At 33.4% G+C, this 72,089-nt stretch overlaps 2 protein-coding genes across 2 annotated transcripts; one reads left to right on the forward strand and one right to left on the reverse strand.

Annotated features, from left to right (window-relative positions):
- Positions 1–32,783: 32,783 nt before the first annotated feature.
- LOC123563039 (uncharacterized) lies at positions 32,784–52,703 on the reverse strand. The gene is made up of 23 exons (XM_053522864.1): positions 52,670–52,703; positions 49,722–49,880; positions 48,955–48,969; positions 48,391–48,696; positions 47,515–47,811; positions 45,565–45,849; positions 45,207–45,445; positions 44,786–44,872; positions 44,045–44,198; positions 42,683–42,870; positions 42,339–42,427; positions 41,265–41,334; positions 40,806–40,982; positions 39,925–40,151; positions 39,319–39,586; positions 39,111–39,176; positions 38,445–38,600; positions 37,718–38,000; positions 36,637–36,824; positions 35,531–35,806; positions 34,888–34,990; positions 34,529–34,700; positions 32,784–34,237 (listed from the first exon to the last, which is right to left on the reverse strand). The coding sequence occupies exons 1-23, from the start codon at positions 52,701–52,703 to the stop codon at positions 33,640–33,642; spliced, it is 4,437 nt and encodes a 1,478-aa protein (XP_053378839.1). The 3' UTR covers positions 32,784–33,639.
- A 13,209-nt stretch (positions 52,704–65,912) lies between these two features.
- Positions 65,913–67,679, forward strand: LOC128548339 (uncharacterized). Its single transcript, XM_053522869.1, has one exon. The coding sequence runs from the start codon at positions 65,913–65,915 to the stop codon at positions 67,677–67,679; it is 1,767 nt and encodes a 588-aa protein (XP_053378844.1).
- Positions 67,680–72,089: the final 4,410 nt, after the last annotated feature.

A 72,089-nucleotide genomic window follows, 5' to 3' on the forward strand; every position in this document is an offset into this window, starting at 1 on the left:
CTCGCAGAAGTGTCTTTAAATTACTATTGAATTTTAAAACTAAATCAGAATTACGATAATAAAATTTAGCAAAATATTTACGCAATTTGTAATAACGGTAGCCTTGCTGAAGAAGTTTACCTGTAATATATTGATTACGTTCATTGAAATGCTTGACATGACTACACGTCTGGCAAACCGAATTAATTGAGAAATATATACCCCATAAGATGTAGCCTGAGGTACATCCCCATCCAAAAAGGGGAAAATTTACAATACTAAAATTAAAATCATCCCATTTGTCATAAATTTTGGTATGTATAAAATTGTCATAAATAGAGAGATGTAAATCTAAAAATGAAGCATCAGTATCCGAATGTTAGTTTTAATTAATGAAGCTCCCTAGGATAAATAGTACCCACCAATTGACAAAAAAAAACGGATTATCCATATTAAGAATATCATCTAGATAGCGTGATGTATTATTAAATGCCGTTATAATATCTGCCTGCGTATCTGGAGAGAGGCTCAACATAAAGTCTCTTTCATAACAATATAAAAACAAATCTGCGACAAGGGGTGCACAATTTGTTCCCATGGGAATACCAACAACTTGTCTAAAAACTGCATTCCCAAACCTGATGTAAATGTTGTTCAATAAAAAGGAAAGGGCTTTACAAACTTCGTCACAGGTCCACATTGCATAATGTTTAATAATATTGTTAGTTAAAAAAGCTTTATCAAAATTGCAAGCAATAAATGTAGCATTCTCTCTGGCAAAAGTCTTTTGAATTAGGGCAGTTAATTTGTCATTTATTAAGTTATGTGGTAAAGTGGTATACAAAGTAGAAAAATCGTATGTACTGACTGTAGATACCTTGTAATTATTAATTTTCAACTTATCCAGGATTTCACCAGAATTTTTAATCGACCAAAATATATGTTTACCAGAGTTCTCGTATACTTTATCGCAGTAGCTTTCCACTTGGGCTTTCACAGCAGTTAGACATGATGTTAATAGTTTTGAAATATTTGTAGTTGTACAATAGCTTGAATTAGCGATGAAGCGAGCTTTATATGGCTGTTTATGCAATTTAGGAATCCAATACATGGTCGGTAGTTTAATTTGGTGATCGTCTATACGAACTTTTAAATTAGAAACTTCAGTGATGTGATCAGTAATCAACTTATTTTCAACAGAAGGACTCAATGTATAAGTGTAAGTGCTATTTAGTTCGTTTTGTAAAACATTAATATAATGTAGGCGTCAAATGATGATAATATTGTTGGCCGCCTTGTCTGCTGGGACTAAGACATACTTAGAATGAAATTCTTGGATTTCCTTTTTCAAATGTCTTAAAGTAAACTTGGGTTTTGGTGGAAGTAGGTGTTCATTAGTTTGATAAAATTTTATTCGAGAATCAATAATGTTAAAAATATTTCGTTTCCAAGACGTTAATGCATTGGGATCAGCGTTCTCACGACGACACCATTTAACATAGAAGGTTTCGATGGATTCTGCAATCTGACCACGACAAGCATTAAAATCAATAGTTGAAGAAATTCTATATTTAGGTCCTTTAAAGAATAAATTACGAATACGCTTGTCCTTAACAATATCAAAATTACCAGTGATGACATGACCTGCATCTGAAGAGCAAAATTTTGAGTTTTTACATTCGCAGTAAGAAACAATTTTATTGTAATTGAAAATAACATTTCTTACAGGTGTTTTATATTTATAACAGATAATAGGAACTTCGGAGTTTCTGAAATATTAAGGCACAGAATCAATGACACGTTTATCACGAAATATACTAGGTACATCGATGAAGTCAATACCTTTGTTCATGAAATAAATTTTAAGAAAATGTCTCTCATGGTCAGATTGGGTGTCAATATGTGGACGGAGAACATGTTGTGTGTAACTTTGAATAAGATATGATACAGTGTAAAACGGATCTGTTTGAATAACATACTGGTCCGCTTCTTCGTCTAGCTTTTTAAATTGTTCTCTGTTTCCAACAGGTCATGTCCGTCTGACTTATTCATATGAGAGTAGAAAATCAACCTAAATCTATAAAATGTCATGCACTACTTACTATTTAGCATATCGTACTTGACTGCGTGGATGCGTTAACCTTGATAGTAAATAATTTAAAGTTCAATCTTTGAAAATGTTGTTTGCAACAGTTTCTGTCGGCGTAACTTGGAATATTTGACAAAAGGCAGTCTGCCTATGAATCACTAAATTCGATATTCAGAATAGAAACACATCTCATGGGGTTTGGTTTGAGAGAGAAATGATAGATGAAAGAGAATGAAACATCGTTCAAAACAATTATACACAATGCGGCTAAATATTCTACACGTTAATCTAAAATAGAAAAAGTGGAAACTCCACAGGTCGCTCAACACAACAAAAACGAAAATGTTGCAGGCTCGGTTAGATTGAGCCTGTTCATGGACGGTACTGGAAATGCTTACTACCGTCCACGCCCTCTAGGCCCGGGTTGAGCAGAACTCAACATTTACACATGCTAAAAGTACAAAAAACAATTTCGAGACATCCATGAAAAGCGGCGTATGGTCCCCAGATAAAATAATGGGTTTGCCCTAAACTAGAAAACAATGGACAGAACAAAACAAACTGGAATTTAGAAAGGGGAACTCAGGTTATGGAGCCTGCATAAGACTTGTATTGTCTACTATGATAGAAACTGTCAAATTCACTTGCCTGATGTGTTTATTGCTATCATGACAATGACCCGGTACTAATAAAATTGTCCCAATCCATATTTACGTCAATTCCATTTCAATTTCATTATAGAGTCGAGTTTTAATGTTGTGTGTGAACAAATGTTATTACCTGAACTGTAGTAATTTCGTTCACGTTTGCCTTTCTGCAACAGTACATTAAACTGATGTCATTGTGTAACGTTCATCATGACATTTCAATGTTCACCTGGGTAGTTCTTCGAAAAGTTAGATACATTAAAGACAATATACTCACTGTGGGTTCTTGATTTATGACTAATTTCAGGCATTTATTTTTAATAAACTGGATGTAAAAGTGTTTATGTTCATTATTGTTCTTGGAAATCAATTATGTATTTTTAGATTAAAATCTCTTTGAGTCTATAAGTGAAATGTTCAGCCCTTTGGGACAAACATCTGTTTGAGTCAAATGACAGGTGCGTCGTTATAAGATGGAAATATAATAATTAGCAATTAATTAATTAATAAATGTCTTACACGTAATTACATAATCTATTTGGCAGAAAACATGTATTTTAGAAGAATATTTATTGTAAGTACGTGAAATGTTGAAAAATCCGCCATTGCTTCAGACAAAATGTTTATATAGGGTCTAATTATGTAATCGGCGACGGCGATGACAAGTGACCTAGAGGAGAGGAAAGATGCATATTAAAAATATAAATTTATTGTCCTATTAACATATCAATTATTAATAAGCGAAATAGCCAGGTATTTATAGGTGTTTGATAAAGGAAACGTGTATCTTGATAACTTTAGATTTAGAAATGTTTACCAACTACAGATTTGCTTTCAAGGAAATCCACGACATACAAAGACTTCTGTCTCAAAAGGATGTATTGTAATAATCACGTGTTTCCTAATTGTATTAATGTGTTTATTTATTCTAACATTTGAACCTTCATTTTTGGCATCCTTTGAATAATGGTGAGAAGGCAGATGATCAATTGAAATAACTAGACATCCTCGTAAAATACATTCAATTTGTATAAATATATAATTACAATTAAATTACATATTTAATTACAAACATTTGTTACTTAACCTTCTTTGAGTGGCACTTTAAATGCAACTATTAGAATAAAATTAATATTCATATCTATAGAAATCATTATATTATGTCATCTTTTAATAGTTACATACATACCTATCTCAGACATTCAAAACGTAATTGTATTAACTACTGTCAAATTGCTATGAACAATTTCTAGCGTATATGACAAACAATATTTTTCATCAATATATTCAGCGGAAATCACAAATGTTCTTTCACATGACATTATTCAGATGGCATGTTTCTTAAGAACTTTAAAAAGCGTTTCAGCAAAAATCCGAAATTTCCTCTGCAGTGTACACTCAACAACGTTTCCGTTTTCATTGTATATAGTTCTGCTACAGCAAGTCCGAAAGGCAAACAATTTAAAGACAAACACTGTGACCCGCAAAGGTAATCAGTTTTTTAACTCTCATGTTGGTTTTGTTTCATTCCATTTTTAGCTCGACTATTCAAAGAATAGTAGAGCTATTGGACTCACCCATGCGTCGGCGTCGGCGTCCGCGTCGGCGTCCCGATTTGGTTAAGGTTTTGTATGTAAGCTGGTATCTCAGTAACCACTTGTGGGAATGGATTGAAACTTCGCACACTTATTCACTGTGATAAACTGACCTACATTGCAGAGGTTCCATAACTCTGTTTTGCTTTTTGACAAAATTATGCCCCCTTTTCGACTTAGAAATTCTTGGTTAAGGTTTTGTATGTAAGCTGGTATCTCAGTAACCACTTGTGGGAATGGATTGAAACTTCACACACTTGTTCACTGTGATAAACTGACCTACATTGCAGAGGTTCCATAACTCTGTTTTGCTTTTTTACAAAATTATGCCCCTTTTTCGACTTAGAAATTCTTGGTTAAGGTTTTGTATGTAAGCTGGTATCTCAGTACCCACTAATGGGAATGGATTGAAACTTCACACACTTGTTTACTGTCATGATCTGACATGCACTGTATAGGTCCCATAACTCTACTTTGCATTTTTTTTTCAAAATTATGCCCCTTTTTCGACTTAGCAGTTTTTGGTTAAGTTTTTGTATGTAAGCTGGTATTTCAGTATCCACTTATGGGAAAGGATTGAAACTTCACGCACTTGTTCACTTTATGAGCTGATAAGCACTTTGAAGATTCCATAACCCTTTCTCCCATTTTTACAAAATTATGCCCCTTTTTCGACTTTTGTATTCATTCAATTGACAAGGCTGTTGAATAGTCGAGCGTTGCTGTCCTCCGACAGCTCTTGTTTAATCTGTGACAGCTTCTGATACCGAAAATAATTTCTTAATGTACAATTCTGAGGCTCATTTAGGTAATCGCAAAATAACCTATGCCTATCTGGAGAGCATCCCCTGCGCAATGGCAGAAGCAAATTGCAGTATAAGCTGGGGTCAGACAGTAGTATTAAGGAGTTATTATGTTCAAATTTCCTTTAGACTGAAAAAAAGATGTAGGTCAGTCAGAATACAGAATACAACTAGAACTGTCACAGGAGTGACTCATACCCCCACCATACGGTCTTGTCACAGAAAAATGGCAACCATAAGGAATCTTAAAAATACTTTGGAGTACTTCATCCTGGGCTTCCACATATAAGTAATACTAGTATAATACTAGTATAGTAATACTAGTAAATATATTAAATCTCTAATATTAGAGATACACTAAAAGTGAATACAAAAAAGTGTCTTACCGACCCATGTTACCACGGAAAAATGTTTTTACATTTTACATAGGACTTATAATAAAAAAGTTAGAAAAATACCTAAAATATTGAAAATCTAAAAATAGGATTTCTAAAAAAAGACTAATTCCTGGAATTTAAGGGGAAGAAACTCAGTACAAAGGTTAAAAAAAGGTTACTTCCCTTTGGCTCTAAGCCAATCAGAATGAGATATAGTGAAAATACATCAAACTTAACCTTAAATTCTAGGTAAAAGGGGACACAATTCAAGAAAATAGTGTCAGAGTTATGCACCTTGTGTCACATGATGTGGGTGATGAGGTGGAACATCTATTTTAAGTCTGAATCAAATCCATTCAGTAGTTATTGAGATATAGTGAAAATACATCAAAATTAACCTTAAATTCTAAGTAAAAAGGGGCATAATTCATGAAAAATTGGTGTCAGAGTTATGCACCTTGTGTCACATGATATGGGTGATGAGGTGGAACATCTATTTAAAGTTTGAATCAAATCCATTTTGTAATAATTGAGATATAGTGAAAATACATCAAAATCAACCTTAAATTTAAAGTAAAAGGGGACATAATTCATAAAAAAATTTATGTCAGAGTTAAGCACCTTATGTCACATGATGTGGGTGATGAGGTGGAACAACTATTTTAAGTTTGAATGAAATCCATTTAGTAATAACTGAGATATAGTGAAAATACAACAAAATTAACCTTAAATTCTTAGTAAAAGGGGGCATAATTCATGAAAACTTGGTGTCAGAGTTATGCACCTTGTGTCACATGATGTGGGTGATGAGGTGGAAGATCTGTTTTAAGTTTGAACCAAATCCATTCAGTAGTAACTGAGATAAAGTGAAAATACATCAAAATCAACCTTAAATTCTAAGTAAAAAGGGGCATAATTCATAAAAAAATGGTGTCAGAGTTATGCACCTTATGTCACATGATGTGGGTGATGAGCTGGAACATCTATTTTAAGTTTGAATCAAATTCATTTAGTAATAACTGAGATACAGTGAAAATACAACAAAATTAACCTTAAATTCTAAGTTAAAGGGGACATAATTCATGAAAACTTGGTGTCAAGAGTTATGCACCTTGTGTCACATGATGTGGGTGATAAGGTGGAACATGTATTTTAAGTTTGAATCAAATCCATTTGGTAATAACTGAGATAATAGATTTCGGGACGCGACGGGACGGGACGCGACGCGACGGACGCGACGCGACAAAACTGACTCCTATTTACCCCCCTCAAACATGTTTGGTGGGGGTATTATGAAGCATCTTTTACATAATGTGCTCCATTTTATTTTCCAGTTAATATTAAAGTTATATTTAAAACATTCGTTAACACGGGGGCACACATAACTGATCAAATATCAGCAGTGATGCCATAAAATGTATTTGATATTAAATTCAGAGTGTGACATTTTCACACATTTCTGTCATATTCTTTGTAATGTTCCTCGTGTTTAAGAAGTTAAATCAATGTACCGGGTTTTAACGACAGCTTTTTAATATTCCGTTTAAGATAATCTTATATAAAAACTTTATGAATAATGACAAAATCACACTAGAAATGTCTTAGAAATGATGAATGTATTTAGATATGCGTATAAATATAAATGAAAATCAACCACAGCCCTATCGGTTTCTTTATTTTCAAACGTGTGTGCATATACGGCATAGCAATTGCTGAAGTATTTACGTGTGGTGAAATCACTTCAGTATGCTATGAACTGTTGATCTTTGAAACTTTGAAATTCCCAGTTTGACTACAAGAGATTATCTTTATAACTTGAACAATTTCAAGTATCGTTTTCTTAATCTACTTATGAGACGATCATGGAACGCAGAACGCATCCAAGTAAGACAAGAGCTGACTCGACTTTATGTTCAAGGGAGGTACTGAAAAAAGCAACACCCCTCATGCCACATCAGGTCACAAACGTGGAAATCTTTTATATAGAAAATTGAATGGACTCAGAATTTCATAATAACACTTAGTACAAGTAAGCGAATACTTCTAATCTTTATGACGAAATTCACAACATTTTCTTTCCTTTCTTTCTGGAAGATTCCGATGCACGTCCCGATGTGTATGTTAATAAATGTATAGATTTTCTTACCGTATCTTGCAATGTAAGAGACGTCTTAAAACGTTTCTTGCTGCTCCTGGGAAAAAAGTAACAAAAATTAAAATCAATGAGTAACAAAAAAGGCAAATGACAAATTAATTAAAGCAACTGTGCTAATGATAAAGACTTCTGAAAGTTTACAACGTCGGAAAGGCATCGACCAAACCACTTTGCTGCAATTTATCATTACGCTGCGAAAAAAACCTTCTGTCCCTACCTTTCTTAAACGCTGTATCGAAATGAAACGAAAGTTATCTTGTCATATTTCATATCTGCAATCCTAAAATCCCGTTATTTTTATCAGTTCTCACAAACATATAACCACTATCCTAGTATAATACTGAGTTGTATGTTATGGCATGAAGGTACTTTTAAAACTGAACTTATCAAGTTACAAGGGGTACAATCATGTGATAGTGTTTGTCGACTAACTGCGAAAACAAGAAAACAAGAAGCTTTTTGACATAAACAAATCTGTTCTCTAGAAGCTCAGGCGAAAATGGCGAGACACATATTATTGCAGTTTTGTTTCTTTCGGTTTTGATCCTTGAAAAAGAGTTTTCATTTTTGTAATTTTACAGCTTACTATTTGCACGAATTAAGAGTGTACCTTAATAATGAATGCTATTGGCAAGTATATCTCATATGCTACATATGAATGTGCTAACGAATTTTCTAATTCCAGTAGCATAAAAGTCATTTCTTCGGATACATTAAAAAAAAGACAATAACTTGCATTGACTTATGAATTTATATTTGTTTTCGAATTGATATTTATTACCAGTCTAGTGGCTGGTCTACACTAAAGACAATACAAGCAAGAAAGATGTTCTCAGAAACATCTATGTCTTCACAAGTTTATAATTTTAAGTTATTTTCTAGTTTTCATCGTTTCAAACAGAGAGTTTCAGAATGATAATTTCGTTGTTACGGTTTCTAACATGTATATTAAGACATCGAACTGTTGCTTGTGACGTTGCAATTGTGCAATGCGCTGGTAAAATTAGCAATGTTTGGTTAAAACCATAAAAAGACAAACACTATAAAAGGCCATATCTGACATTCGTGAAGAAAAGCTATTTGATATTTAATTTGTATAAATATAGTCTAAATATTGTATCTTTTGTACACCCTGTTTTATATTTTTCCGACTTACGCTGGAACAAACTGATATTCTATATGTTACTCATGAAATATAAGATCAAAATAAAAATAAATAAAAGTAAATACAAAAACAAAATTTAAAACATTTTTGAAAAAAAAAGGAAACGATCTTGTGTGGTCCAAACCTATACCTTATGTTTATCACGTATTGCTTATAATATAATGTGAGCAGGTCCATTCATATGTTGATTAAAAAGTAGTTTCTATCATACGCATTCGTCATTAAAATTATAATCTAAAGTCTAAAAAACTAATCTATCCTTTGTAATTATCCCACCCATTATATGGCATTGTTTGAAGGTCAACGCAACCTTACTTACATTTTGTTTGCTTACAATTATTAACTGTCTACTTATGTTTTGCATTGATAAATCATTTGTCACGTACATGATTACGTAAGTCTTTACTCTAGATTAAATCAAGACAAATTAAAATACTTTCTTTGACACACAAAGACATAAGTGCGACCATCATTTTTTCTACATTGTATCGGCTTGTGGAAAGGATGAAAAGTGCGCCCATCCTTACAACTGGTCAAACTTTAAAACCAAGTAAATAAATGAGACCATGGTTTAACCTGACTTCATGCGAAATATATGTTCTTTAGATAAATATTGTATATTTTTATAAGAACATAATAGTAAGCTTCATACATGAAATAGTATTGTTATCTTGAACATCCCATGCAAGTGATGTGTTGTACCTCTCTCTCTATTTATGGTGAAAGCATATACTAATATCTATATTTTAGTATTAGGGCTGTTTATCTATCCTCATGGTCACACTATTTATCAAGCAGCAGATTTTTTATTCCTTTCTTTAGATTTTCTTTTGTTAATGTTTATATGACATCAAACTTAAAACAACATGTCAAATTAGTCATTAAAGTGGATCTATTACCTTTCTAGGGAAAAAATCAGGATATCTCAAGAATTCCAAAATTCAAACTGAATGTGTACCATCTTTGGAGAACTGCGGTATAATATATAACTAACATCGGAAATAGTATTTTCTCGGGGTGGTGGGGGGGTGCAATATTGAAATATTCAGTAAATATAAAATGAAATGATCAATCATGTAATATTCAGACTGATATCATAGCTATTTAATTAACTTCTAAGAAACGATATTCGAACTTAACCAAATATACCGAACTCCTAATGACAACCGGAAAATTACGATAGTACATACTATATAGCGGGTTAATTCTGTTTTTTTTTTATTTCTGCTAAAATTGCGGATCGGGGCTGTCACGCAGAAATAAATTCCGCACATTTAAACTATCAGTAGAATTGTTTGACGCAGAAATAAACTTTGATAGTTTGCTTATATAATGACCCGTTATTTTTATCTCACGAGTTTTCCGTCTGCTGTCAAGTTATTCACACCGTATCGATTGTTGTTGATTGCTTTTGTAATTGTATCAACCTATTGTCCACGGATAAATGGTTACGGTTTCGGACGTGTAATCTTTTTTTAAGTGTCTATCACAGAACACTTCAGGTTTATGAGTTAAACAAACTAATTAATGTGTGTTGTAACTGTTGTAACTGAATGGGCTCTGAACAGACTATGTACTAGATTTTGTAGTAAAGGCGGTAGTTATTTCCCATGCACAGAATTTAATTCTGGTTTATGCATACCGCAAAAACTAATTCCTGCTTTTCTCGAAGGTCGCAGAAATAAAAAATAAACGCAGAAATAAACTAGGCCCATTTTAAGACAAAACCGCAGATTTTTTGTCAGCAGAATTAATCCGCTATACGGTACTCAAACGGAAATTGCCAAGTATCATTAGGTGTCCTTTATCTCAAGGTGACTGACTAGAGATTCATAATACCAAAACAAATCGAAACTGAGGAAAAAGCTATGCTATATGAAACTTTATGACGTAACTTAATATTTTCCAAATAATAATGAGGGCATCTAAATGGCTTTTTTTTTAATTCATAATATATGTCAATGTAATACACGTGTATATGAACATTTTTTTAAAATTTTATCTTTTGGTAATGACAACTGGAAAGAAAATTCATAGCGTGCTTATAGAATGGCCATTCTTTTACTAACATATTTGATCAATATAATTTTCTCCTTACAATATTTTTTTAACGTTTGGTAGAATATGTGACATGTTAGAAAAACATAGTCATATGATATTGTGTACTGTACTCTATATTAGTACACTCTTTTATCATTTTTAAGTTATTATATATTCTTTGCAAGAACATTATGTGAGATACATGAAAGAAAATCATTTAAGTGTTAAAACTGTTCGCCGGGTGAACATCACTCAAGGTTATATAAAAATGTAAGTTCAGATTTCCACGAGTGAAAATATATATTTAACATTTGTCTGGGGCAAATAGAAATGTACATGTATTCTACACAAAATATGTATGTTTCCATGATTTCATTATTAACATTTTCATAAACATATGTCAAAGGTAAACCCAGAATACGTACTTACTGTAGCACTTTTGAAGTCCACTGCTCAGAACTAATGGTGTGTTTATCAGTACATAGCTGTTCTAACAACTTCCCAGTTTGAATGGCGGAATAAGCTCACTTTTGAAATTCTGGGAATATCACAAATATTCCTGAACACCAATATTTTAAAGGATAGTAGTTTTCTTAAAAGTAACCCTATCGTCACTTGAAAAGCTATTGGCGCCAAAACCAATATTTCATTTCTCGCTGACTTGACAGAGTTCTACTTTCACCGTATATGTCTGCTACAAACAGTCTGCGTACGATATGCAAAAATAGAAAAACAAAATGCAATGAATGTTACTAACTACAAAATTATTTCTACGAAGTAATTATTTTATTTATCAATCATAAAGACTAGTATCTAATTCTATTAACAGTCAGATTAACAGCTTTAAACACTTGACAACTTATCTGCATGTTCATTCCATTGCTTAATTCTGGCATGACAAATGACAAAGCTAAGTCTTCCCTCATCGACAACGAGTCTAACAACCGACTGTATAGTTTGTAAACTTTGACATCTCACAATCAAATTAAAAATACGCTGTTATGAGAACTGCATTACCGTGTACTTCTGTTTATCGCCTGCTTGGATGCTTCAGTCAGACACTATTAGCAAGGTAATCTTCAATACGGCGCAATGCCTAATTCCACGTAACAGGTTCTATTGGCTGAAAGAACATGTGCAACTGGGAGTCGTCAACGTATAATTTATTATGAGACAGTCTGTGACGTTTGCTCCTTGGACCCACTGCCAGTCCATGGGGACATTGTATTCCCTAAGTAAGCCATCAATGACTCATCATCAACGCGTCCGGAAGCAGAGGACAGGTCATTATGAAAACATCTATGCATACGCTTGCACTAGGATGATGAAGTTGCGTGCAAGCTTTGCAATAGTTCAACAATAAACTTTGAACGTCTCACTGGAGACACAATATAGCAGTCAAACCGTCTGACATTTAGAATTAGCGTGTGATCTCATGTTAATTTCGAAGTTGATGTATCGGGGGAATTTTCTTCATGTCAAAAGTATCTTGTGAAATTGTCGTCTGCAGCCGTCCTTATGATACCAATATTTCAGACCTTTATTCCACCATGAACGTCTGGCACGAAACCTACGTGTACATGCCGTGACATCACTTTCTGAATAGAGAGGTGAAAGGCTACGCACCAGGGTGATTAAAGCAACTGTCATAAATTTATCTGTTTGAATTAATATATATTGTCAAATTGTTTTACATTTTAAGTGTATTGTTTCATGAAACATGCAATCGGTATGTTCTACAATAGAGATTGGGGTTAGTGTTCCCATAACATGGCTCTTTATTCACTTAAATAAACCGAATGTGTAGCTATACATTTTATGGTGAATTTTGTTGCCTGGCTATCGTACATTTACGTTATTTCCATGAGTATATTTTAATTCACGAACGTCCGGCATTAGAGCTACGTGAAAAAAAAGCCATTGGAAGCATAGAACGCAACCACGCAACACAATAGCACATCACTTTCTTTAAGAATTATATATTTCGTCAAATAATTGTAAGTAAGAATAATACTGACAAGTGAATAGGATGGGTTTCATAATCTATTTATTTTAATATATATCATTGTTTTTAATCCGATTAAGTTTGACGACTAAGTAGTTATCTATCGTATTCTAACATATAACCCGAACGAGAGGTAGGGGGAAATTACTTATACAAATACTTTTAAAAGTTTAAAATCACTTTGCAGATTCGTATAATTTAATCCCCCAATACCGTTAAAACATTTCAGGAAATTATTGTAGAAAAACGATATTAGAATTATATATTACTTTTGTCAAGTAATAAACCTGAATGCGTCTGGAGGTGTCAAAAACTTTCGCCCATTTATGCCTTAATCTTATTATAGCTTTGCCTTGTACATATATACTATTATTTTGTACTACTGCAAATATTCTTTAATAAGAAATGTTTCTGAACATAATGTTATGTCAAAAAACATTACTTCTAATATCTAATGAACACATGCCATTTGGCGCCATACATTCTATCATCTGTTAACATGTCCAGTCCATTTCCGCCATTTCTACACAGTGGGATTGAGCTTGTTCTTCTGTAGAGCTCCCCATTGATCTACATGTTACAATAAAAGACATATCAGAATCGAAATAGTTTATAGCAAGACCGTGTGTTCACACAGTTCATACATTAAGGCTGTTATATGTCGTACGAAACAAACTGCACTCGGGATAGCCCTCGTGAAACTGTTACACCCGACATATAACCACTCATCGTGTACAAATAGTGTTAAATCACTGTTTTGCTATAGATTATTTCTTACCTATAATAATAAACATACTATACTCATATTGTTGTATTTAACTTTATTATTTTCCCGAACAAGATACCTCTACTGAATACTAAAAGTATTCTAACTTGTGGAATTCTCCAATACAGAAGAACAAGCTCAATCCCACTGTGTAGAAATGGCGGATATGGACTGGACATGTTAACGGAATTAATCCAGTCTGTTACTAGAAACAGACTCCATCAAGGAAAAAAGGAAAAGGAACCATCCGAATGAAACATGAAGACGTAAATCAAAAACAAAAAGAAAACATCTGAAGTGTCTTAGGGCAGGTCCAAAACTGGTCTAGAGACAGGCGACACTGTCGTTCTGCGACAGTAAGTGCTGCAAAGCATGAAGAAAGGGGTCAAATAAAGCATGGGTCATTTTATCGCTGTTTTCTTCGTTCATTCTTTCTGTAACTTTCTTACCATCATATAATTTATACTATGTTATCACAGTACAAATATTCTACAAAACCTGCAGTTGATGTCATCTTATTAGTTCCTTTTAGATATGATTATGGCCATGTTAGACAAGCACGAAAGGTTAGTTGTACTTAACAGCACGAGTGCCATCAGGAAAAGGGGATGTCTGATAGGATCAGCGTGCTATTTTTGCTTTTGTTTATGCTTTGTTTGTTGTACGATAATAAAAGTATTTATCTGGCACATACTGGAGAGTAAAATAGAACCTTCATACATTGTATCTTTCGTTTGTCGGAGTGGAATACTGCATGTATAATTCTTCTGTACCTCATTGAATAATTGTTTGATCTTTGACTAAATCAAACAAACATCCTATAACATGTTTGAAGTCCATATCTGATTACTAATATGTACATGTATATTATTTTTTTTATTTTTTTTTTTTTTTATTTTTGGAACCACGTTTAAGGCCCGTTTATTCATCACAAAATTTACATTTACATTTCAATATATAACATATACAACATTAAAATATTCACATATTACATATAACATTCAAAGATTTTTCCTACTTTTAACATATATAACATTCAAAGATTAACATGTACATGTCTTTTTCTAGAAAAACGTAGTTCAACCTTACTTTAAAAGGAAAAAGAAACCTCTTTAATAAGTACTATCAGGTTATTGAAACATACAAAAGAAGTACATAGAAAGAAGAAATGATTAAGCTGTATTGATTATTCTAAGTAATTGAAAAACAATTTACTAATCTAATGGCAACAGATTATAATATTAAATGTTGATTAAGTATGTGGACTGACAATGAAAAGCTGTACAACTGCCCAGTTGTCTCTTTCTATTTCTTTTATATTAGTGCTTCTGTATACTTGCCAGGCACAATTCAAATAACCTTTTAAACCATAAAAACTTGATACAATCTCTTTCCTTTTACAAGCGAAAATATATTTCTAAATTTGTTAGAACAAAACGTAAAATTTTTCAGTTCTTTTTTCACAATTTCCTATAATAAAGTCTTCTGCTCTTATCTGAACAGTTATTCCATTATTCAATAAAACATTTTTCACTTCTTGCAATAAATTTTGAAAACAAGTACAAGACCAGAACAGATGTATAATTGTTTCTTCCTCTTCTTTACAAAAAGTACAAAGATTATCAGTTACAATATTCATATGATATAATAAAGACTTAGTACCAATAATTCTGTGGAGTATTCGTAATTGTAACCACTGAATGTAAGAATCTCTTGTCATGAGAAATACAGATTTATAGGCATACTTCCATTCACTATTATTAAAACATTGGTTCCATTTAACTTGACTAGTAGGTATATCATTGTTTGCAATCAGTACATTATACACATGCTTATTTGCCATATTTGAAAATAAAACTTTTGAAACATAACAAGAGACAACAGGTCCATAGCAACTACAATTACCACTTATTCTAATATTACATGTTCTTAAATAGGACTTTATAGTACTTTTTAAACCTTCATAAAATACAAAATTTAACCTTTTACCAATACACTGTTCTAAGTAAGATATATCTACAAATTCACCTGTGTCTGATATTAAATCTTTAACAAATCTAAAACCTCTATCAAACATACTTTTATCAAATACACCTTTGTTACCAATTTTAAAACAGCTGTTATAAAATAATGGCATTGCAAGAAGTTCATCTACAGTTTCAACAGGCATCTTATCCATATAAGAGATAAAAACTTCTTAACACATCACACCAGAATTTGTTTCCTAGCCTTTTCATTATATTTTCGCAATACAAATTTCCAAGATTAACAATTCTATGTAAGTCAAATATTGATTTTAACAACACATAACACTTTCCAGTTCCATTAAAAGCTTTTCTTATCCTGACATTTTCATACTATGTTCATATTTATAAATATCCACCATTTTTTAGCCCTCCTTCTTCATAATTCTTGACAACAACAGAGCACTTTATTTTATATGGGCCATTCCATACAAAGTCATATAACAATTTGTTTAAATTATCCATAAATATTTTAGGTGGTGTTGGCAAAATTATAAACAAATTTGTAAAGAGAGGAACTAACAATGATTTTACAACAGTAATTTTTCCAATAGGAGTAAGTAATCTTCTGTTCCAGTAGGATATCATCCTTTTAACATTTTCTAACTTATCATTAAAAATTAAGCATTATCATATTATCAAGATCTACATCAAAAATAATACCAAGTACTTTAAACCTTGTAGTACCCCAAGATAGTTTGTACTTTGTCTTTATAGATCGGGTACTGTATTTCATTGCACCTATCCAAATAACATTAGTCTTCGCAAAATTAACTTTTAGACCAGAATAAAATGAAAATTCATTTAGCATATCTAGGGTAGCACGTAAAGACTCTTCCGTGCCATCCAACAAGAGTGAAGTATCATCAGCAAATTGAGATATTTTATACTCAACTTCATCAATAGTTATACCTTTTATTTTCTCAGAATTTCTTATTTTAATAGCAATTATTTCAGCACACAATATAAAAATATATGGACTAATTGGATCTCCTTGGCGGCAGCCACGTTCTACTTTGAAGAAATCTGATAGGAATCCATTAAGTTGTACTGAAGTAATAGTATTATGTAGAAACAATCTAAGCCATTCCTTGAATGTGGTTCCAAAATTAAAAAAATCGAAAGCTTTTTCAATGAAATTAAAGGATAATGTATCAAATGCTTTCTCATAATCTACTGTAATTAATAGTCCAGGAATCTTTCTTTCTTCTGTTATTTTCATTATATCATACAGTAGCCTAGTATTTTCTCCTATGTATCTACCCTGTAAAAAACCAGTCTGGTCATGATTTATTAGTTTTGGTAATACAGACTTCAGTCTATTTGCAATAGATCCAGAGGCTAACATAACATTTAACAATGTAAGAGGTCTGAGGTTTTTTAAAAATTTTCTGGGTTTATTTTCTTTTGGGATACATGTTATTATTCCTTGTTTTTGAGTAACAGATAGGGAATCAATAGTAAATGCATAATTAATAGATCTTACAACAAAATGACCAAGTTTCATCCAAAAAACCTTTAAAAATTCTACAGTAAATCCATCTGAACCTGGAGACTTATCATTTTTCATTTTTTTCAGGGTGTTGAGCATTTCACTATAAGTTAACAGACCTTCTAAACTATCTGCTTCTTCTCTAGACAACTTCTTAACAGTAATATCTTTTAAGTCATTTTCTATATCATACAACTTTTCTAAAACATTTTTAGAATACATATTTTTATAAAAAGAACAAGCTTCATTTAAAATATCTGACTGATTTGACAGCACAGTACCATCTTCTTTTTCTATAAATGGAATAACTTTGCTTGTACAATACTGTTTTTCTAGATTGCAGAAATAACTTGAAGGCTTTTCACCCTCATCTATGAACTTTGCTCTAGATCTTATTACATATCCTTTCATATTTTCTGCTCTTATTATTTGCAATTCATTTTGTAAGTTCAGTAATTCTTCTTTGTTATTCTCATCTAAGTTCTTTTCTATATTTTCTATTTTGTTTACTAAAACTTTTTCACGTGAAACTCTCTGTTTCTTCTTATAACTTGAGTATGCAATGGTTTTCCCCCTAATTTCCATTAACAAAGTTTCCAGAAATAACTGGTCATATATAACAAACTGAATATCATTGTTGTCTATATTAAGTACATTCTCTAAACAATATACAGGTACACAGTACTGCCTTTTAATCTCGTCAATTTTATCATTTATACACTCTAAATAATTTCTATCATACAGCAATGAATTGTTAAATTTCCATAGAGGTTTACCATGTTCAATCTCATTGAATACCAATTCTAAACATACAACAGAAAGATCAGACCGGTAAGAGATTCCAATAGAAGACTCCTTAATTTTTGACAGCAAGTTTTCTGATGTTAGAAAAAAGTCAAGTCTACCTTGCTGTGTAGAATTCATCCGCCTCCAAGTAAAACGTTTTTCATCACCATTAATAGTTCTAAATGTATCAACTAAATTTCGTTCCCTTATAATTGTACAGATTTTTTCCCTAGCTTTTCTATTATTATCAACAGATCTGTAATTCATATAATCTTTGTCAACATCTAATACAAGGTTATAGTCTCCACAAACAATGTACGAATCATTACCGAGTGTATCTATACGATTAAATACATCAGAATAGAAACTAGGTTTGTCAGCATTTGGACCATAAATATTACATAAAGTAAATCTTTTCCCATCATAACTAACATCTAAGAATAGACAGTTACCAGTAGTATCTCGCTCAACTGAGTGTACAACAGTTGGAATATTCTTTTTCAATAAAATGCAAACACCTCTAGAATTTGAAGTACCATGAGAAAAATAGCAGTCTCCATCCCATTGTGAGTAAATAACTTTTTCTAAACCATCAGTAAAATGACAATCTTGTAAACAATAAAACTCAGCATTCTGTTTTTTCAGGAAATTAAACATATCAATTCTTTTACTATTATTGTTAAGACCCCGGCAGTTGTATGAGACAAATTTAATATTACTCATACTGACTAGAAATGTTCAGTAGCTTACTAATACTGTTATAAATGGCAATCCACATCTTTCTACCTTTCAATACATCTATACTATCACAAATTAAATGCCATATAATCAAACAGCTTAACATATAACACATGAACGAAAAACAAACTAAATAAACAGTTAGTAACAGCATAACTGCCTGTGCATTGATTTTGCACAATTACATATGGATAAACAACTAAAAAGTATTGTTTGAGTATATCATCAATTGTATAAAGTTTTTTAAAGACAAAAAGCATTTTAGAATATTTGCTGACTATGACTACTTGTTTATACATGTCCATTTTCTAAAATAAATTTTACATTATTTCTATTAAATTTTAAGGTTCTACTGTATAGCATAAACCAAAAAAATAAAATAAATCTGAACCACACTGTACAATAAAATGCTCATTTAAACATGACTTTTGCTGCGTAAGTTGCTTTGCAAATTCTTCTGTATAGATTCACTTAAATGCATAGTGACATTTATTCTGTTTGTAATTTACAAGAATTATCAAACATGTATATTTTTCTATTCAAATCCTATCAGGCTTTACAATTCTGACCAATGTAAAATGTACTTTTCTGTGATTAAAAACATAATAGTACACCAACAAACCTAAAGATACATTACAGTACTATTCAGACATTTATCTAACCTTCCAATCCTAAACAAAATGTATTTACATCTTATGCTGTTAAAACAGAATGATAGACAAATACCAGCAACCTTTATTCCAACTACCTTTTCAATGGATATCTGTACACAAAGAAACAAGTTGCTTACATATGGCATATATCTTCCAACATCTGATCATTTCTGAACCAAGAAGGATGTGGGTTGAGGTGGTGTGGAGCATAAGTAAGTCTAATAATGGGTGGGGGGGGGGGGGGGGGGAGGGGGGGGGGGGGGGGGAAATGGGAGAGTTCATTGTTGAAATACCAGACATCAGCACATATCAAGACATGATTCATTGGATTCATTTTGCTTAAATTTCTTCAGTGTTTTGGTTTTCACTAACGGTTTGGTTTAAGGCAAATGACCTTGAAATTTTTACTGTAAATCACTGACTTGTCAGGTATTATTTCATTCCTGTTATAGCAATTCCTTTATGCTACCTGTAAACTATAATTATCTCCAATCAATCACCAGACCCATATACACTTCACAACATAATAGTGTTTATAATCCAATGATAATAGCTGCACTGATCACTATTATGTACTTCAAGGTTTTCCTTAATCCATGTGATCCAGGTCTCTCAATGTGAACAAAGGAAAGACAAAGAAAAATTCACTAATATCTCCAAAGTTAAAACTCTCTTTTTAGTCAAACTTCAGCATCTTGCAGTCCATCTCATAAGTTTCATCTTCATGTACTTTTTGACATTTTATCCCTCATTAATCCATATGTAATTGGCAAAAATGATCAGAGCACTTTTACACACACATCTCAAGCATTTTCCCCTCAGGCCCAATATACATGTATATTATAATATACAGCTAAATCATACCGTATTAATCCAATATCTAATATGTTTTCTACATATATGACATATTAAACTACACGTGTTTTCATAATAAATGCTGTCAAAAATTTGGCATACATGTATACTTAGAAGCTTACCCCTTTAACATGAGCAACATGACAGAATTTAGGAATATTTAGACCGCTTATGAAAATCAATATTTGCAAATCGGAAAAGAAAATCTCACGAGGTTTGGTTCTGAAAGAGGATTTTATGGATGAGGGAAAAGAAATCTCGTTCAGTACAAGACGTTTAAATACGGTGAAAGTTCAGCTTTTATGCTAGGTTTGATAGCGACAGACAGTATCACTTAAGAGGACGCATACTTTGAAATTAGAAAAAAGTGGGTTGGGTATTATAAAATTTACCTGCAAAAAAGTACAAGGTTTTGGTAAATGAAATGAATACTGTTTCAACTGTTATAAGTACACAAAGGATTGCTCACTAAATTAAAAATGAGAAAAACTGAAACAAGAAAGTTATTGTTGAATTACATAAGACTTCTTATGTACATTCAAAGTCAACAATTAAGACTTTTTGGTGCGAAAATAATAGTGCTTCACTTTGTCCAAACATTTATCAATGTCCTACAGATTCTAATTTAAAGAAAGAATGTGAAATAAGTTCACTGTCTTGCTTTTCATTTCCCATATGTGAGCTAAAACACATTATTTAGTTTGTTTACAAAGTAGTGCATAAGAAAAGATACGGTGGTCAAGGAATGCCACATTCCAAAGCTAAAAGAGTATAATCCCCTTAATACATTAAACATTTATCGTTACAGAAGTCTAGTGGCTTACAATAAAGGCCTAGAAATGTTGCCATTATTAATTTTTAACTTGGTATTCATGAACTACAATGCACTTAAATATCAAAACACATTCAACAAACTTTTGAAAATGTATTGTCTTAAAAATCCCTAAAATATGGTATGAAATTTGGTTGAGAGGTCCAATCAATGTGTATATGTGCAACAACATTCTAATCTTGTTCACAAAATTTACTAATACACAGCAGGAATGTCAATGATCAAAACTGGACGAATATACAGTTATCCTCACTTTAATGTCATTTATAATTTGTCCTTGATTCGGCTTGAATTCTCCACCATACTTTTCATAACTCTGTTTGCACGAGTTGCACGAGAATGCTGTCATTCACGTAAAGAAACGGGGTCAAATAAGTTGTAAATGCAATATCATCTAATTAATGGATTATGCAGTTCAAGATAAACTTTATCTCATAACGTAACGAACATGTATAATGTTGTAACAACAACTTTACTTACACTGATTTAAGTAGCAGTCGGTTTATAAGTGACTTTATTGATTCATTTTGTGTTTTGTTATTGTTGTCAAAAAGTATAACGGAAGTGCCTCACAACTGAAGCGGAAACCAGTTTGATGCGCAAAGTAGTCCACTGTAAGTAATATTTTTTGACAAATGTCCACAGAAATTAATAATTTTCTAATATTAAAGACGAATATCTGAATAGGATTCATTATTTGATAAGAAATTATAATCATCGACATGTTTTTTCAAAAATCGTACACGTGCTGACACTTAAGTTGTCTCCCGTTGTTTATTAGAGTTACCTTTACATTTGCAGTGAATCGCCGAGAAGTCGTGGGAAAATTAAAAACCATGTAAACAAACTAAAATTAACCACCTTTTCAAAATGAATTTCAAGTGATCGACATTATGCATTTAACCCGCCTGACCTGTGTAGCATCTTAGATATCTGTTCTAAGGTATTCATTGTGTAGAAAGTCATGTTATGCCCTTGCAATGCTAATCCCACTCTGAATTTTTTGTTTACATTTTTTATCAATGAGAAATATGGCGTCCATCCCGAGATGAACTGACGTGGCGTTAATTTTTTACATGTTTAAGCAAACCTGGTGTGTTAGAAAGAAAATCTCATCCCTTCAACATTATTTGGAACACTGTTATTGTAAAAAACCTGTTTTTTCCTTATACAAAAGCTTAATATTTTGTATTGAATGTACTTTCACAAAGACGTCTGTTTTCCTATTACATTCATAGTACCACATCCTTATCCACAAAATACTGAATATTACAGGTGTCCATCAGTATTATATCACTTTAGGAATATGTTTTTTATTTTCCCACCATCGATTTCTTGAATATGCACCCCTTCCGCATTGCTGTATGAACTGTGTATGTAGCAATATGCATCCCCTTAATGTTTTTCAGTCGTTGATAAATACTTATCCTCCCCCATACGTTAGTAATGTGTTCTACTGTAGATATACATTTTGTTGAGTTAATGGACAGAAACATTAGTCTGTGCTTTTTGCGACTCCAAAAGATGGTATTCAAGGAATCGCAGCAGTACAGTATTTGAAATTAGTTTCAGGGGACAAGTGCAAAAAAAATTAAGTATTAAATCTATAATGTGATGTGGTACATTGAATGTTTCTCTTATTTGAATATATATTCTAAATGTCTTTTTGATGGTATCTGCCATTGATGTTCTCACAGATATTCCGTCTTCATATGGATTACAAGTTAAAATAATAGACAAGAAAGAACTATCAAAATATAATTTTGTATGTTTTGTGGTTGGAAATAATATATGCCGAAAATATAGAGTACGGTGTCATGTTAAGGCTTCATAGGTAGAACAGACATTGGTATAACGGTAAAATAATCTGAGCTGCTTCCTTACATTTTATGACTATTTATCAGCAAGTTTCTTTACAAAATGATTTTTTATATATTTGTTATGCGAATTATCGGCCTAATTGTTATGTTTGTACAATGTTGTTTCTGTTTTATTGCTTTAAAGTATCAAACTGTTAGTAAAGTGTCAATAATGCCAGAAATACAGACGTTTGAAATAAGTCGACTCTGTAAACATATATCGTGAAAAACAGTATTTTCAACTAAATGAACTATTTTGTTTGTAAATATACAAATAGAAACCACTCGAGACATGATTTTCTTCAGAATTGAAACATCCTGAAGTTGTCGTCTGCAGCCACAAAGAGTTTTGCTTTTTATACCATCAAGAACGTCTGACACCTACGTGAATGAAAAGTATTTCTCAAAGAAAGCTTATAATGTATCCTATCTGAATTGTACTTTTTCATATATAAAGTGTATATACTTGTAACCAAATGTTTATCACGTTTTGCAAAATGAAATACAATTAAGATGACAGATATTCCGGACATGTTTAATGTTCTAGTTTCCTAAAGGTAGTATTTGCTTGATACACACACCATTCGTCCTCCACCTCTGATTCATGTTGGGAAGTTGGCAGTTACTTGCGGAGAACATGTTTGTACTGGTACAGAAACCAGGAACACTGGTAAGGTTAACTGTCTGCTGTTACATAACTGACATACTGTTGAAAAACGACGTTTAACACAAAATAAACAAACAAATGATACACACACTCTGTACAAAGTCAGCTTACAGTGTATATATGAAAAAACTTTAACCCATCGCCTTATAATACATAAATACTGATATTTTTATTTTGAGCTACAACCCTTTGCCCACTTTGCTTCCCCCCCCCCCCCACACACACACACACACACCCTTGCCCCGCCTGATTGCCTGATTTCCAACTAGTTGTTGACTTACACTCTACAATTAGGTCGCTCATGAAACGAAGAGAGTAAACATGGGTACCCGCCCATTTGAAGTCTAGCTCATGCAAAGAAACAACAAATATTAAGCATTTATAAAAGCGGTCTTTTCAAATATTTCAAACCGTTCTACATAATACTAATTTGAATGCAAAAACATTAGAAACTCTTTTTTGATATGCGGTACATGTGGTACCCATTCAGTGAATGATATTTTAATACTACACTAAAACAAAAAAAGTCTCTGTAATTTGCTTGTCTGTCATTGTGTAAACGATAGTTATTTTAGTCTCAGACTTCCATCGTCTGAATTGTTTCAGTAGTTTGAGTATCAAAGAAAGTTAAATAATATTTTTTTACTAATTTGCATCGCATTAGCAGAAACTGGAAGAAAGAAAGTACACACGGCAATCTATAAGAAGTGTAATAAATAACAAAAAAGTTACAGAATATTAAAGAAAGGAACGATTTGTACTCGGTAATGATTAATTTTGTAAATGTGACATTTTTCGTTTGAAAATCGCATCGAGACATATTTATAAAAATCATTATGATTGCGAATCCTGTTAGTCCCCTAGCGGTGGAAAACCTGAGGAGATTATAGAAATGCCGTCCGCCTGTCCGCAAATCTGGATCCAGCACTTTAAAGTATTCAAGCTAGGATCATATAACTTGGTACGTAAATAGAGGGCAATATGTTAATTATGCACCTACATGACTTATGTTTGTAGATCGAAGGTCAAAATCACTACTGAAGGTCAAGTGAAAAATTAATTCTGCTCCATAACTTTTATATGCATTGACGGATTATAGTAGTGGTACACACAAAAGTTCCCCATGATGAGACAATGTATTAAGGTATGATCTATGCTTGTCGGTTAAAGGCCAGTGTCACTGTTTAAAGGTCAAGTAAAATTTGTTTCTGTTTATTAACTGATTGAAATTTCTTTATTACTACACAGAAATGTTCCCCGTGATTAGATTTTGTGTCGCGCACATGACCCATGACTGTCGGTCAAAGGTCAAGGTAACTATTGAAGGTCAAGTAAGATTGTTTGTGCTCCATAATGTTTGTGTGCATTGAAAGATTATCTTAGTACTGCACACAAATGTTCCGCATGATGAGTCAATGTGTTGCATACAAATTTATGCTTGTAGGTCAATGTCAGAATTGAAATGTAGGTACAGCTATTTTCTCTCAGCTCTTAAATACCTTGAAGCATTTGTAGTCTTAACACTGTTGCAACCACAAAAGACGATCTCTAACTACGTTTTATACCGGTAGGGGACTTCTGTATTGCCACTGCAATACTCGGTCAGTTGTATTATTGTAAGTTGTAGAAAGGTACAATATTAAAAATCCTTATTTTAATTATTCTGTTTAAGACAAGTTCTGGGTCCATAACTGTGTAGGTACGGTCGCTGATTTACGTCACTGGCCCCTCCACAACGCAGATGTCTTTCATGTGCACAAGCCATCAAGCTTTGTGATTCATAATTTGTCAGTGTGACGGAAATCGACCCCACCTCTTCGTATACAATATAGAAAAATGTTCAATTCTGATAATAACTGAAAAAGATATACACTGCTTCGATATTAAACAAATCACGAAAAGAAAGGCAGCAAAAATGTATTAGAATACGATATTTATCTCTATGAGCTCTGAAACTGTTTAATGTGTTTATGTTAAATATTTCGGTTTATACAAAAAGTCAAATTACTTCTTTCTTAAAGTATTAGAAACGTATAAGATGTGCCGAAGACAAACAAATGATACATAGATAATATGGAAAACATTGTAGTCAATTTCATATTGTGTTTCTTATTCACGAATGATTACCATTGCAACTTTAAACGGCAAATACTCTAGCAAGATTACTCTCCCTTATTGACTAATACTATTTTCTAATGCATGGTAAAACGAACAGGAGTCCTTTGAATGAGAACATAATTATTGTTCTAGGTACTTCTAATCAGTATTTATAATTTATAAACGGTCAAATTTTAATATAACACCTGACAATTATCAAATCTTACAATGTATGTTATTTTGGTAATACATTGCATTGTTTACTTGATTTGCGGATACATAGTGTATATTACATATATTGTAAAGCTACTCCTGTGTTTCTGAAGCTGTATAGTAGTTATGATGGTTGATTGGTATACACCATCTCTAAAACTTTCAAAGTATCTATCTCTCGTATTCTGGCAACATCTGTATAAAGAAAACACTAATTATTTACCCCACCCACTTTTTCCCAGTTTGAGAGTGTACCACTCTTCCAATATAAATCAGAATATACTGATATATCTTCATTTTAATGTTTATTTAGTTTGCAATATCTGCTGTAAATAACAGCTTAATATCTCAACTAATGAAAAATGTTTTAGCTTTTTGGTAAAGTTCGTCCATTGAAAATTAGTAAATTTGATTAGACCACTTTGTGGCTCTGTGATGAAAAAAGTATTCAGTACAATTTAAAATGCGACATGTTGTGTGAATGTCCATTGCATAGTTATTTTATCATGAAAGTTTCAGGTAAAAGTTAGAACCATTTAAAAAAAAAATAACAGAAATTGTGTTCCTGGCTGGTCACATGTCAGATTACCCCACCCACTTTAAATGTGAATATCTATAACAGTAAGTCAAGACTGGTAACAGCAACACTTGTTAATGAAACTTAATACATGTAGGTATATTACCACAAAGTATAAATAAAATCAAAAAACATTTTGTGCAGACACCTAACTGGGACCCCCCCCCCCCCCCCCCCCCCCCACGCCCCCTTTGTTTGCAACTGTTCGGCCAGAAATTTAATTAGGATGCATGCAATGTGTGCGTGGTATATAATGTGTACTTATTCTATATCTATTTTATCTATCCAGTCGCGAACGTTCATTTGCAACACGTGACCGTACAATATATTACGGTATTTGGATGCACGTGCGTACAAAAATCCTGTATTTTCTGCATTTGAACGCACGCGCGTACAAAAAATCCTGTATTTTCTGTATTTGGACGGTTCAACAATCCCATGTTAAACATACGATAAAACCCGAAACGCGTGAAAATGTTCCGAATGTAAATCGGATGAAGTAGGCGCTCTATGTATAGAGCTTGATTATGCGTCTTGAAATCTGGGAGTTTTTTGTTTACAACACACAAAAACGATTCAAGTGATAACACTGCTATCTGATTTAGATATTAAAACGTTCGTTAATAATCAAAAACATAAAATACAGTAAAAAAGATCATCAGATGTTGGAATATTTGAAAAGTCGCTGAAAGAAGCCGTTCCGGGCGAAACCTAGAAATTGGAAGATATCAGCCCTGACTGTCTGAATTTTTTATTTAACGGTTAAGAAACAAAATGGAGAAGATTATGAAAGGCAGCGGACGGGCGGTCAGCATCCAAAACATGTCTGCTCTCTAATTCAGTTTTCATCGGATCTTCACCAGACTTGCTGACAATGTTTGTGGGCATAACATCTCTGCCAATTTCGATAACCAGTCAAATTGTACCAGGCACTCTTTGAACATAGTCCTCGAATTACTCGAAAAACGGGGAATTTAGCCTTGTCCGCTCTCTTAAGTCGAACAGTTTTCATCCGATCTTCACCAAACTTGCTAACAATGTTTGTGGGCATAATATCTGAGCCAAGTATTATTACCAACCAAATCGCCAAATGGCTGTTGTAGGGAGGTCGCACCATATTCTTTTTTTAATAATGATACGCAGAAAAAACAACATTCAATGAATTACGTATATTACGTATGAAGTGAAATAAATATAGAATAAAAAGGTTATTTAAGGCCTAACATTGTTCTGTATAATATATATTTGCACTCATACCAAGCTGGGAAAAACTAGAAAAAGCAGGAATGCAATATTTAGTGAAACATTTTTAATTTCAACTATTATTATAGTAAGATAAAATAGAAATAGAATGAAAAGGTTATTTAACATTGTACTGTACAATACGAGATATATCTGGACTCGTACCTAGCTGAGAAAACCATATTGAACTCGCCTAGCGGTTCGTCCAATATGGTTTTCTCAGCTGGGTACTCGTCCAAATATATCTCCGTATTGTACAGAACAATGTTAAATAACCTAATAATATAAATCGATATATTAAACAAAAAATAATACATTACAAAATTGTACGAGCCTGTTTCGATACAATATGTCCCGTACTATTTTGATATATATTAGTTTTAGAAAACTGCTGATAAAACTTGTTTTTATGATCCATGCAAAATGCAAGAAACTTGAAATACCTTTAGAATAATTTTGAAGTATAGAATTCTTGTGTCTTAAAGTAATACCGTGACAGTTGTATTTATTTGATGCTTTTATTTCATGACCGCAAAACGCATATGTTGTCACTTTGTCACTTTCCTAGGCTACTCATCTATTTGCGTATCGAAAATTGAAATATATCGTGCAATGCAGAAGATATTTGAAAGGCTGCTAAGTGTTCTGAAGATAAATTGAAACATTAAATTAAGTTAACGTCATTGAAATAGACAGAGCAGTTGTGAAGAGTATACATATACATAGAATAGAAATGCTTTTTTGGTACTTTATTACATTGTAAAAAGTACAGTTTAAAATTCCCACTCGGATTCTCCATCAACATAGACCACTAGAAGAATGAAGTATTGACACCGCTGCCAGGCATTTTGTTTCTTTTTTCTTTCTTTCTTCTTGTTCTTCCTGTTATTATTATTATTACTACTACTACTATTATTATTATTATTATTATTATTATTATTATTATTATTGTTGTTGTTGTTGTTGTTGTTATTGTTGTTGTTATGTGAAGCATTTGGTGTACAAAATTAAGCACATTCTGCTATATGTCTGCCTGTTTACTGGAAGTATGACCGTTCCTGCTTGTCTTGTGTATTTTGATTAAAGAGTGTCGCCGTTTCTCAGTTTTATAGTTTCTCAAATATAATCTTTTTTACAATTAGAGCAGCAAAGTACATGTATCATATTCGTTATTTAAAAAAATTGTCAGGTTTTAAGGGATCACTACTGATTTTGTTATACGTTTGTAATATGCCGGAAGAGTACACCGACACATGTTTTTCCTTTCAGACTGTTATTCGAAAGGCCAAATATTCTACATTCATAATTAAAGAAAGGTGTATGCAGGTTATATCTATCATCTGTCCTACACATGATATATGTGTCGAACTATTATTAAAGAATATTACACGTGGAACAGAAGCATAAATTAGTTAATGTTTCGGTTTGCGTTTAACTGAGCTATTTTACTTTAAACGGAAATATACTATCATAACTCAAGAAAGAATATATTGAGTAAAAGAATAGAATTTCAATGGTTAAAAGATAGACTGAACAGTTAAAATATTTATAAGAAGTTTTATGAGCGGATTACTGTGAATGAATGCATTATATCTAAATATCAACGTGTCGTAATCTACACTGACATATTTGACAATTGTGCAGGGTTATTTAACAAACTTGTGTTATAGAAATAACAGAAACCCTACAGCCCTATAAAATCACTTTTTTGTCATTAAAATCTAAATCTCCGCTGTGCAAAGCTATGCATTTCTCAAATACTTCTTTAAAAATTGCCAGACAATTATGGAAAAATGAGCTTAATATGACAGATTTAGGAGATTTTATGTCGATCTCTGAATCACAAGATTTGCGTAATCGACAGAAAACAAATCTCGTGAGACTTCGTTTAGAAAAGAAATGATGGACGAGAAAGATTCATTTCAATACAATGGAAATGCACCTATACTGTTTGATCCACCTAATCGGTAACAGGTTTTTTCTTGAACAACGGCTTCATTTTACAAGATCAAGAGATACTATCTACATGGCAATTATGTCTTTTTCCCATTTTACAAACTGGACAAACACCACAATTCTTTCACTTTTACCATGCTTAAAAAGGTATATGCCAATCAAATTCATTTTACTTAAAAGAATTAAAATCTGTTAAGATATTTTGAAATTTTAAAAAGTTCCCTTTACCACCGTAAGAATATAGAATCCGTTATAGTGTATTTTATTTAAAAAGAATTCAAGACAAAATCTTGTAACGGAACAGGCGTATGTTAAATAGTTTCTATTTTTAGCAAATATTCAAGGTTTGTGTAATTTTTTTTGTTAACCAATTTACCTTGGTTCAGTGTTTAGATGCGCGGGAATCGGAAGTAAGAGGGCATAAAATATCCAATCATCTGAATATGAATTATGGTAAATCGGACTATAAACCGTTAGAAGACATTTACATATCTTCATTCTAACATATGCATTGAAATATTATGATAAAGGTTGTGCTGAACTCCATTTGTCCAAGTTGTAATGACCTTACTGCATTTGATGTCATAATTGACAGAATTTTGTCTTTGCGTCAACCGTTTACTACGAGTGTCTCCCTTCCTTGTTTAACTGACAAACACATAATGCAATGTAAAATTAGTAATACGTATAAATGATTTCGATATTCCTATATATGAATATTAACAGCAACCAGGTCCATAAAATGACTGTGTGGCGGCCGTAAAATGTCGCCCCGACTTCATCTCAGTGTTGTTATATTTTCTGGTCCTCCGGGATCATTGATTTCAACTCATTTAGATTTGAAGATTGAATACTGCTTAAGCCGGTGCTAGGGGGCGTGGGCAGTGTTGCATTTTCCTTTACTGCTCATGAACAGACTCAATCAAACCGAGTCTGCAATTTTCACTGTTTGCATTGTTTTCGGTGCTTCCGAGGGATCTATTTTCCAGATTTTATTTACTTCACAACAGCGGGTGTTTAGTGCTGTGTGTCGGCCGTAAAAGCCGCTCCGACTTCATCTCAGTGTTGTTATATTTTCTGGTCCTTCGGGATCATTGATTTCAACTCATTTAGATTTGAAGATTGAATACTGCTTAAACCCTAGGGGGCGTGGGTAGTGTTGCATTTTCCATTACTGCTCATGAACAGACTCAATCAAACCGAGTCTGCAATTTTCACTGTTTGCATTGTTTTCGGTGCTTCCGAGGGATCTACTTTCCAGATTTATTTACTTCACAACAGCGGGTGTTTAGTGCTGTGTGGCGGCCGTAAAAAGTCGCCCCGACTTATCTCAGTGTTGTTATATTTTCTGGTCCTTCGGGATCATTGATTTCAACTCATTTAGATTTGAAGATTGAATACTGATTAAGCCGGTGCTAGGGGGCGTGGGCAGTGTTGCATTTTCCATTACTGCTCATGAACAGACTCAATCAAACCGAGTCTGCAAGTTTCACTGTTTTCATTGTTTTTGGTGCTTCCGAGGGATCTACTTTCCAGATTTTGAAAAATGGCCGCTTTTGCTGAATATACTTAGACTGTCAAACTCTTGACAATAGCAAATGCCCTGGAGACCCGATATGTCAGTCAAACCGTCTGGGATAGCGTGTAGTCTCATATTAAGAATAAACATCGGAGCCTCATTATATCTACTTTTAACCTTTAAAAATAAACATGCAAAGGAAGTTTATGCACACTATCTATTTTGTTCATATCTTCTCAGCTAAATTGACTAGTTTGTATTGTAAGGTTTCTGTTTAGGCAGAGAGTCTAGTTTCATATGTAAGAAAAGAAAGATTCTACGTGTTTCTATAATATTCCAGTGAACCTTTGAATATAATATATTTGATCAGCACGTTAGTTACGTTTGTCAAAATAATATGTAAGAAATTAAGTAAAGGCAATATATTTAGTATTTGTATTAAGCCGGAGCGTGTCAATCTGTAGCACAAAACACATCAAAGTTAATGTAGACAGATTTTATCTTGACATTGTTTGATATTGTTCCAGATCAGCCAAGTTGACACGAAATATCTACGCAAATAACTTGAGAATAACAAAATTATAATCACTTGTGAAAAGAAACAAGTTAACAACTATTCTTGCATAAAAACTACATTTTTCACTGGATCCGCTCGTGTAGTAACGGGAGAAAAATCGTGTGCAAACAAGGCAATTCACGTGCTGTTAATACCCGATTTTTATTTTTTTTTTTTGAAATGCTTTCCCAGGGACGTAAATGTATTTCTGCGCAGATTGACATCTGGTATGTGCGTCTTGTTTCTTTCATAAAAACCTCTTCTTAAAGCATAAAAGATGCAATCTAAACCATATAATGTTTTGCTGTATCGGTAACTAACGCCAAATGCGCTGCCCCCAACAATGTTTGTACTCGTTTCTTCCCTTGTTTACTTACCTTTTAGAACTCGGCGTCGGTTCAGATTTTGCAGACAACTGTGAATGTTAAAGAATCGCGAGTAACATATGCGATTCTTTGTTTTTAGGAATCATATTTATAATTTTGGCAAGTATCAGTCGGTATGTTTTTATCTAATTTCTCGAAGAATTTATATAAACAGCTTGGAAGCTTGACACTACGTTCGTACTCCTTCGTACTCCAACTGTGTCCGTACCCAATATTACTCGAATGTAAAGTTATTATTCTTCAAATTGTGCTCGAGTGCACCAAATTGTGAAGTGATATGAACAATTATTGGTAATTTTATGTTTGTAATAACGAGAGATAAAAAATCATTTAAAAGCCTTCAGGATGTGCTTTTGATAGTGTTGTTTATTTCTGGACCCTGGATTCGGATATTTAAAACATGTTTACCGTTTCCAAGAACAACAGAGAATGGTAAATAAAAAATGTACCGGAATTGTCAGTCATCACATATGAAAACAATACATAAAGTCGTCGTGTAATGTTTTGTTTTTATGCAAGAGTAGTGACAATACACGTTTATTTTGTTTATAAACGTCTGCAGAAGCCCTTGGGATATGTTTGTGACCTCGACCTTCGGTCGCATCAAATCATTACACTAAGAAAACGGATCAGTAACGGATAGGTGATGTTAATTTTGCATTATCATTATACACGGGCTTTCGGTCAGATAAAAAATAATCATTTTAACAAAATGGTTTACATTTTATTTCAATTTTCACTTTAATGTCCTATATTGTATACAGAAAATGCAGAAAAGGAAATACAGGAACGTTAAATTATAGCGCAATCGAATCAGACTGTAGCGTTTGTTTACTGTTTACATAAAAGCCCCAAACATAGCACGACGTTCAATTAACATATATGCCCTGCACATTCTTTTGCTCTCGCAATCGAGAGGGTAGAAAAACTGCTGATTCAAATGTTATAAATTAATTGAAAATTCACGACCTTATGTATCGTAAATGTTACTGTATACATATTGACAGCTTCTTGCCTTGTACGGCAGAGATGTAGCAGATGTTATATAGTTTTTACAGAGCTATATTGCATGACTTGAGATGATCATGATGATTTGAATTTCTTGCATTTTTGTCTCATTTCGAAACAGCACTTCCATTAGCGTGAAAGATTGAATTTGCTGATATTTGCGCTATACCATGCAATGTAACAGACGTTTTAAAATACTATTAATTATTTCGTGATGAATTTAAACGAAAGGTGAAATAAAAGTTTCATAAATAGATAAATTACATCAACAGAACTAAGTCAACCGCGCCATAAGAGAACATGGTGTGTGATAAATCAGCAGAATGATATCTGCGTAAACAAGAAAGAGTAGAAGATGCTGTATATTTGCTGTTCATAAAAGGTCCAAACGTCCAAAAAAACCCTGATAAACATGATTATTTTTGTTTTCATACCTTAAACATGATCCTGCATATTAATTGATGTGAAGAATATTATATACAATCTCTCTCTCTCTCTCTCTCTCTCTCTCTCTATATATATATATATATATGTATATATCATCCCACATTCATACTATTAGTATTGTTTGTATAATTGCGGATCTGGCCTTTCATACCCCTCTGGGATATCCTCTTCTCTCTTCCGTACTATAAACAATTTTCTTGGAGGTTCTTTATTTCTCTCGTCATTTACTTCCGTAGGAATGAGATAATCCTCTTGAATACCTTCCAACTGGAAAGATTCGTTTCCCATGTGTGTTTCGTTACTCAGTCTCGTATATGGATCAGAGTGCATTCCATTGGTATCAGTGTGTCGATATCGGTATTCGTTTTGAATTTTGTCATAAACCCCTTGCTTTTGATTTGTAGAACGAAGTTTCTCGTATGGATCTCGAACATTGTCATTAGGTCTTTCAGGCAATACTGGTCCATCCCCTCCTCCTCTATTGTTTCTCGCATTTAACTTTGCGTACTGGGTCTTTTCTTGCTTTGATTTGTCTAAACGCAAATAGTCGTCGGTAACAGCAGTGGTCCGTTTCGAGGTTTTCTCGTAAGGTACATTGTCGCTTACATCAGTCGGGTTTATATAGGCATACGTCTCTTCATCAAAGTCTGCATCGTGTTTGAAATTTACTTTCAGTTCGCCCTTCTGTTTCTTTTTGTCCTCGGTCTTTCTAAAGTAACATTTGAATTCATCAATATTTCTTATTTCATACTAATTTATTTATGAGTATTTCTCATTTGACTGTAAGTGGTTCTAACTCTGTACCTTATAAGATTGTACCAATTTTCATATATGTGTTTGAAGGTATCTATGAAACATTGAACGTCTACATCTCAGCACGCGTTATTTGCATAATCTTTTTATTTCTCTTTATTCTTCGCTTTATAATCATTGCGGAAAGGGTTAACCTTTTACATCAACATATTTTTATTTAACAACGTTACAAAATCTGGTTGTGTACCTTCGTTTTCGCTTTCGTATGCAGACCACAAGACTGACAATTACGCAGATTGTACAAATGCATACAACAGCAACGATCACTGGAGTCTGCCAATTTGATTTGGAGTTGACGAGATAAGTAACGAGAACAGATGTTGTTGTTGTTATAGATGTCTGTGTTGACGTAGGCAATGCTGAATCAAAAAAAGAAAAAAGGATTGGTGTACAATTAGACATGTTTATAAACATTTAAATTATAAACTAAAGTATAATATTAATCTGATATTTCAATTATTGTTATAGCTAAGTGTAATCGCAAATGTAATAATGTTAAAACGTTAAATAATGTGCTTTTAATGCATATAATGACGGGTTAAGTACCTGACCAACTATAAAGCGAAATTTCTGGTAGACAGTACATTTCTGTGGATGGCTTTTGTTTTCGATTAGGTACACAGAGTCCATCAATAAAGCAATATTCTTTCTGAAATATAAGAAATCAAGATTGAGCCGTCGCAATTAATCAACGCACATTGATAAAATAAAACGTATATGATAAAAATCTACACTTGAAAGTATGACATTTTTTCTCTGATATTAACACACAGTTTAAGACATTGACTCGTTTTCATCATAACATGCCTATAGCTGTGTTTTGATATATTACAATAATAAACAAAACGTGGGTTTCACGAACACTATTTGTGGCAAGGTTCTTATAAACTCTAACAATAGATCCTTTTGAAGCATCTTATTACATTTCAACAACAGTAAAACATGGTTTTGGGTTTGATGTTTTCCAGATAGACATTTATTAATAAAGAAAATGGATGAATAACTAACTGTGTATTATAAATGTTATATATTCGTTATATGAAAAAAATTCAAATATGACCATAAGGAAATATAATGGATGAATATCTAACTGTGTATTATAAATGTTATATATTCGTTATATGAAAATTCAAATATGACCATAAGGAAATATAATCATAAAGACGTATTCGCATAGGGTATGTGTTACCTTTATGTTGGCTGTAAGCATGCCGCTACTGCTGTTTGAAAAGGTTTGACATTCTGAATTGTAAACACACATTTCAAGAGGTGTCCCATGATGTATGCCATCATTGCTCACAGAAACCCTATAGCAAGACATCAACTTTACTTCTTGGGTGTCAGGAAGAGATCGTTTCCTTCTGATAGGCGACACAAGAGAACAAATCACTTCAATTAACGATTGTGCTTGTCCTCGTATGGTGTATGCATCCATGTTCAGCCGACCCTCTTTATTGGCATGAGTCTACAAAATAGAATAAACATATATTTTGTAAAACTGTGTTTTAATAAAAATGGAAAATATCATTATTTGATCAGTTCATGTTTCTCTCTCCCATTAAACTACAGAATGGTTATATGTATTACATGTGCATTCTTCATGTGATATGTGTGTGTCTGTTCGGGTTTAACGTCTTTTATTTTTTTACAATTTTTCAGTCATATAAACGACGGTGTCTACTTGTAGCAGTGAGCACAATGCCCAACTTTATAGGACACGTGGCATGATACCCCACCCAGTCACATTATACTGACACCGGGCTGACCAGCCTAGCACTATCCTCTTAATGCTGAGCGCCAAGCGAGGAAGCTACTAGTACCATTTTTTACGTCTTTGGTTTTACGCGGCCAGGGATCGAACCCACGGCCCCCCGCACTCGAAGCGGGCGCTCTACCAGTAGGCTACCGAGGTGGTATCTTCATGTGATAGTCTTGCTACCGGAATAGTATTGCTACTTGATTAACAGAATTCAATGTAATTGTTCAAAGCACGACATGTATTATCAAAATGGCATAAATAAAACTGAGTCTTGAATAATACTTAAACATCCTCAAGTTGACAATATCATACATTTACCGAGTGGGGCCACTGGCGCCAGAACAGAAAGAAATTGCCTCTGTACATGTTATACCCTACCCCTAGGTATTCTATAAGACCGACTATAGTCGGTCTTACGTTGGAAAAGGCACATACTGTTGTATGTGTCATAACTATAGTTGGTTGAGAGCTCATTGGAAAAGGGTAAATGATAAAAGTGTATAACTGTTTTAACCTATTTAATAAAACGTACTTACCTCAAACGTTGTGATGTGACAAGTCACAGATTCACTTGCAAAAAATCCTCCGTAGATAAACACATGCGTGCATTTTGCTTCTTTCTCATCGCAGGTACTTCCGTGAAGTAAACTTGAAGTAGATGGCGGCTTTTTAAAATCAATTGAGCAATCATCACCACCAAATCCAACATAACATTTACAGGTACCTAAATGATATACTTGTAGTGATAAACAGTTGTGTGAACATACAAGTAAAAGTAGAGTATATATAAATATATATATATTAAACGTATATATGATCGACAAACGTATTTCTGTCTTATAAAATATTATGCGCCATTAGTAATATTGACGATATTTATGTTTTTGAAATTGGAATTTAAAAATTAGATTCTATGTTTCATTGTGATTTGTTAAATTGGTATCGTTATCAGCGGAAACAGTTATATTTATCATTTTACACAAATAGTATACAAAAAAAAAAAATGAAATCACATGTCGCCATACACGAAGTACATGAATATGTTGAAGGCTCGGTTCGACTGACACTGTTTATAGACGTCAATGAAAATGCAAGCCCACTAGCAGTTTTCTAATCAAATTTTGAAGTTTTAAGCGCTATTTCGCGATGAATACATGTACAAGACGGTAAATATCCAACGTGGCGTAAATGTAAACCTTTGGCAACGTCAAGTCAACTATAGTTTGAAGTAAATAACTTGAATGTTTCTTAAGTTATACTCTGGACACGAAATATGACGTCAAATGTGATATTTAATCTCAAGCGGTCATCTTAAACTTAGATATACCGAAACGGATGTTGTGCTCTGTACATCGTCTCGTCACCACCTACCTTTATCCTAAGTGTATGGATAATAAATTGTATTGTTTTACAAGTTATGCGTCGGACAAAATATGACGGACCGAGAGACGGACGGACAGAGAAACACAGGCGCTATCACATAATACGTCCCGTTTTTTTTTCTTAAAAAATAAAAATGAGTTATTATTTTGGTAACATATTTAGATTCCGTTATCAGATAAGCATTGAACACTCGTTTACTTGACTTGAAAAAAGAGAAAAAAAACCTATGTATACCGTTTTTGCATGTGCCATGATCTGAACATTCATTTGGACAGGCAATTTCTTCTATCGCGTCTACGATCTCAATAATATTTAGATTTGAATCTTTGAACTCATCGGTTGGATGAGGTGTTGTGACTTGGCCAATGGGTTGACCACTAGGTGTCGTTGTTGTGGAAATCGTTTGCCTTGGGCGTTCTAAATCTTCTCGGACTGTTTTGTTTCTATGTATTTCAGATATACACGAGTCTTGCATAGACTGTCGTGATAGCCTGTGCCACTCCGTTGTCTGTGTTATCTGAAATAAGTAGTAACGAGACGGTTAAACAGTATGTAACTTACATATCTTGAAAAAAAAAACACACATAATGAATACAATATCATTTTTATTACTAAAGCTGCTTCTCTTTGTGAATGTGATCACAGGAGAAATTTGCTACACAAAGTGCCGTGTGAATGTGTAATGGCCATGACTTTGAATCTCTTGCCCACCATCTTAGTTGAGAGTAGCGGTGATCCTTAATGGCAGATACCCACTTGGCTTGAGGAAGGCCCATGAGACTTTTAATGTCTCCACATTGACTTGAATTATTTCTGGAGGAAAAATGGGTCTTCTGCAATTATTAAATGTAAAAGTCACCGCATGATGTAAACTTGTATCCATGTGACTTAACACGAAAACGTATAACCTGAAAACCAAAACATTTTGACATTTTCTAACAAAACCATGTCAATAACTTACAACAATATCCTGTGTACATGTTTCAATAGCCCGCTCGGTGTCTGTGTGGGGAACCCGTGCACAAAGTCGGAATGCCCTTGAACTATTCATGTAAGTTGTGCAAAAAGTTTTAGCTTTATTGTGATTCCAGTGTTTGCTAGGGTTGGATGTTGTTGTCTATAAAGAAATATTTTAATGCTTATCATATTGAAGTTCAAACACAACCCGAGAGTTGTTTTAGTATTCTACGAAGAGTTTAACAAAAAGTTTTGATAGTAGTAGAGAATGTCAGGCTCTTGATAACAAAGCGTGAATTGAAAACATAAACATAGATTGAAATTACATCCATCGTTTCCCTAAGGTAAAAACATGTTGAGACAGGAGATATTTATATGAAACAGAAGCTTTGCATTCTCTTGTTATTCAAGTCAAAAGCAGTTTATCTATTATGACCAACAGTTATTCTCAACTGACAAACGTGTAAAGTGTTGTGTTATGGAAATCACCAAGACATTTGGATGGACAGTGATATTATAAAAACATTTAACTGAATACAAATGATAATTGCAATCCTGATGAAAACAAGTCAATGTGACGATGTATTATACTGTATCCAAAAAAGGCGAACGCATAATGCTAACTATCATGAGAAGCAAGCATAACATCATTTAATCTAATGATGATAACCTGTGAAACCTGTGCTTCCTTCTTTGTTGTGGGCTTCGTGTTAGTCACTTCGGGTCCTTTCGTGGTCTTTGAATATAAAAATAAGAAAAACAAACTTTAATATCAAATATGAAAATATTATAGTTTCGGTAAAAATCAGCAGTTAAAATAAAATAATAATAATCCGATTTATAAGTATTCAAATAGAAAGGTACTGAACAATTCATACAGTTACGCCATCTTTATGATTGCCGTCTTTGCTCAGATCTAGAACTGGAACAGTATGTTTCTCAGTACTCTCGACAGATATCTTTTCAGCGAGTTTGCATGTCTGTTCCCCGACCGTTCTTCCTTTTGCACATGTGTTATCTGCTCCTAGGTGACATTTTTCCTTGGTTGTTACTTGGCCACTTGATACACTACATGTGCAAGCAGGATGCACCCACGAGGCTGTTGATTTAGCGCTTAAGTTGAATAAGCTTTCTTCTTTTGAAACTCTAAATCATAAAAATTGAATGTGTACAAGAATATAGTCAATACAACAATAACAGCTTACATCTATAACTTTAGGTAACATTCTATTATTTGAGGTACATAGTGTTTAAAACGTGTAGCTGTTACAACGTGTTAAGAATATGCTACCTCTTCATGCCATAACTGTTTGATATTCGGGTCACTGTAAATAATGTCCAGATACTTTATATTTTTTCTACGCTTAAATTTTAATTACTTAGTTTTCCTTAAGATATAATCATTAAAAATGGAAACCCTAGCCAATAGAAAATAAACTGATTATTTAACACCAAATATGATATATATGTTCATCTAAACGAACCTCCAAGTTTGAATAAACTCAGTTCTATTAAAATTGATATGTCCGGTGCGGTCATGAAAGTCATTTGTGCGGTTGTTATCAAGTGAACCGCACAACCCCTTACTGCGGCCATGCTGATCGTGAACGGAAGGATACAAGGACACCGAAACTATCATGCTTCCAACTGAGTTGAAATATGGAGATTTGTCGAGGCGTGCTTTTACGTATGTTCCATATGGTAAATAAATCTGAAATTGAAATTGTGAATAGCATCTACGCTAAGGCGGATTACATTTATTTATTATAATGTGCAGTTTTTCACATAATTTTTACATTATTGATAAATATTATACGCAAGGATTAGACTGACACTTAAAACATTGATAAGACACGTCAAATGCAATATTCTGGTACATATTTACAAAGAAGAACTAGTAATGGCATTCAATCAAAATACACTAATTTTAATATAGTTAAGTTAATGTAACACTTTCAGGCAGTTTCATTTTTGTAAAGCGCATATAAATATGGGCTGAATTTGTCAAATATCTGCGCGGTGAATAGAAACCAGCGGCCATAATAAAATTATTTTCTATTTTATACAATTAGTGTGCACCTTTCCACATATATCACTGGCAAACATCCCATGCAAGGATTAAAATGACACTTAAAAGATTGATAAAACTTGATAAATTGTATCTTTGTGTTGATAATATATCAAAGGGTATTATTGAAAAGCTCCTAATGTAAATAGACTTGAGAGTTTTTATCTGAGAGCGAAGAGGAAGTCTGATACATTGTGCAAATCTTATTTTATCCGCACAATTTTGTTCTACTTAGCTCTTTACATCAACAGATATGTTATGGTAAACAACTTTAGTAAACTTTAAGCTAAAGTTTACCGTATACGTAGAGTCTGTTTCTTGTCTAACAAGAAGAACACCATCATCACATTGTTTATATCCGATTTCCATGATATTATTGCACGTGCTTATTACGTAAATATCTCTACCAGCCTGCACAGCAATTCCACAGTTACACATTGCGTTCGAGTTACAACGTTCCAATTTATGATGAACCTATTATAATGAATGACCATGCATAGTATCTAGATATGTCACTTATGTCTTCTTTAATTTGTACATTAAATAACGTTTATAATTATGTAACTAACTATAATTATATACAACTAAGCTTTTATGTGTTATTTGTTCTAGTGATTGTATAATTACTATGTCCGTTAACAAATCGTTTCGATGTGCTCTAAAACATATCCTGGTTTACAAATAAAGAATACAAGTTAGTTGATATAATTGTAATACAATCCATTTATTTATGGTATTTCACTAACTCATATATACCTTTGCTCGGTAGGATGTGTGGGTATACAGTACATACTCATCTGAGAAACTTTCGTGATGCTCGTAATGTCTGTATTTGAAATAGTAAAAACAATATCTGTTGTTAAATGAAGACTTATATAAATGTTATCATTATATGTAAATTACATAATTTCAATACAGCAAAATAAGCAATGTATGTAATTCCGATGAGTTTAGTGGCTTCGGTGTAAATAAATATGTTATTTAGAAAAGTGATTGCGACATATAACATTGTTGATTTTTATAAAACATGAACTTTAAATATAGCATCGTTTATAAAACAATAAGCATAGTTAACCTTATTGTCCGCAGTGAGAAAAACTATATATGAACATATTAATAGGTTTACAAATAAAATCTGTAAAAAGATCCTTTGGAAGCATTGAATACAATAAAGCAGAATAATAGGAAACTCGGTTTGATTGAGTCTGTTCATGAGAGGTAATGAAATGTGCAGCACCTCTAACGCACCCTGGCACCGGCTTAAGTGGAACTCTATTACATATCTATTGAACTGACTCCATGATCCAAAAGGACCAGACAGTATAACAATACTAAAGACTTTTCATAGCCGCTACCCTGCATTTAAAGATTCCTGTTTTGAAAGTTAATAAAATCTCGATTTGATTGAGTCTGTTCATGAGTTCATGTACAAAGTTCATGCAAATAATGCATTAAGTCTTAAAAAGTCGTTTTGTCGTGTGTTTTTTTTTTCAAAGTTTTTTTTTATCAGTTTATTTTATCTTTTTACATTTTTCTTAGTTTAAACTTAAAGTCAGTTCTAATGCTTTGGTTTATAATGTACATACAGTTAGTTGGTTTATTGGTTAACTTCACACCCTCAAGTGTACAAAAGAAAATCAAATAAGGGTCCTCAAATATACTTTCTTGAAAGATGTACTTCAGTTGATATGGCAAAAAAGTATTTTATTGTACATGTTAAAGATGACATGTTAACCAGTACTGACTAACAATAGAGAAGTTGATCTGAAAAGGATTTGTTCAAAGCTGCTGCCAGAGATTCAGTTTACATAGCGAAGCGTAAATACTTACACGCCATCAAATGTATACATATGCGGATCATTCAAGGCTTCGCATCTTTTACCTCTCCAATATGTTTCAATTTCTGGCTTAACAATAACCTGCAGTTTCAACATGTCATCTTTTATAGAATCATTAGTGTATGGTAATATCTGTAATTCGTAGCAAGTAGACAGTTGTATCTTGCCAAGCAAGGCATTACTGTTATATTAATGTACGTTTAATGCATATAAATGAGAAAAGAAAAAGATAATTGAGTATGTTTCAAGTACATAAAATCGTAAAGTCATTGTGGTTAGAATCATAAACAATGTGTAACGTAATCATTTTCCGCAAAAGTCAATGATAACACTAACCGTTACAGCGGGTAGGACGTAACCATTCCAAAATGTATCGTTTTTAAGATTAGCCGTTCTCAAAATGACTTTATATGTTGTCTTCTCCAGCATGCCGTACTGGCCGTCTTCAGTGGCTTGTATTTGAAGATCATGCTCGATACCTTCGTCCCCCGATATACTGATTGTACATTTTCTTGTTGAAATACCTTTAGTTAATATTTGAAAATAGTTTTATAGTATAAATCTGGTGGGCAATAGTTTATTACATAAACTAAAGTCAAAACTATCATTTGATAAGAGTGCGTATAGGCAATGCTAAAACATTACAGTGTTCATATGTAAAACGTGTAGATGTAAAACAAAGGCCTATATTAATTGATTCCTATATCTTTTAATAACCGCCATCGTTTGTTATTCCTTAAACTTATGATTAAAGTATTGATTTCTGCTTTTATTTCTGTGTTTTATGTATGAATTTGAAATTTGCATGTGATTTTGCAAGTGCATAAAATCCAGAAAAGACAAGATCCGAACATATAAAATGAATTGCAATCATACCTCAATACTGGTTGGTACGCTGATAGATGTTATATTTTAATATTTTCCTGCTTTGGGTGCGCCTTAAGTTGATAATTCAGACACTTTTAAACGTTTATCTACACAGAGAAATGGACCTAAGTACTCTACCGCAAAATTCTTATTGCTCTGTTTTAGGCTCACAGTAAAACATATTTATTTATTCTGAATCGGACGTGAACAATTGACTTAGATAATTCGTTTCGATGATCTTTGCATGGATACCTTAACTGCCATTTCTAAAAATTACACAGAAATCAAGCCAGAACATTTCTTACTTTATCTTATTATTCCGAACAAACTAAGATAAAGTTTCTATATGTTATATATTAAAATGATAAAAAAAGAAGAAAAACTGTTGACATGTAAAAGCCAATACTACATAGAAAATCAAAATATAAAATCAATACTATATTGCATGGATACACTAATTAGTATTTCAATAAGCACTCTAAGAAGTTGCCTTTTTAATCTGAAAATATATCATGGATGGCCGTAGGGGCCTCCGTGGCTGACAGGTTAATGTCGATGACTCCAAATTACTTGCCCCTCAGCAATGCCGCTTTTGGACCTTACTTACTGCGTAAAATTGTTCGTGTGATGAAGCCATCCATCATCTGGCTAACGTAATGTCACTGTTCCCGCCGAATGAAACAGTGCCCGGAGTTGCGACAGGGTAGAACCACCATCATCAAAAGCTAAACATGCCACAATATTACCTGTGTCGGTGTGATACGAGCCCAAATATAAAACACAGAATGCATCGTCGCTAGAGTTAAACTAAGAAATATACTGATGCTTTACCTGTACAATTTTTACTGACGGGTACAGTGATAGCCAATGTTAATTTGCAGTCGTTATTAGCGTTCTGTGAGTTGTAGCAACCATATGGAACTGTAGGTGTAAATCGAATGACGGCAGTTTCGTCCCTATGCATAGTCACGTGTGGTGTCAGTATCTAGTCAAACATAAAACAATTGCTGATAGACATTTGAGAGAATAAAAATATTTTGTTTTAAATGATCGTTTCTTTTTAAAGAAACCCGACAGAGCTTTTGAGAGCCATAAAGAGCTTTCGAGAGCCATAAAATAATATATAATAATTGCATTAGTACTTCATTTACATGATGATCTATATTGCAGATGATTAATCTCCACGGCCGAGTGTAAGTGGCCGCTGACCTGTATCACTTGCCCTTCAATGCCCTTCAAGGTGCCCGCCCATGATGTAATAATGCCTGGAGGGACACTTGGGGTATTCCTTCATGATCAAAAGCTGGAAAGCTCGCCATTAGACTATAAATTGTGTCGGTTTGACTCTAAACCCCTCAAAAACCCTCGTTCGGATATGAAAACAATAGAATTTAGAGCAATCGGACTCGTTTTAAGTGTTATCTAAAGTACAGACATAACTATATAATCGCCACATTTTATTCTCTTTGAAATATGAACGCACTGCTAACGTGATCTTATACGCGTGGTGATAAGAATAAAAAAGAAAACATTGTTGCACACAAATAGACAGATATCAGTATTAGAATTTACCGTGATACCAGCAAATAGATTGTTGGACGACACAGAAAAACTTGTTTTCGGCGTTGTATCTTGGTTTCCAGCTATAGCACACGAAATCTGTAATATCAAGATGAATTATTTAAAAATGTCTTTCAACGAATATTTGCATTTAAACGCAAACTATTTCTGTTTATTCAAACACTAAAATACGTAGAAAGGTTTTTATAAGTTATGTATTTATGCCGAATATGTTTTTAAACTATATAGTTTTCAATAACATATTCTGGACTTTTCAAAGACCTGGTAATTAAAAACATCAGAAAATGAACGCACATTTATGACGACGAAAAAATTAAATACTTTGTCTTAAGTTTTTTTTAAACTTACTAAGTCAATACAAATTACACCGTAATGTCAAGAGATACGTATATTCGTGGTCTGCGATATTTACGTGGAAGGGTAAGGAGATATGATTTTTCACAAGATCCTCCTCTGTTAAAGACAGACTGTAATTTTCATGTTTCTCTTCACCAGTCTTAACTATTGTGTAGTTTCGTTCATCTCTCTGTACCATCCAGCGAACACTGTACGCAACTTCTGGTGAAGTATGAAACATGCAACGAAAGGCTGTAGAGCTTAATTTTGCGTTTCCTGTCGGCACCGGCTGTAGATAAGCTTCTATTCCTGGCTCTAAAATAAATGCATTATCATTAGCTATTTTTCACATTTAATAATAATACTTAATTGATGAATTTGATGTAAGTTTCACTCGATATAAAACCAATTTCAAAACCCGAAATGTTACTTACGTGTGAAAACCCATTGTCGGTCCAGTTCAGTGCGTTGTCCATGTTGAGATGTATGTACCACGACAATGTACTTAGTGCCAATATTCAAACCTTGAAAGGTTTTCTTCAGTGACGGTTTGTCCACAGAAAATGAGCGAATCACCCTACCATCTTGCAGAAGGAGCGTTCCTTCCCCTGTCAAATTTTCGCTGCCATGGTCGTATGTTATGATGCTTGTAAAGCTATGATTTGTAATGTCTGCTCGCAACAGATTAATATTAGCCGAAGCTGGGCGATAAGCTGCTTCTAAAATGACAAATGTAAACTGTGTTAATTACGAGATCCAGAAAATGAACGAATCACCCTACCATCTTGCAGAAGGAGCGTTCCTTCCCCTGTCAAATTTTCGCTGCCATGGTCGTATGTTATGATGCTTGTAAAGCTATGATTTGTAATGTCTGCTCGCAACAGATTAATATTAGCCGAAGCTGGGCGATAAGTTGCTTCTAAAATGACAAATGTAAACTGTGTTAATTACGAGATCCAGCACAACTTTGTAGAACATTCGAGAAGTATTCGAAGAGCTATAATAAATGCGTATATTTTAAATAAAATTAATATTTAGCCGTAATATTTCAGTGCAGCAGGAGGGACAGTTATTCAAGCCGTGCTTTAGTATATCTGTCAGATTTGAATTGGAATTATAAGATATTAATCTACGAAAACAACCTCTTATCCACATAATGTACCTAAATGAGTACTTATTGAAAATAAACCTGACTTTTGGTAATATTAACGGCAAACTTTGTACGATTCTTGGTCATGGCAATGATACTATTACATTCGGTTAAATTATAGAAGATTTTATTAAAAGAGGTTATGACCAGATTATGTTTAGACACAGCGCATGTTGTTGATTTTTTTGTTCAGTCACATTACATCTGGACATTGTGCTGTGTCTTCTTCATGTTTCCGTGGTTCTTATTAGTATTTTTCTCTGTGACAAAGTTATTGATCAAATGCTCTTTATATACGTTTGTATATCTAAATATATATTATCATTATGTGTGTAAGTAATTATATTTGGCGGGAATCAATATCATTAATACTCTCATGTAACTCTGGAATAAGGTTGTGATTAAAACTGAGGTATGGGACGTCAAAAATCGGTTAACTCCCCAGTAGCGATTTATCAAAGACCGTTCGAAGACTGTGTCCCATTGCGTTCCTTTTTTTTTGTTTATATTTCCTCGTTATTCTCGTGGTTAGTATGTTTTACTTTCAGTTTGTTTCTATATTAAAAATGTACACATCTACATACAGTTCGAACTAAGGAAGGCTTTGTTTTTAGAGTTTGAAATTCTTATAAGATATTTTCCCTTGTTTTATCTAACTGTCATCTCTAATGATAAAATGAGATAACTTCGCGGTATGTATTATGAATGTCATTTCTTACGTGTTTTGAATAAGTGACATTATTTTACAAACTCGTACTCTCCAAATTTTTTCTGGTCGTTCTGGATAATGTAGTACTCTCAGTTTTCTATACTAGGGTTAGTGAGGGGGATGTTGGACTTTACATTATCGCTTATGAACAGACTCGATCTAACCGAGTCTGATGTTATATTACTTTATTGCTTTTATACTTCCAGGGAATCTTCTGATTCATATTTCTGTGTAAAAAATATGGTATTTCTATTTTACAGATTGTTCTAAATATACTATTTTCTTTGAAAGCAAATAAAATAGAATTATGTGAATTATTCCGTCTCTAGTTTAAAGTAACAATAAAGCCTATGCCCCAGAATCTAACAGATATATATATATATATCAAGTCTAAACGTGATTTCTAGAAACAATACGGATTTGCGAAGTGGCTAACATTTCAGTTACGACGACGCATTACAATTATTCGCAATTTGGTTCCCAAATTTCAGACTATAAATAACAACAAAAAACATTAGCACTTACTCGTAACTGTCCACAATGTCGCAAGAATCCTCTTTTTTCTATTGCTGAATGTATATAATCGAACTGTGTAATTAGTTGATGGGTTGAGATTTTCCCATTTATACTCTAATAAAGGCATGTTTATTTCAATTGTTTGAAGCACAGAGCCATCGGAGAGAACTACTTCTGCTGTGACATTAAGCATTTCACCATCAGCACTAACGTTGATTGCAGTGATGAAACTACTCGGCGTTATGGAGCCTTGCGAAATCGTAAGTGTGGCGTTATATATTTTCTCAACGCGTTCTCCTGGAGGTCCTAAAATAGGTACTAAAATTTATTAGTCATTGTGAGAGGAGCTACCGTGAAAAAAAAGTCATGTAGACTAATTTTCGATTATTTCGTGATTGCATCAGTCTGAAAAAATCCCAAAGAACATACATAGTCCATTTCCATCTTAATCTTCAAAAATTGAAATCAACAAACTCATTTCCTACGGAATAGCTATTTGGGCCAAGAAAATGCAGTCGTATAAATGTCATTTGTATACTTGTTTCAATATGGCTTTTATTTCACAGAGGTTGATCTAGAAGTGAAATTGAAATTTTACAGATTTTTCTTCTGAGTGATAAAATATACCAAAATAATTATTTCCGTCACACTTTTGTATAAGTGTTGTTGTTTTATTAAATTGGGACCTAGGAGTATATCTTCTATATGACTATATGTGCGATTTGCCTTGTCCTTGAAGTGGATGCTGAGACTGTCCAAAATTAGGTCATAACCATAGATCGTTAGTCTAAGGTATGATAAAAAGCAGAATATTATACAAGCTGTTGACTAGCTTTTACATAAAGCTAACTTTTAGACTTCATTAATGTAAACATTACCACTTACCCGTGACGGCCCATGATGTTGCAAGGACACTCTTTTCTCCATTGATGAAGGTATATAGCCGGACTGTGTAATTAGTCGAAGGGCTGAGATTTTCCCATTTGTAATCTAGTGAAGGCTGGGTAACTTTAGCAGATTGAAGCACAGATCCATTTGCGAGAACTAATTCAGCTGAGACATTAAGGATGTCATCACCCGAAGTGACGTTAATTGCAGCGATGAAACTGTTAGACGTTATGCTGCTTCGCTGGATCGTTAAAGTGGCGTTCGGAACGTTTTCCGTATGTTCTCCTGGAGTTCGCGGAGGTTCTAAAATTGGGCAAAGTAATTTATAAGGCATCCTAAGAGATATCTTAATTAAGTTTTATACGAGTCTTGTCATTTTTTCTAGTGCCTCGGCAAGATCATACCTGTTTAACAAATTTGGTAGAATAATAAAGAATACCACATGTTTGTATTTTGGATTCATATTATAATTCACCACCTTTAACTTTGAAAGTTCTTCTTTAACCGAAACCTATATAAATATTCATAAAATATGAATTTTTAGTAATAAATCGAACTCACCTGGTTTTTCAATCCCTGAAAGGAGAACAATATCAAGTTAGCACCCTTAAAATTTATTATCACGTTAGTTTCCTGTAACAATATGAAGCATGTCTTAGCACAAATATTTACAAAGTTTCGGGATAAAACTTTATATGACCAGCCACACTAAAGAGCTGTTTTGCAAAGGTTCGTGTTTAAAATAAAGCTTTTAATCACACCTACGATTTTTCAAACAGATCCTTGAATTTCACAAAATTTATTTCTCGCCTTCATGAAATTAAGGTTTTGTGACTAGAATGCAATGGAAATATCATAAATTCAAGTTTTTCCTTACCATTAAACTAGAAACCTCTAACTACTTATTGAAACCACTTTGAAGAGAGGTTGCGCGTGTATGTGTTTGTGGTAAATCTTTAAAATACGTGATATTAAAACATGTGTGCTAAAATCGTGTTACTCGCTTCAGTATGACTTCATACAGTATTTATGTTTAACAAGTACAGTGCAACCTTTCCAGAGCGGCCCTCTCTTAAGCTAAAACCTCTCTATAACAACATGATCAAAATTTCCCTAAGCTGAAATATACTTTCAAATTTACCTCTCCAGAACAACAACCTCTATATAACAGTCAATATTTGTATCTCCCAAAGGGTGTTGCTCTACAGAGGTTGGACTGTATATTTCGAAATTTTTCTGCTAAATTATTGAACTAAATTGCGACATCTCTGACGCTAAGTGCATATAAGCCTCGCTATTTCAAATGAAAATAAGTGAATACACCGTACCAAAGCAAAATCCTGAATCGTCCGGCCCTGGTGTTAGGTGATAAACAAAAAAGGTTCCGCAGTTCTTTATTTGAATTGGTAGTTGTTTATAGCATGGATTTAGAAACTTTAAGCACGCTGTTCTGTTAACTTCTCCTTCCTCTGGACTTGGCAAAGTACCTATAAAAGTAATATCATTTTTCTTTTAGCACAAGCTTGCAAGCGAAATCGTAATTATACAGTACCGTCATATTAAATGCACATTGAGTCTTACAATTGTAAACTTTTGTTGTATTTGTCTTTGAATGTTCTGCCTACATATATATATATATTACAAAATTAATGAAACGTATATATTAGACGACCATTTCATATTCTTGAAGCTCCTATACTTCTATTACGAGAGTTGTTTAAAATATATGCAGACTGGCCTTCCAATTTTGTCCGCGTTATATACGACATTGTAAAATTGGTACCTTGATTATAACCAGTAACATTTTACCTACCACATGAACTTATTTCAATAGTTTTACGAAACATAGCATAAAAGAAGAGATAATGTAATAACATAACAACGATTGACATTTTAAATTAATGACAATGTCTGTCAGCGTTGTAACATAATAATTGTAATTGGAAGATTCTACAATTTCTTGAATCTGTTTTATAGCAATAAAATGACGCCACTGAAAATGGTTACGTTAACTGGTATTTTCAATCTGTAAAATCTGAAATACACAACGTCCTATATTAACATGTTCGAGTTAAATATAATTTTTGTGATTACAGAAAAAATATTCAGATTTTTCAAAAGTAAACCTTTTCGTTTGAAAAAAGATATTTTAAAATAAAAATGCAAAAAAAAGTCGACGTCAGGAATATGTCATTGTAATATGAATACTACCGCTGAACAAACGACCAGGGACGAATATTATGCAAGGTAACAACTGTTAAAGACTGTTTTATTTCGGTTTTATTTCTAAATTATATACATTCAAACTTGCATTAAACAGCCAGCCGAGTGACCGGCAAAATTTGGCTGCTGAATACAGGTGGCTACTTAAGACTACAATGAAGTTGAAATTGGAACAAAAAGTCAATTTTTTAAGTTAGCTGACTGGCTGCCTAAGGCATATGGTTGATTTATACAGGTGCTTGCTAGACCTGTTCAAGTGCATGATAGTAGTTGTTTCATTTTTAGTGTTATATTTAAATGATACATTTGTGGGTTTTTTTTCTCGGTTTTATATCTAGTATCTTGTTATATGATAATGTCATTTGCAATTACCAAATATCAAAATATAAGACATACGACCTTTATACGTCATTAGCCTTATATTAAGAACTATATGCATTACATGTAGATCTGTACCTAAAATATTTGAAGCACAGTATGTTTTATGTGGGAGAACACATGCAAGTTTGTCTATGCATAGCTAATACTTTTCTGTTTCATACTCTATTACACACATGTATGATATGTATTTTGTTCTATTTTGAAACTGAATCAAATTAATATTAATGTTATTTTTAACCCAATACATACTTAAAAATAAGTTTATAAATGACGTCACACATCCGTTGAGACATTTACCCGTTTACCTGTCCATATGGATCATATTGCTAATGAATGATTTTTTATACTGAACAATTGTGATCAAAACACAGTATATTATATAAATAATAAGAACATTCACTTTCATCAAGATATCAGTCTCGGTCAATGTAAAACATACTTTTAACTGAAGCATGTATATTTCCTTTCTTCATATTTCCTTAGCGCGTTGTTATTGTTATCAAATAACCTCCAGTTATGTGTTGTGAGATGTCATTCTACTTTAACAATTACTATTGGAAGGTGAATATTTCTTCTCAAATTATTAAGATCAATACTAATTGATGATTGAGCAATTATTATCTGTTAACATCCTTTATTTCTATAGTATGATCTGTTAACATCCTTTATTTCTATAGTATGATATGTTAACATCCTTTATTTCTATAGTATGATCTGTTGACATCCTTTAATTCTATAGTATGATCTGTTAACATCCTTTATTTCTATAGTATGATCTGTTAACTTCCTTTATTTCTATAGTATGATCTGTTGACATCCTTTATTTCTATAGTATGATTTGTTAACATCCTTTATTTCTACAGTAATTCAAAAGTTTCTACGATCTATACCGTTTAATGTTTTGCTCAGATTTCTATATCTCTGTGACGTCATTTTATGTAAGACCATGTATGCCTGCCCTAGACAAAGAGATGTTTATTTTAAAGTCGGATGCCCAATTAACAAAATATTTTACCGAGACATCACTTTAAATATGATAAAACTATATTCACGATGTTGATGCAAATATATTGTTTAATTTGCAGTTATTGGTTGTTTTACATTTATGACTTGGTCGATAGCGCGTTGTTATTGTTATCAAATAACCTCCAGTTTTGTGTTGTGAGATGTCATTCTACTTTAACAATTACTGTTGGAAGCGGACATGTTACTAGTTATAACAGTACCATTTTTTTTTTCTAAATTTCACGTAGAGGGAACAAAATTGTATTCCAGTCGTCAACATACTTATAACACAACCTTCGTACTAATCATAATAATTATCGGAGAATGATGTTGAAACAAATAATGCATTGTACTATTTATTTGACCTTTCAAAACATGTTAACGACTTTCATTATATTCTGTTCACGCCTATATAAGATTAATATGAAAGCCAGAAACATGTTTTGACAGTTAAATATATACTACAATAGCAAAGTATCGATAATTTTATCAACATACAAATGTATCATATCTCTTTATCTTAAATTTGAACTGTTACATAAATGTCAATAATTTATTAGGTAGTTTGGTGCGCATATTTTGATTTTCAGGTCGACAGTTTTATTTAAACTCGATAATCTCTGCGTCAATGTGTGTTCAGTATTTATACATCAGTTACGAATTGTACCTTCTCTCTTGAGGTCAGGTCTATTATTTGACATTGACTATAACATTGACATACTGTCTAGGTTAGTTCATCAAATATGCCGATTTAATTTCACTGCTTACGTATTTTAAACAAGCAATGTATGTAACAGAGGTTGGGACAAAGCTTAAGATAATTTGTGCGCTGTTCGTATTCGTCGTTTGTATGCTTCATTTATAAACAAAATATAAACAAATGCAGTATATTGTTTCTTCTATATTCCAACACTTCACAGTTGATTTGCATAACATAACTTCTTTTTCATACATATCTTATCAAAAGAAACCAAAAGAAACAAGCAAATCTGATAAATTGATAACCCCCGCCGAAAGGGTCTGTGTCGAATAATGGCAAAAAAAGTATATCAGGCAAAACGTTAAGGATGTTAACATGTACATATGGCAATCTAACTGAAACTTGACAGGCCACATTTCCCTATAATGGTGAACATGTATAGAGGTTTCAGTTAAATATAATTCCAAACCACTTTCTAGATATGGCTCCGGACGGACGGACGGACGTTCCTACATATAGGTATTTTATGTGGCTACTCTTTTGTTCTAGATCTCTCTGTTGTTCTACTAGCCACGCAAAAGAAAAATAGCAGCATAAAAGCTTGAATGATATCAAAGGAAAAGTACAGTTACCTATTATTCCTATAGCCATCTAAATATGCAAATGTAAGCTCGGAAAAGGAGGGAAGGACAGTCGTACAACGCCAAAACTATATTTCTCCGCCTTCCCTACACACTTTGAATCCTTATTATGTTGTTGTTGTTGGGTTTTTTTGGGGGTTTTTTTGGGTTTTTTTTTTGTTTGTTTGTTTAGCTATCTAAATTACATAAATCTCATTTTGAAAAAATGATGTAGCTTCATCCCGCATTGTTCATTTAATAAAAGCCAAATTCGAAAAAGGAAGAACCCATTATCAGTGTTACCGCTGGGTCACAGATTCATTAAACTTCCTATTTTGCCAATATGTTAAGAATTACTGAATTGATATACTATATGATGTTCAACCATTTCAGAATAAAAAATCAAAACCTACACCTGTGTAATTATAAATTGTAAACAGCTGTTGTTTTTTTTAGACTTAGGTCTTTTACACATATTATACTTAAAGACAGCTTTATTTAAAACAAATGTAAAAGCAGTTCATATTTCTTAAATATATATGTCAGATTTTATTTTTCAACGACAGCGTATTTTATAGATGGGAGACGCCGTAAAAATATCAATGCTAGTGCTATATAAATATAAAAGGAAGTGTACGAACCTCCTTTTTTCTAGAGATTAAGGGTCATTTACATTTCAGATTTGGTTGAAAATGAAAAAAAAAAAAATTGCCTTTAACTTGAATCTAAATGGTTTACAGATAGCAGTGTCCACCCGATTTGTTACATTGTTTTTTGAAAACATGTTAAAATATACATTCTTCTTATATAAGAATGTGTATGAAAATATGATTTTATATGAAAATATGGTTTTTATTACTGATAGAAATGTTATATTGATATAAAAATTAATTTAATTAATTTAATTATTATAAAATAACATGTTTGAAATGCTATGGTTCAGAAAATTACATATTAAACATTCTTTTGATAAAAATGACTTGTTTTATTTCTAATGAAAAATACCTTTTTCATAGTTTGTAACTCCAGTGACATTTCAATTAAGGTTGTTTAATTATCTTATGAAAAACCTTCTCTTTTATTACACTTGATATTGAAATAAACATCCAGGTGACAATACCCGGAGGCAATAGATATCGACATCGCAATACCGGTCACCTGTTACCAATACCATATAGCCGTTGTCTCCCCTGATATCGATTTTCTGCAATATCGGTCATGAGGTCAATTCTTCCTCATGGAAAATGTATGTCAATCATCATTTTACTACACGTGTTCGCTAAAATGTGAAAATGCAGCATAAATGTGCAAAATGAATAAAATAAACAGGACAGATGCAGACCAATGTAAGATTTCAAATTAAAGATCATATACAAGATGAATTTCATTCATCATTTCGAGTTTTAGAGTAAAATTGTGATTTTTTTTAATTCTGTTTTTGTTTGTTTACATTTCGCCAAATATTTCGCACACCGCCGTGACCTCTAGACCAGATGTTTATTAGGGAAGGTCAAGCAAGTTTTTTCTTTAACGTTGACGAAAGCATAAAATATGTTGATAATCTCAGCAATATGAAATATTGAGACAATGTGACTGGTGCACGATGGAAGATAAATTATCGCTTGTTCAATATACTAGGTACCCATTCACCGAACTGCGCGTTTAAGTTGAGAAATGTACGATTGAAACGGGTTAGTATATTTTCCCGTTCATGACCATGGTTCTTAAAGAATACCTAGGGGTAGGGTATAACATGTACAGAGACATTTTCTTTCTGTTCTGGTGCCAGTGGTTGTTGCTAAGAAATACAAGTCTAGGAACCGTATGGACGGACACAAATGAAACCCAAACTGTTGTTTTTTATAGGAATTGCCGTTATCTTCAAATCCATGTTTCAAGTTGACTTTTTTAATGCATGAACATATTAAGTTGAAGTATTATCGTTGCACTGGGGATTCGAAGTCGTTAGCGTCGCGCAGAAGAAATGTCTCAATATCAAAACAAAATGTTAAAGCATACGGATATTTGAAGAACATGCTAAAGGCAAGTAAAATGCGACAGAGTGCCGGTATTAAACTGAATCTAGAGGCATCCTACATGTAGACATTTATGTAGCCGACTCGTTTAAATGTGACATGAACTAAAAATAATAGAGTATGACATCTGAAAATTGCGATTACATGTGTTAAATGTAGCCTGTTCACTATCCATATAATTTCAAACGTATGTATTGTATATAGCAGATAATTATATCACAATACACTAATTTCTACAATGAAGGCAAAAGTAACTATACATACAGGTAAAAGAAACATATATACAATAAGTATCTTTTTTCTTGCGAACCTTTAAATATTTTGAGAAAACCCCTACTGTAAGTACGCAGTCCGCTGTCCGCAGTCCGCGTCGAAGTAAGTTGAAAATCTCTAGTAAGATAAGGTTTACTTTAAGATGACAAGACTATAACAAATAAATAAAAGCTATTATGAGCTTTTGCAATCGGCTGTATCTATCTGTCATTACAGACATTCCAACATAATTAGATATTGACAAATAGCATTGTTTCTTCAGTGTGTTTCGAAGATGCGGTTGTTTATTTATTTTGTTGGGTTTAACGTCGCACCGACATAATTATAGGTCAAGCTTTGATGATGGAGGAAGACCTCAGGTGCCCCTCCGTGCATTATTTCATCATGAGCGGGCACCTTGGTAGAACCACTGACCTTCCGTAAGCCAACTGGATGGCTTCCTCACATGAAGAATTCAACGCCCCGAGTGAGGCTCGAACCCACATCGATGAGAGGCAAGTGATTTGAAGTCAGCGACCTTAACCACTCGGCCACGGAGGCCCCGAAGATGCGATCAGGAACACGGAATCACACCCTTGCCATGTATTATAATACAAAAGGCCCCTGCGTATAACTGATGCTTAGCTCCGAATTAATTCATTAAGGTCAGGTATACTTTGGCGATTTTTAACAATTAATTCATGCAATATTGCAGTACTTACTAACTAAATTTCGTAAGGAAATAGACGGTATACAAATGTAATGTAGATTTAAAGGCTGTCAGTTGAATTTTGAGCACAGCTGTATGGAATATGTGCGAAACGTTTCCTGACAGTTTCTTGCCATGAAGTGTATACTTATAGTCTGATAACATATAAATATGGTGAGATATTTTCATTTTTCAATTTAAAGTGTTTTGCAATGCGTAACGAAAAACACACACATATTCTGCATTTTATTGAGGCTTTATACCGACAGCTATATTAACCAAATATTTTCTTGAATTCGCAACTTACTACGACTGTTGCGTAAATGTCTGTACGACAAAAAATTGTTTTGTGAAACAGGACCCTTTGATATATTATACAGTAGATGTTTAAATTGGAAATGCATGGAATTGTTTGACTTCTTTTTGTTATTTTTATATTCCCTGGAGTTACTGCCCTGTTCATCCGTTACGTCAGCCCAAATAAAATGTTTTCGTGAAAACTTTACCATCTTTCATGAAAGTTTGGTCCATTTTCGCGAAACTTATCTGGTTTTCTTGTGCAGAAGTGGGCACTAACACACATATTTCCTCTTAATATTTGTAGTTTTTTCGTGAAAAGCTTTTACGTTTTCGCTAAAAGCTTTTATGTTTCCGCGATAACTTTTCTGTTTTTCGTGAAACTCGATACATTTTCGCGAAACTTATCTGGTTATCGTATGCAGAAATATGTCACCATAGTTTACAAGATATGCCTCTTATATTTATCCAAACATTTTATAATAAAAAACTAAATATAATGAAAAATTTAGACAGAAACAAGAACACAATTGAATCTTAAAACTTTACCCTCTAGTGATACTTAATGAGATGACAGATCAAACTAAAAATATTGTCAAGCAATTTAGGGACTTAGCTCTGCGAAGCAGCAAAACAAAGTTATTGTACTGTGTATTGCATGTTATCAAGTGTTATAAGTTTCAATCTAAAATGAGATACGAGATACATATGAAAACTTAACCAAACCTGGCTGCTTGCAATTGGCAGTTGAGTGCTGTTCTGTAAATAGTCAAGCCAAAAATAGTTACGTTCAACAACAACAAGTTTGAAACTACACGGTACAAAATTTGAACAATAACTACCAAATATATTGGTGAACATTAGATTATTTTGTTTATTACTGTTAAGAATCATTGAAATTGACCACGTTAAGGCACTCAAAGATCAATCACCAGCTTATGTAGCGTACATGCTAGAAATATATACACCATCCAGAAATCTGAGATCGCAGAACAATGCATTAAAACTAGTGGTGCCCAAATGTCGAACAATACGATTTGGTGACAGGAGCTTTCAGACAGCTGCTGCGAGGTTATGGAATGCCCTCCCATCTGGCATAAGAGAGTGCAAGACCGTGCAAAGTTTCAAAAAAGCGCTAAAGACGCATTATTTCATACAATTCTTTGGCAACTAACATCTCACTGATTACCTGATTTATAATGAAGGTACTTTGCCGGCCAATTAATTACTTTAATTAAGAACTCCAGTGTGACAGAATAATGTTGGCGGTGTTTATTTTTTCTGTGGGATGTATCATGGATGTTCTCCGGACCGTTTAGGTAGGGATTGACCCAATCATCCGGGTCGGTTTGCATGCTGTGATGCATTTCGCAGACATCATACTGTTTAATTCTGTCTGTTCAAAATGTAAGATATCTTCTGTTCTATTCTGCTCTGACCTGTGTCTTTGATAGGTCAGTTAATGTTTTATGATATTGTATTTTTGTTTCATATTTTGATCTGCCTACCTTCCAATTTAAAATGCTTGGTATCTTATTACCGTAATGTAATTTTAATTTCTTCTATAATAGTTCAATTCCCATTTTTTTATTGAACATTATATAAATGTTTTTATGTAAAGCACTTTTGAACGTATTTTTATATGAAAAGAGTGCTATATAAATGTGGTATATAATAATAATAATAATAATAAGTTATTAATCAGTACAAAAATGCATGATCACTGATAAATCATGTGATGTGTCAATTTTGACCAAAAGAGGATAAAAACGCCAAACATTTTGATTTTGGTCAGTTACATAATTCCAGTAAGTTTGGTTAATGTTGAAAACAATGCCAATGAATTGTCAGCTGTCCAATTCTGTCTTGATAGAAATCATTTTTAAAAACACAGTAACAGTTCAAAACGGCAATTTTGATAGATTTAGCCTATTTTGTGAGCATTATTAGGACATCGATAGTAATCAACGATGAACGTTTTTGACTGATATGATATTATATGGACCATTTATTCATTGGTCTCCCATGCCATGATCATTCTGCACATCACTAATGCATGTGTGCATAAACAGTACTGTGTGTTAGGTTTAATATATGCAAGTTGATAATAAAATACATTATAAATAAATAATACTACTGAAAACTGGAAGAATTCTTACTAATATCTCGTTTTATGGTGGTTGTAGCTTTTTATATAAAATCATTTGATATATAAAGCAAGTTGAATATATTTAAAATAAACCTAGTTTGTTTTTCTTCTGAAAAATTCAATTTATCAGAAAAAAACAAATTTCTACAGGAATACAGTAATTAAAAAAAAATGCAAAAATGAAATATCAACCATGATATACAATCAAAAAATAAATACAGAGAAAAAATGCTATTCAAAAACAATCATTTGAGGGTTATTTGCATTTCAAAAGGTGAACATGCAGGTACATGTAATCCTTAATGTAATAGGTAAAACCCGACTGCCAATTTAATGTAGTTGCGTGCTACATCTAAATGTACACTGTTTTGAATTGCAAAATTTTATTTTATTAACATTTATCCAAATTCAGTTTCACTTGCAATGTTCTGAAGATGCTTAAATCCTATTCATGCGGATCTCAACTTTTCTACTATTTAAAGGTGAAACAGGGTCCATAGTTGTAAAATCGAGTAGCCGGAGACCAGTCTCGAAATACTGCCTTGTCATTGGTCAATTTCAAATTTGTGTAAAGAAATAACCAATCAGATGCTGCAGTTTGTAGACTAGTATCTAAATTCAGTATACACTCTCAGTCTCAGTTCAGTGAGATTTTATGACAATTCGCTAAATATGATGATGTTCATTCACAGAGTATAACATATACATGTATAACAACTTGTTTAACAGATTTGAAAATGCCGTCTAGACAGGCATTAAATATATTGAAAATTGATATGATAAGAAACTAGAATTGTGACAATAGGAAACTGGTGCTCCCCCTTCCTGTTACTGTCATGGTATCATGACTCTAGGGGAAATAATTTTAAGATATATGCAACACAACTTTAAAGCACTTAATGTCTATTTGTCACAAGGTCAATGACCCTAACGTTGGTCTGGCTGGGTGAAATCCCAATTAAAACACCAGGTGCACAACTTATCATGCTATATATAAAAAAGGATAAACATCAAACAGGGAATGTCACGTTCCAAACACAGCCTCCCCAAATCGAAACTCACAGCACGCATAAGTGCACAATGACAACACACACACACACACATACACACAAAGCAAACACACGAGGACAAAACGAACAAATAAAGGAACACTCCTCTTATATTTTATTAATGTATGTTTTTGACTAAGTCAAGGACTATCACTCTAGTTGAAATACTTTAAAGATATATGCAGCACTTATGTGTTTTCTTCATTAAGACAATGACCTTAATTAAATGGTCTGGTGGAGTAAATTTCCAAACAGAACACAAGATGCGCAACTTCGCATGCTATATGTCTGTGTGTTCGGGTTTAACGTCTTTTTCAACAATTTTTCAGTCATATAAACGACAGTGTCTACTTGTAGCAAAGAGCATAATGCCCAACATTATAGTGCTGCCTCATTGGAATATCACGCCGTAGGCACGTGACATGATAAATATGACGCGACCGGGAATCGAACCCACGACCTCCCGCACTCGAGGCGGGCGCTCTACCACTAGGCTACCGAGGCGGTTCTTTGCATGCTATATAACAATCTTCTAATGTTTTATTACTTTAAGTAAAATATTTTTGAGAGACATGCGACACAAACCTGTATGCACTTAATGCGTATTTTACAATCAATGGCCATAACTCTGTTCTGACCGACAGAAATCCGGAACAAACTCTAGTTGCACGACTTCACATGTTTGTAGGTCAAAATACATTTTAAGATACAAGCGATACAAAATTTTATGACCTTAAATGAATATGTTTGACTAAGTCAAGGGCCATAACTCTGGTCTAGGTGAGTGAAATCTCTAACAAGACCCCAGATGCACAACTTCACATGCTGGATACGATTCTTGTAATTTATCATTATTGTATGTCAAATACTTTTTGAGGTACATGTGAAACAAACTTAGGATCTTTTCATGCACATTTTTAACTATATTTTCTATACAGGATAATGTTTTAACCTACTTTTATCCAAATACAGTTCGTTTATAGTAAGCTGACTATGTAAGATACAATGATGTTTAAGCAATGATAACAAAACTAAAGCATATTATAGACATTTGTAAAAGTAAAGGATATCATAACCTCAATCGAAAAATCAAGTTATGTTGTTACACAGTTAGTTTCACTTTCAAGCATATACCAAATCTCCTTATGCAACAATTGACATTTAAAAAAAATTCTTTCTGTAAATGTATTGATAACCTATCTTTTGTGTCATATTATGGGCCATAATTAATCAACTCACTGACAGACAAAATGAAATGTGTGTTAAAAATAAAGGTGTAAATCTTGATTTAAGTTACTTTCTCTCATTTAATTTCATCTTTTAGGAACAGAACAGAACAAAAGTTTATTCAGTAATTTGTACATATAGTACCTCGTTACATAACATACATTGACATATAAGATATGATCATGCGACAAAGTTGTTGAAAATTTATAAATTTATAAATGGAGAACGGATCGTAACGAGCGGGTCTTTTAGGATATCAAAATAAAACATTTAGCAAAACTTTCCTAATTCACAATTGTATCGTTTGAATATGATCATTTAATGAACAAACTTACAATGAGGACACCGAAAGAATTCAATTGTGTCCAGATTGTGTTGTAATGATTGTTTAAAAGTTGGCTTTGACCTATAGTTCTATAGTTACATCTTATCATTTTTATTCAGTTTTATAAAAGAATAGCAATTCCATTGCACACATTACTTGTGTGCTACTTTTTAAACAAGAGGTCTTTATAATAAAATAGATGCAATTTAGAATTGTACACTTAAACTGGTTTATAAATTCTATCCAGGAAGTACTTTATCAGTATCTGTTATCAAAACAAAATATCCATGATTATTTGACATGTGTAAAATTATCCTTTAAAGTTGTTTATTAATGCACAATCGTAATAAGCCCCGGGGTCATTATCGATAATGGCCCTGGCGTTAGCGCGGGAAATTAACGTCCGTAAACAGGAATGACGTCATGACGTTTCATGGATATTTCAGTTTTATTATCTTGAGCGTAACGTCGTATATTCATGATTTAATTTATTTTCAACCCTAAATTATGTTATAAGCAACATAGTACAACTATCAAGGTATTTGATTTTATACAGTATATAGTGTCTTATACATATAATATAGCAACTGAAAAGCTGAAAAATTATTATGCCAGTAGATGCCAGTAGGCCCTACTCATAAAAATGACACACTAAACTTTTCTTACTATATTATAGGTAAACATATAATAAACAGGTAAATACATGGGAGAGCGGTGCCTTAGAGTGATAATGGCCCTGGAAGAAGATAATAGCCCTCGGGCTATTATCGCCTTGCCAGGGCCATTATCACTCAAAGGCACCGCTCTCCCATATATTAACCTATACATTACATATTTAAATTATTAATGCACATGTCACAGGAGTCTACTGATTTCACATAAATACATTAAAGAGAAACTCTACCTAATAAGTGTGCACACATGCAACTAACTTGTTAAAAGTGCAAAGTTGGTAACGTTTTGGAGTTCTCTACAAACAAAGCTATGATCCTTATACCAGTAGTTTGATTATATTTTTGTTAAACATACACAGTTATCACTTCTAATTTAATAAATGTTCTGTGACTTGCCAGTTGTTCTGGGACTTGCCACAGTTGTTCTGGCACTTGCCAGTTGTCAAACTTAAAAAGAAACGGTAATGAATTGATTAAGTATGTTACACGTCTTCTAACTGCGAAAAAGTTAAAGTTTTCAAATGACTAATTTAAACATTTTGACACTGGAAAATCTGAAAAAGATTACACAATTTTATTATAATATATTCTCTCGAATTAAAATTGAAAACATCATAAAGTTGTATTCTAGGCTGTCATGTGAATAACACAACACAAGGCCGTAAAAGTATGTTTAACTAAAAATGTTATGTCTGTGGTTGGTGTACGTTATTATGAATGATCGTTTTATCATAAATAAAGGGTTCTGGACAAATATAACCACAATTTTTTGATATTTTACTACCTATTGAATTTTCAAATAGGCTTAGTTCTATTAAATGCTTGTTTTGAGCACCTGTACAAAGGTTAAGACAAAGAAGTAGTTATAATTGTTCATGGTGGTATTTATTTAATGAAAATTAGCACGGTTACATGGGGTTGAACATTAGCTAATAAAATATTTCTCCAATTATGACAAGATGTCATATAGCAGTTTCTTGTTCAATATAACTTAAATAACAGAAAACGGAAATTAAACCTTGTATATACCCTACTGCAAGGTTAAGTCTCTATTCGCTATTATTCTACTCCACTAAACTATTTAGTTTCAACATTGAGTAACATGATATGATAAACTTGAAATAATAGAAAAAAGCTACAATATATGTGTACAAACAGACCTTGTACCTTAACATTCAAGAAAGATAACAGCACCTTTCGTACGCGTCTTTAGTAAAGTTGTTAATGTAAAGTGTTTGGTTACCTCCTTCAAGGTTTTCCAAAGGCGTAACATTAAATAAAATGATGTACATTTACTAATGTAATTATGTTGATACCAACGAAAAACAAATAATGAACAAACTGTTTAGTCTGCGTCGGACGAATTGTCCAAACTCAGTGCTTGTCGTTTATTCACAGTAGCAAGTGTACAGTTATCTATTAATAGAAATCGCTAACAGGAGCTAAAGATCACACAGTAATACCTGTTTACGGTGGAACATTTTTGCAATGCTATTGTTGACTTATTTATGGATTCATAATCATACACTGATTTTATTTTTAAACTATATCTGACATAGTACGGTATGAGCCAATTTGGTATTTCATTGTTCATTTGCTGTCGTTGATATTTATCTGAGAAGCGTGTATTATTAGGTTATTTAACATTGTTCTGTACAATACGGAGATATATTTGGACGCGTACCCAGCTGAGAAACCCATATTGGACGAGCCGCTAGGCGAGTTCAATATGGTTTTCTCAGCTGTGTGCGAGTCCAAATATATCTCGTATTGTACAGTACAATGTTAAATAACCTTTTTATTCTATATATATATCTATTTTATCTTACTATAATAATAGTTTAAATTAAAAAATGTTTCACTGAATATTGTATTCCTGCCCTTTTCTAGTTTTTCCCAGCTTGGTATGAGTGCAAATATATATTATACAGAACAATGTTAGACCTTAAATAACCTTTTTATTCTATATTTATTTCACTTCATACGTAATATACGTAATTCATTGAATGTTGTTTTTTCTGCGTATCATCATTAAAAAAAAGTATATGGCGCAACCTCCCTACAACAGCCATTTGGCGATTTGGGTGGTAATAATACTTGGCTGAGATATTATGCCCACAAACATTGTCAGCAAGTTTGGTGAAGATCGGATGAAAACTGTCCGACTTAAAAGAACAGACAAGGCTAAATTCCCCGTTTTTCGAGTAATTCAAGGACTATAATCAAAGAGTGCCTGTACAATTTGGCTGGTTATCGAAATTGGCCGAGATGTAATGCCCACAAACATTGTCAGCAAGTTTGGTGAAGATCCGACGAAAACTGAATTATAGAGCAGACATGTTTTGGATGCTGACCGCCCGTTCGCTGCCATTCATAATCTTCTCCATTTTGTTTCTTAACCGTTAAATAAAAACTGCTGAGGTAGCTATTCAGACAGTCAGGGCTGATACCAATTTCTAGGTTTCGTCCGGAACGGCTTCTTTTGGCGACTTTTCAAATATTCCAACAGCTGATGATCCTTTTTACTGTAAGTAAGTTTTTGATTATTAACGAACGTTTTAATATCTAAATCAGGTAGCATTGTTATCCCTTGAATCGTTTTTGTGTGTTGTAAACAAAACAAAAACTCAAATTAAATCCAGATTTCAAGACGCATAATCAAACTCTACACATTGAGCGCCTACTTCATCCGATTTACATTCGGAACATTTTCACGCGTTTCGGGCTTTATCGTATGTTTAACATAGGACTGTTGAACAGTCCAAATACAGAAAATACAGGATTTTTTGTACGCGCGTGCGTCCAAATACAGACAATACAGGATTTTTGTACGCACGTGCATCCAAATACCGTAATATATTGTACGGTCACGTGTTGCAAATGAACGTTCGCGATTGGATAGATAAAACAGGTATAGAATAAATCCAAATATCTTAATTGTCCTTTTGAACAGAAAATCGATTTAAACCTATCGAATATTTAAACGCTCTTTAACCGTCCTTATGTATATATCAAACTGCCTTTAAAGGTGGTCAGTTACATTTAGGCAATTTTTTTATGGAATTTTTCATTTTTAGTTTATTCTTTTAAAAGATATATTTAATGAACATAAGGACACATAGACAGAGCTAACTCCCCTTTACAATTGTATGTTTTATTATTTTTATCACTTTGCAATTACTCCCCTATAATTTAAAAGTATTCAAAAAGTGGACTATTTCATTTGATTTCAATGTCTAGTTTTCATTTCCATTTTATAGCTATTAAGATATTTCAATAAATTTAACAAAAAGCTTAGTTTTAGAATAGTGTTAAAGTTCCTAATTCATTGATTTCCAGTCTATCCTGGTTGAACAACCAAGGTAGGTAAAGGGATGTAATATAAAATTTACAACTTGCATTTCAAATGAAGTTTGATCAAAAGTGTTAATGTTAATCTTTGACAAATATAGATTTAATATAATAGTTCCTACATTCATATAATTCCTTAAGCAAAATATTTTTATTAAACTTATACATATGCTAAAATAACTCTATGCTTGTTGGGCAAGCGGGATAGGAAAATCAAATATTAAAAATACTTCCAGCGAAAAACGAAAATGTATTACACATTCAGTGAACACAAATGCGCGTAAATGATCATTTGTTAAACTTTCCATCGAATCCATTACTTGATCAAAATCTGATTAACCACCTTTGAAATGAGTTTCCCATGCGTGCAATCTATCAGATTACTATTATTGCGTCTTAACGACGGTTACGTGTTTCGCATGGTGTCAACTGACAGATAATTGAATAAATAAAATATGCGAGAGTATTTCACTGCATTATATTTATGTTTGTCGTCAAGAATGGACATATAGAATATCAAAATGTCTGTTCCCGGGCTGCGACATGACGGAGAAAACCGTACAAATAAATTGCTTTCAGTGTCAGGGCGAAATGATGCACAGACTGTTGGATCGGATATTGAATATGATTTTGTGTGTGACCCCTGTGAGGAGGAAGGGCATCGTTTTGAAGCATATGGTTTTTGTTCCGATTGCAACCATTATCTTTGTGAGACATGTTATACTGCACACCGTCGTCCTATTCCAATGAGGAACCATAAGCTGCTTGATAAAAATGATATGCCGAAAGTTCGACCAAAGCCCACTTCTGTGAATAACGAAGTCATAGAAGAAAAATGCGACGTTCATGTTGGCAAATTCGTCGAATTCTACTGTGGGAATCACGATACAATTGGATGTTCAGTGTGCATGACTCTGGAACATAAATCTTGCGACAGCGTTCAGTTTGTACCTGATATGAAGGTAGACAACGACAAATTTGATGAAATTATGAAACAGTTGACAGCCATGAGTAGCAATGCAAAAGCTGCCCAAGTCAGTGCCAAAGAACGCGTTTTGCAAACTAATGACAGTTTTGATAATGTTCTACAAGAAGGCAAACGATTCTGCAAAATGTCGAAAGATTTCATAGAAAGTCTTGAAAAGAATTTCGAGAAAACAGCACAAATTGAACGTGAAAAGGTAATTGAAGAAGTTGAATCCACCATTGACAGCTTAGAGAAAACCGCTCAGCATGCTGAATCTTTAAGTAAGGAACTGATTAGCTACAGGTCCCTTAAAAAAGATGCAAATTTATTCATCGCTGTCAAAAAAGCTGAGAAAGGCATTGAATGTTCTTCCCTTGAAGATATTTTATGTGCTTCTAAGGGTAGTAATACAGGTTATGTGTTTATACCGGATAAAGTATTATATGCTTTACTACAAAAAATACATTGCATAGGTATTGTCGAGCCAACATCAAAACAAACAACAGCAGAGCCATCGGCCTCTATCAAATTCGTAACATGTAGCGAGGAATTTTCAGCCCATGCTAAGGATGACACATCTGATTGCATTATTGCAGGGATTTCGAACATTTATGAACCTGTAAGAAACATAATTGCTGATGCCGGGAATAATAAAATCAAGGTAATAAAAGGATGTTCAAACGCGATCACTGCGTCTCTGAAACTTTCAGCCAAACCGCATGCCATGACAGAGCTTGACCTCAACAAAGTCTGTGTAACTATTCCAGAAGAAAAGAAAATCCTTGTCATTAGCGTTTCCAAACTGTTCCGAAAGGATACGATAAAGATTGCAAAGTCACTAGAATGCAGGGGCAAATGTTACGGAGTAGCAACATATGGCAGTGCTATATATGTAACATGTGAATACGATGATGGTCGTTTTGCGATAAATTACATGAATACAAAAGGCCAAACAGTCAATCTGATCAAGTGCAGTGACAATGAGCCCATGTATATCGCAGTACGAAAAGATCACCTGTACACGCTTGATACAAAACATACCCGTCTAAAGAGTTTGTCTCAATTTGACGGCTCGACGATTAATGAGCTCAAAATTAAAAACGTAACACACTTTACAGTGACTGACAACTTCTTGATAGTTGTCGTAGATTTACCACAGGGCCTTCGTGCATTTGACTATGATTTACAGGAGATACATGCTGAAGGAAGCATTACTGAAGGTAAAATAGCGCCTATTTGTATAGGAAATTATGGTTGGAAGAATTGGCTTTATGCTGGATATAATAACGGACAGATCAAAAAAGTTGCACCTTACTTATAAATGAGATTAACGTGTATCCTAGAAACATAGAAACATGGATCACCTTTATTTTCAAAATTTTTGTCAGTCATTTAAGCAATAAACTATAAAGTACTGAATGCATGTAGTTACGATAAAACAACACGACTCCAGAGTATGTTTAAGATATTTTCTTCTCACAATTTACATTTGTTTGATTTTTTTTATTTACTAAGGTCATATTTTTCTCATACATTAAACCGCGTTGGTTTGTAAAGACCTTGTAAGTAACAATCAATCAATCTACTAGTAGATACTAGCATCGGTTACTAGTATTTGATAGATTCACAATTTTAGCCTTGGAAATATTATCACCGGAAACGTTCTGATAGATGACTGCGTTATGCAATATCATTAGCAAAACCAAGCTAGGTTATTTGTCAGCCGATCAACTTTTATATCCATTTCGTTAGGCGAAGGCATTCATTTATGTTGGAGGAATTTGTTGCCTATTCCTTTTTGCTTTATTTCTTTGTGCTCTGCATATGTACTGTTATCGTAAATATGTAAAGAGCAAAGTAAATACATGATTAAACTATACCAAGCCTGTTATCGGATAAACCACTGATAAGAAAAATCGGAGTTGAACGGCATTAATTTTCCACGTTGTCTTGGAATAACAATCACGATGTGAATGCAATCATAATAAAGATATGATATTAGGTTTTAATACGTGTTTTTTTCTTTTCTTACTAAGAAATAAATTACTTTTGGAAAGGTCGAAATTGATTGTTTTGTTTTTTAATGTATCGTATAACGTTAGTTATAAGAAATAATATGTGCCATTCAGTGATTCGTCGTTGAATAAAATGATTTGTTTGGAATTCATATTGTATCTTTGTATGTAAAACATTATTTTCTAAATAAATCTTTGAATATTGGAGTCTTAATTCCTTTGTCCAAGAAATAGTAACTTTCCAGTAACTTTCCTGGTATAAAGGGGTCCTTATATTAGATATAGATTATACCGGTCACCGTGGCCCAGTGGTTAAGGCGTCTGCCTCGGGATCGGGAGGTCGAAGGTTCGAGCCCCATGGGGAGCGTTCGTCCGGTGTATGTTTGTTATGGGACTCGTTCCGAAAAGGCCGGTTCGTGAGCCGCGAGCTAGTTAAATGAATGGTTACCGACTTCTATAGTGGTAGGAGTTGGGAGGTAATTGGTACGCACAATAAAGGTGTCTCATTTGCCAAATTAGCTTGCCCTTTCAATAGTGGTGACACCATAATAAACAAGACCTTTACCGTTGCAAATTATAGTAATTTCCATATCTGTCACGTCCACAGCGATTTTCCATCAAACCACAAATAAAAGAATGAGAAAGGCAAAAGCAAGAGGACCATGATGGCCCTATATCGCTCACCTGGTTAAATGGTTGCTATGAAGAATTGCATTTAAGGTTGACCCCGGGGTCATGATTTGAACAAACTTGGTAGAGATCCACTAGGCAATGCTACACACCAAATATCTAAGCTCTAGGCCTTCTAGTTTATTTCTAGACATTTTTTGGAAGATTTTCCTATGTACAATCAAGTAACCCCTGGGGCGGGGCCAATTTAACGCCGGGGTTCATGATTTGAACTAATTTTGTAGAGGTCCTCTAGGCAATGCTACATATCAAATATCTAAGCTCTAGGCCTTCTGGTTTATTTTTAGAATTTTTTGAAGATTTTCCGATGTACAATTAAGTTACCGCTGGCGCAGGGTCAATTTTACCCCGTGGGTCATGATTTGAACAAAGTTTGTAGAAGTCTACTAGGCAATGTTACATATCAAATACCTAAGCTCTAGGCCTTCTGGTTTATTTTTAGCAAATTTATGAAGATTTCCCTATGTACAATCAAGTAACCCCCTGGGGCGGGGCCAATTTGACTCCCGGGATCATGATTTGAACACATTTTGTAGAAGTCTACTAGGCTATGCTACATGTCAAATATCTAAGATCTAGGCCTTCTGGTTTATTTTTAGAAAATTTTTGAAGATTTTCCTATGTAAACTAAAGTGACCCCTGGGGCGGTGTCAATTTTGACCCCGGGGGTCATAATTTGAACAAATTTTGTAGAGGTCCATTAGGCTATGCTACATGTCAAATATCTAAGATCTAGGCCTTCTGGTTTATTTTTAGAAAATTTTTGAAGATTTTCCTATGTAAACTCAAGTGACCCCTGGGGCGGGGTAAATTTTGACCCCGGGGGTCATATTTGAACAAATTTTGTAGAGGTCCACTAGGCAATGCTACATGTCAAATATCTAAGATCTAGGCCTTCTGGTTTATTTTTAAAAAACAAATTGAAGATTTTCCTATAGAAATCTATGTAAAATCAAGTGACCCCTGGGGCGGGGTCAATTTTGAATCCGGGGTCATGATTTGAACAATTTTAGTAGAGGTCCACTAGACAATGCTACACGTCAAATATCTAAGCTCTAGGGCTTCTGGTTTATTTTTGGAAAAAAATTGAAGATTTTCCTATGTAAAATCATATGACCCCTCGGGCGGGGTAAATTTTAACCCCGGGGTCATGATTTGCATAAACTTGGTAGAGGTCCACTTGGCAACGCTTCACACCAAATATCTAAGCTCTAGGCTTCTGGTTTTTGAGAAGAAGATTTTTAAAGTTTTTTCCTTTCGGTTACCATGGCAACCAGAGTTCAGCATGTAATTCAATTCTTTGAAAAAAAAATTGTAGAGCTTTACCCAAGGAACATTCCTGTGAAGTTTGGATGAAATTGGACTAGCGGTTTATGAGGAGATGTCGTTTAAAGTAAAAGTTTACGGACGGACGACGGACAATGTGCGCTCACAAAAGCTCAACTTGTCACTCCGTGACAGGTGAGCTAAAAACACATTCAAAGAACACAGCCGCCCATACAACACTCCATATGGGTATGTGTAAATAGAAACACGTACACAACGGCTGAGAAACATGAACATATTAACACAAACGAATACAATAATAATAACATAAACTAACAACATTTCCCTTAGCGATCTAAATATCTCCATTACAACCATAACTTGCAGTTCAATGAAAGTTAGAGAGCTAGAACTGTCAGTTTCCGCTACTTTTAGTAATTCAAGGACTATAACTCCAGATCGTCTGGGACAATCTGGTTGATTATCGCACTTGACCGATATACAATGCCCATTGTGGTCCAGTTTGGTGAATATTGGATAAGAACTGCTCAAGAGCGGACAACGTAAGTAGACGCCGTCCGCAGGTGATCACATAATACTTAGACCTGGAAGTTTGTGTTCAGCAAAGTCAGGTTCATATATATATATGTAACGTTTCAGTGCCACACAAATCCCGTCGGTGAAAAGCTAGCTCATCACCAAAGGTGATTTATTGCGCCTATATACTGTCATTTTACTCCAATGACAATTGACAGGTTTACAAATTTGCATATTAATGGAATTACTTCCCTTTATGCATTCAGTAATCGTTACATTACTTTCCCCTCCAAGAAACCTCGTCCCGAGATTTGGCCAAGGAAATGCATGGGTAAGGCAACTCCAGTCCGGCAGTTGACTTCATCCCACCGCTGCCACCATTTGTAACGTTTCAGAGCCACACAAACATTAAATCCCGTCGGTGAAAAGCTAGCTCATTACCAAAGGTGATTTATTGCGCCTATATACTGTCATTTTACTCCAATGACAATTGACAGGTTTACAAATTTGCATATTAATGGAATTACTTCCCTTTATGCATTCAGTAATCGTTACATATATATATATATATATATATATATATATATATACTTAAAATAATTTGGGGCGTAGAATTCTTCACGTGAGGAAGCCATCCAGCTGGCTTACGGAAGGTCGGTGGTTCTACCCAGGTGCCCGCTCGTGATGAAATTATGCACGGAGGGGCACCTGGGGTCTTCCTCCACCATTAAAGCTGGAAAGTCGCCATATGACCTAAAATTGTGTCGGTGCGACGTTAAACCCAACAACAATAAAATAGGTAGGTTGTCTGTAATAAGATTCATTCCGTAGCTGTTGGGTCGAAAGATGGGTTTCTTGGGTCTTTTTCGATCAGTTGTTGGGTTTTCGCAAAACAAAAGAAAGCCCCAATAACATATATATATATATATATATATATATATATATATATATATATATATATATATATATATATATATATATATATATATATATATATTGCATAATAAAGCAAAGCTTACATACATGTCCTTTGCGGGGTAAATAGGTAACCTAAACAGTCCGTGATTTATGATTTGTTTGTTAAAGGAAGTAGTAGATTCAATACTGTAACATTTGAATGTATTAGTTACGCACATATAACCAATTTGCGTGTTTGGTAACTCGCGCAGCGCAAATAATTAATTTGCGCAACGATTTGTAAAACGGGCAGCCTTATTTAAATT

The sequence above is a fragment of the Mercenaria mercenaria genome, chromosome 2, assembly GCF_021730395.1.
Source record: "Mercenaria mercenaria strain notata chromosome 2, MADL_Memer_1, whole genome shotgun sequence".
In the NCBI taxonomy this organism is placed as follows: domain Eukaryota; kingdom Metazoa; phylum Mollusca; class Bivalvia; order Venerida; family Veneridae; genus Mercenaria; species Mercenaria mercenaria.

Bases quoted from the DNA above. Each gene is read 5' to 3' on its own strand.
- LOC128548339 (XM_053522869.1), top strand. From the start codon at position 65,913: ATGTCTGTTCCCGGGCTGCGACATGACGGAGAAAACCGTACAAATAAA.
- LOC123563039 (XM_053522864.1), bottom strand. From the start codon at position 52,703: ATGTCAAATAATAGACCTGACCTCAAGAGAGAAG. The intron at 49,881-52,669 runs GTACAATTCGTA...TTACTTTTATAG, and splicing joins ACCTGACCTCAAGAGAGAAG to GTACTTTGCCAAGTCCAGAG. The intron at 41,335-42,338 runs GTAAGTATTTAC...TTTCAAATACAG, and splicing joins ATGTATACATTTGATGGCGT to ACATTACGAGCATCACGAAA.